The 71,159-nt window shown below is 52.3% G+C and overlaps 1 protein-coding gene across 1 annotated transcript; it reads left to right on the plus strand.

Moving 5' to 3' along the window:
* Positions 1–13,290: 13,290 nt before the first annotated feature.
* On the plus strand, positions 13,291–45,890 carry LOC139253948 (probable G-protein coupled receptor 139). Its single transcript, XM_070873605.1, has 3 exons — positions 13,291–13,364; positions 17,454–18,329; positions 45,835–45,890. Exons 1-3 carry the CDS (start codon positions 13,295–13,297, stop codon positions 45,888–45,890), a joined length of 1,002 nt encoding a protein of 333 aa, XP_070729706.1. The 5' UTR covers positions 13,291–13,294.
* The last annotated feature ends 25,269 nt before the right edge of the window (positions 45,891–71,159 follow it).

Here is a 71,159-nt window from a genome sequence, read left to right on the forward strand (position 1 = left end):
GAAAGGAAAGATAGATTGCAAAAGTAAACTTGTGCAAAACATAAAAACAGATAATAAAAGCTTTTACCGATATATAAAACGGAAAAGAGTGACGAGAAGATGAGAAGGGGGATTTAATAATGGGAAATGTGGAAATGGCTGAGACCTTAAACAATTATTTTGCTTCGGTCTTCACAGTGGAAGACACAAAAACCATGCCAAAAATTGCTGGTCACGGGAATGTGGGAAGGGAGGACCTTGAGACAATCACTATCACTAGCGGGGTAGTGCTGGACAGGCTAATGGGACTCAAGGTAAACAAGTCCCCTGGTCCAGATGAAATGCATCCCAGGGTATTAAAAGAGATGGCGGAAGTTATAGCAGATGCATTCGTTATAATCTACCAAAATTCTCTGGCCTCTGGGGAGGTACCAGCGGATTGGAAAGCAGCTAATGTAACGCCTCTGTTTAAAAAAGGGGGCAGACAAAAGGCAGGTAACTATAGGCCGGTTAGTTTAACATCTGTAGTGGGGAAAATGCTTGAAACTATCATTAAGGAAGAAATAGCGGGACATCTAGATAGGAATAGTGCAATCAAGCAGACGCAACATGGATTCATGAAGGGGAAATCATGTTTAACTAATTTACTGGAATTCTTTGAGGATATAACGAGCATGGTGGATAGAGGTGTACCGATGGATGTGGTGTATTTAGATTTCCAAAAGGCATTCGATAAGGTGCCACACAAAAGGTTACTGCAGAAGATAAAGGTGCGCGGAGTCAGAGGAAATGTATTAGCATGGATAGAGAATTGGCTGGCGAACAGAAAGCAGAGAGTCGGGATAAATGGGTCCTTTTCGGGTTGGAAATCGCTGGTTAGTGGTGTGCCACAGGGATTGGTGCTGGGACCACAACTGTTTACAATATACATAGATGAGCTGGAAGAGGGGACAGAGTGTAGTGTAACAAAATTTGCAGATGACACAAAGATTAGTGGGAAAGCGGGTTGTGTAGAGGACACAGAGAGGCTGCAAAGAGATTTAGATAGGTTAAGTGAATGGGCTAAGGTTTGGCAGATGGAATACAATGTCGGAAAATGTCATCCACCTTGGAAAAAAAAAACAGTAAAAGGGAATATTATTTGAATGGGGAGAAATTACAACATGCTGCGGTGCAGAGGGACCTGGGGGTCCTTGTGCATGAAACTCTTTTAGAGTCTACCTATAAAACATAAAACATTAAACCGTGCCACCCGACCTGGATGACACACCAGATAATTACAAGGCCCTTTTTTTTCTTTTTTTTTTGTGTTTTTCGTTTTTTTTGGGTTTTTTTTTTTTGGGCACTAAAATCACCTTTTTTCCCCAGTGCCCCCTATAAAAGGGAAGGGGGACACTAAAAACACCGACAATTAAAACAAATTAAACTTTAAAACGTAAAATCAAATTAAAATTTGGTTGCCGGGCGTGATGATGCACTCCAGTCCCTCCGGTGCCCACCTCTCGCGGAAGGCCGCAAGCGTACCGGTGGACACCGCGTGCTCCATCTCCAAGGACACCCTGGACCGGATGTAAGAGTGGAAGAGAGGCAGGCAGTCAGGTTGAACGACCCCCTCGACCGCCCGCTGCCTGGACCGGCTGATGGCACCCTTGGCCGTGCCCAGGAGCAGTCCTACGAGGAGGCCCTCGGACCTACCCGCTCCCCTCCGCACAGGGTGCCCAAAGATCAGGAGAGTGGGACTGAAGTGCAGCCAGAATTTCAGGAGCAGCCCCTTCAAATAATGGAACAGGGGCTGCAACCTTGTGCACTCAATAAAAACATGGAACACGGACTCCTCCAGACCGCAGAAATTGCAGGCGGGCTGGGAGTCCGTGAACCGGCTTAGAAATTTGTTGCACGGCACTGCTCCGTGCACCACCCTCCAGGCCAAGTCCCCGACGAATAGTGGGAGGACCCCTGCGTAGAGTGCCCTCCATCGGGGACCCCCGCCTCCTCCGGACGGCAAGATGGTACGCCATGGCGTGTCCGGACGGCCGGTGAGGATGGCAAAGTTGAGGGTGTGCAGGAGCAGCCCGTACAGGAAACCCCTCCGCGCGGAACTGAAAGGCACGGAGGGGATTTCCCCGAGGCGGCTCAAGTTGTGAGGCGCCGGCCCCCGAGGGAGGTTCCGGGGTTTGGCGCCGATGAGGAATTCCGTCCGGACGGGGGTCAGTTCGGACGGGATCTCCCCACATGCTTGAGCCTCCTCGATGCACCTAACGGGGTCAGGGCCCAGAGCTGTTTTTAGCGACTCGATGGCATCGGCCGCGTGGCGGACGTCGGCATAATTTAGGCGCCGCGCCAGTGTGTCTGGCGCCATCCAGCCCGCTCCTCCGCCATCGAGCAGGTCCCTGACCCTGGTCACCTCACCAGCCACAGCCCTCTCTTCCGACCGCCACATAAAACCTCGGTCGTGGAGGTACAGATTCCCGAGCAGCGGCTCCTGCAGGACGGCCGCCACTCCAGCCGGCGGAGAGCTGCGCTTGGTGGAGACTTTGTTGCAGACCCTGATGAGGTCCCTGTAAAAGACAGGCAGCTCCCGGAGGGCGGTCCTGGCACCCCCCAAGTTCACAAACAGGAGCTGCGTGTCATAATTGAGGTCGAGCTGCTGGCGGAAGAAATACGTCGCCAGAGCACACCACCTAGGAGGGGGCTCGACGTAAAAGTATCTCTGCAGGGTCTGAAGACGGAAAGTCGCGAGCTGGGCGCTGACGCACACCAACGACTGACCGCCCTCCTCAAGCGGGAGACTCAAGACCGCAGCAGAGACCCAGTGCTTCCTGTTGTTCCAGAAGAAGTCCACCAGCTTCTTCTGTATCTTGGCGACAAACGCAGGGGGAGGGGTCAAAGTGACCAGCCGGTACCACAAAACTGCGGCCACCAGCTGGTTTATGACTAGCGCTCGACCCCTGTAGGACAGCACTCGGAGCAGTCCTGTCCAGCGCCCTAGGCGAGCGGCGACCTTGGCCTCCAGCTCCTGCCAGTTCGCCGGCCAGGCTCCCTCGTCGGGGCTAAGGTAGACTCCCAGATAGAGGAGATGGGTCGTGCTCCAGGCAAAAGGCCTGAGCTCCTCCGGCAGGGAGTCCACCCGCCACTGACCCACCAGGAGTCCGGAACATTTCTCCCAGTTGATCCTGGCGGAGGACGCGGCCGAGTAAATCTCCTGGCACTCACGCATTCTCCGCAGGTCAGCGGGATCCTCTACCGCGAGGAGCACGTCATCGACCTCCACGCCCGGCCCTTGCAGAGCCAGTCCCTTCAACCTCGTCCGCAAGAGGCGCAGGAAAGGCTCCACGCAAACGGCGTATAACTGGCCGGACATGGGGCATCCCTGGCGCACCCCTCTCCTAAAGCGAAGGGGCGCCGTCAAGGACCCATTAACCTTAATCAGACACTCCGCGGTGGCGTACAAAAGTCGGATCCGGGCGACGAAATGCGTCCTGAACCCGAAAGCGCGCAGCGTTCCGAGCAGATAGTCGTGATCCACCCTGTCGAACGCCTTCTCTTGGTCGAGGGATAGGAAGGCGACCGACAGACCAGCCTCCTGGGAACAATGGATGAGGTCTCGGACCAGATGGATGTTATCGTGGATTGTCCGGCCCGGGACCGTGTAGGACTGGTCGGGGTGGATCATGTGGTCCAGCACGGCGCCAAGGCGAGCAGACATCGCCCTGGCGAAGATTTTGTAGTCCGTGCTGAGGAGGGAGACCGGGCGCCAGTTCTTAAGGAGGCGGAGATCGCCCTTCTTAGGCAGCAGGACGATGACTGCCCTGCGCCAAGAGAGGGGCATCTCTCCGGTCGCCAGACTTTCCCCCAGGACCCGCGCGTAGTCGCTCCCCAGGACGTCCCAGAACGCCCTGTGGAACTCCATGGTCAGCCCGTCCAGCCCCGGGGATTTTCCCCTCGAGAGCCGGGCGAGGGCACCGGTCAGCTCCGCCAGGCTTAGCGGAGCTTCCAGATTTTCGGCGCCCTCCGGGCTGACCTTCGGCAGGTCCTCCCACAAAACTCTACGCGCTTCCTCGCTGGACGGATCCGGAGAGAACAGAGCCCCGTAATATTCACGGACCCTGTTGTTGACGCCCTCCGGATCCGAGACGAGAGAGCCGTCGTCGGCCAGCAGCGTCAAGAGCTGCTTACGGACACTCTGCCTTTTTTCCAGCGAGTAGAAGAAGGGGGAGCCGCGGTCCAGATCCCGCAGGAACCGGATCCACGACCTCACGAACGCGCCTCGGGACCCGACGAGCTGCAGGTCCTTCAGCGCGGCCTTCTTCGCTTCGTACACCGTCCGCAGGGCCGGGTCCTGGACGACTTGACCGAGACGAGACTCCAGGTCGAGCACCTCTTTTTATAGGCGCCCCACTCTGGCCGCCCGCCTCTTGGTCGACCCCCTCGCGTACTCTTGACAGAAGACGCGGACGTGAGCCTTGCCCACGTCCCACCATAGCCTCAAGGAGGGGAAGCCCCCCTGCTTCCTTCTCCAGTCGGACCAGAATCGACGGAACGAGTCCTGGAACCGCACGTCCTCCAGCAGCCGGTTGTTAAAGTGCCAGTACGCGGACCCCGTCCTCGCGCGGAGCGAAGCGAGCTCCGCCCACACCAGGTGGTGGTCCGAACACGGCACCGGCCGCATGGAGGCCGCCGGGACGCAGGAAACGTACGCCCGAGACACGTAAAGGCGGTCGACTCTGGACCATCCAACTCCAGGCCTCACCCAAGTAAAGGCGCTGGAGTCGGGGTGGAGATTTCGCCAGACGTCCACCAAGTCGAAGGACCCGACCAGGTCCCTCAACTTCTCCATCGCCGTCATGCACTGCGGGGCACCGGAGCGGTCCCTCGCCTCGAGGGTGCAGTTAAAATCCCCCCCGAGGACAATGCAGTCGCCGACGTCGACGGAGCCAAGAAGAGCGGACACCTCTTCAAAGAAGCGTGTTTGCTGCGGGCCGGGATGAGGGGCGTACACGTTCACGAGATGGAGCGGCACGTCCCCCAGGCGAACCGTTACGTGCAGCAAGCGGCCTGGCATGGGCTCCTCGACCCCCAAGATCTCCGGCTGAAAATGCGGGCCCAGCAAGATGGCCACTCCACTAGAAATGGCGGTGAGGTGGCTCATGCGGACCTCTCCTTGCCATTCCAGGAGCCACGTGGCTTCGTCTCCCGGAACGGTGTGGGTTTCTTGCAGGAAGCACACCGCATATTTCCCCTCCCGCAGGAGCGAAAAATTGTCACATCTACGGCGTGCCCCTCTGCCGCCGTTGATGTTGAGGCTGGCTATGGTTATCTTCATGGCAAAAGCATAGTGCAACCTCTACCTTAACCTATTGTGGGGGAGGGAGCGGAGTCTTTTGTTGAACTCCGCTCCCTCCGCAGCCCAGCGAGGAGTCCCTCGAGCTCGCGCAGCTCAAGGTGTTGCTCCTTTGTCAAGGGCCCGCCCGCGGCCAAGGTTTTAACGGCGGCGCGGATGGACCCCTTGATCAGCTCCGGCTCGGACCATTTTTCCAGGGCCAGTCGGGCTTGGTCGCGGCGACCCCGGCTCTGGGCCAAAAAGTCCCGGAGTTCCTTTGCAGGAATGAGGAGGGCCTCAGCGGCGGCCGCGAGCAGATCCACCGCCTCACTGGCGGTGGTCTCTAGGTCTTCACCCGCGTCCCCCACCGAGTCCCCGTCCTCCTCCGGGAGGTGGCCACCAGCAGCCAGCCCATCGACCGCACAAGGTACGGCAAATGAACCGGCCGCTCCAACCGGCCCTGGCTCTGCCCCGATCCCACCCCCAGGATCGTCGGCAGAGGAGTCCCCACTGGGCTCTTTTAAAAATGGTGCTGGGTCGGGAAATGACAGCGGAAGGGGTTCCCCCTCCGCCCCAGGAACCGGAGAACAAGGAGAGACCCGGCCATAGGAGATCCCCAGGCTCCCCAAGTGCCCCAGCTCCAAAGTAAGAGGCGAGGGTGGGTGTTCCTCCCCCTCTCCGCTGCCACCCCCCGGCCCAGCATCTACAGTTTCATTAAAATCAGTTTGTGTTTCTGCCGGGTCGAGCGACTCCCGGGGGAAGTTGGGTATTGGCTGGGCGGGCTCAGGTTCGGCCTTTTCGGCCTCGCCCGCCTCAGTCCCCGGGACGCCCGGCCCGGCGGCAATGCATTCCTCCGCGGTCCCCACGCCCCCCACGACAGGCAGATCTTCCACTCCATCCCCAGGAGGCAGCGGCTGGGCAGCCTCGACTGCCTCCCCCTCCCCGGGGACAGACTCTTCGCGCCTACGGCGCTGCTTGGGGGCGCTGGTGGGGGACGCGGGACACGCGGCGGGCACCGACTCCTCCGCGGAGGGATGTTGTTCCCCCTCCGCCTCATCGGAGCCGCGCCTCCTTTTGTTCCTGGGGGCGCGCGGAGGCAGGGAGACCCCCATGTCTGCCGAGGCCTCCCGCTCCGCCCCCCCCTTTTCCTTTCCTTTCCCGCGCCCGGGCCCCTCTGCGGTATTGGTCAAGGGCCCGGGCACGGGCTCGGGGCACCACGCGCTCGCCGGTGACGGGGTTGGGCTGAGCGCGGTGGTCAAACTTTCTGGCGCACTGAGGGGACCCGCCTCGAGATGTTTCTCCTTGTTCCGCGCCTTCCTTCCGGTCGGACGCTCTCCCTCCCCCCCGCCGGAGGCCCTGAAAACAAAGGCCCCCGACGATGCCCGCGCACCTATGGCTCCCGGCACGCGGACGCAACTAGGGGGAGGGGTGGCGGCGGCGCCAGCCTTGGCCGCCTTCGGTGGTTTGGCGGCCTTGGAGGCGGGGCAGTTCTTGCGAACGTGCCCCACCTCCCTGCAGGCATGGCACCGCACGCCGTCCGACGTCCAGAAGACGCGGTAGGCAGTCCCCTCGTGCACCACATTAAAGTTCCCCTCCGTCGTGTCCTCCCGCGCCAGCCGGACAAAGAGCTGGCGGCGGAAGGAGAACACGTGGCGCAGGCTGCTCTCCCTGAGGCCGAGCGGTATGGGGTTGATCCCCGACCTTACCTCCCCCAGTTGGTGTAGGTGAGGGAGGAGGAGCTCAGCGGGAACAAAGGGCGGGACGTTTGAAATGATGACCCTCTGCGCGGTGGCCTCGAGAGGGTCCACCGGCAGGAACGTCCCGCCCACCGTGAGCCCCCTTTCGAGGGCCAGGGACACCGCCCGCTCCGACCCCAGGAAGAACACGGCCTTCCCAGACATCTTGGAGGCTGCGACAATGGCCGAGGGGCCGACTACCCCAGCCATCGCCCGCACGCACTCCTCGATGGTCATTGTGGGGTGAGTGTAGCTCTTGACCCCGTGTTTCTTTGTTATAAGTCTGAATGGTGGCAGGGCAGCGGGTGGCGCAGGAGGTGCCGTGGAAGCGGTTGCCACCTGCGCATATGTCTTCGCTGGCCCTGCCACCGGCGTGGATGGGGTCGCCATCACGGGGTCCCTTTAAGGGCTACACGAACCGCAAAGTCACAGGCCTTAATGGTCTTAATTGGCCTCTTATAGTAAGACTGAGCAGAGGAGCTCTTAACGAGGCACCTCTCCCCTAGTTGGCAATTGGGGAGGGGCCTTGCTCCCTTTGCTCAGTTGTCTCAATTGTTTTTTCTCAATTAATTTGGGAGAAAAAGGGCTCTCAGAGAGAGAGGGGAGAAACAGAGAGTAACAGAGAAAGAGAGAGGGGGGTGGGAAGGGGGGGGGCAGGTCTCCCCTCGCAGCTGTGGGTGGGTGCACTCCCCAGATGTCAAAACACACAATAGTCTTTGGGGTGGTCTTCGGGTGAGGGGAGAAGATGTCTTCACCTGGGGCAGCTAGAGCCACCAGGCACACACTCCTAACGATGTTTAAAGAGGTGGTAAATAAAATCTTCAGCCTGGTAGCTCCAGCTATCCTAGGCAATTGGGGGGGGGTCAATTGTGTGTGGGGCCTAGTTGTAAGCAAGGCCCCCACACACACTTCCACCCACACACACCCCCCGCGATGTTCCGGCCCTCAGTGGTCTTCTTTCCTCCCCCCACCGATACAGCAAAGTCTTTCCGGGGAAATGCACCAACACCCACCTGTAGAATGTTGTAGACTCTCCCTCCTTCCAAACAGGTTGTTGTTTTTTCCCCCTCTCTCCAACTCTCTGTAGTTGTAATAAATGTTAAAATGTTTCTGTGCTCCTCCTCTCCCTCCGGATGTTGAATGGGTAGCAAGCTAGCCCTTTCCTCCTCTTCCTGGGCTGGTCTCAGGGCTCACTCCAGGCCTTCCAAACAGGAGCTAAGGTTGGTAGCTCCTCTCCTCACTGCAGCTCAGCTCCAACTGAGCAGGACACGCCTCCACTGCTCCACAATTGGTCCTTGTGCATGAAACTCTTTTAGAAAACTCTTTTGAGTTTACCTGAAAAACATAAACATTAAACCGTGCCACCCGCCTGGGTGACACAGCAGACATTTTCAAGGTCCCTTTTTTTTTCCTTTTTTTGTGTTTTTTTTTTCTTTGTTTTTTTTTGATCGCTAAAATCACATTTTTCCAAGTGCCCCCTATAAAAGGAGAGGGGGACACTAAAAGCACCGGCAATTAAAACAAATTAAACTCTAAAAATCCCAAAAAGTTAGTTTGCAGGTGCAGCAGGTAATCAGGAAGGAAAATGGGATGTTGGCCTTCATTGCGAGAGGGATGGAGTACAAAAGCAGGGAGGTCCTGCTGCAACTGTATAGGGTATTGGTGAGGTCGCACCTGGAGTACTGCATGCAGTTTTGGTCACCTTACTTAAGGAAGGATATACTGGCTTTGGAGGGGGTACAGAGACAATTCACGAGGCTGATTCCGGAGATGAGGGGGTTACCTTATGATGATAGATTGAGTAGACTGGGTCTTTACTCGTTGGAGTTCAGAAGGATGAGGGGTGATCTTTTCGAAACATTTAAAATAATAAAAGGGATAGACAAGATAGAGGCAGAGAGGTTGTTTCTACTGGTCGGGGAGACTAGAACTAGGGGGCACAGCCTCAAAATACAGGGGAGCCAATTTAAAACCGAGTTGAGAAGGAATTTCTTCTCCCAGAGGGTTGTGAATCTGTGGAATTCTCTGCCCAAGGAAGCAGTTGAGGCTAGCTCATTGAATGTATTCAAATCACAGATAGATAGATTTTTAACCAATAAGGGAATTAAGGGTTACCGAGAGAGGGCGGGTAAGTGGTGCTGAGTCCACGGCCAGATCAGCCATGATCTTGTTGAATGGCGGAGCAGGCTCAAGGGGCTAGATGGCCTACTCCTGTTCCTAATTCTGATGTTATGTTCTTATGTGACCCCTTTGTACTCGCTGTAAGTACAGACACACTCTGTAACTCCCTGTTTACTCCCTGTAAGTACTGACCCACTGTGTGACTCTCGCTGAGTAGTCTCTTTAAGTACTGACCCACTCTGTGATTCCCCCTGTGTCGTCTCTGTAAGTATTGACCCAATCTGTGACTCCGCCTGTGTAGTCTCTGTAAGTACAGACCCACTCTGTGACTCCCTGTTTACTCGCTGTAAGTACAGACCCACTCGGTGACTCCCTGTTTACTCCCTGTAAGTACAGACCCACTCTGTGATTCCCCCTGTGTAGTCTCTGTAAGTACTGACCCACTCTGTGATTCCCCCTATGTCGTCTCTGTAAGTACTGACCCACTCTGTGATTCCCCCTGTGTAGTCTCTGTAAGTACTGACCCACTCTGTGATTCCCCCTGTGTAGTCTCTGTCAGTACTGACCCACTCTGTGATTCCTGTGTCGTCTCTGTAAGTACTGACCCACTCTGACTCTCCCTGTGTAGTCTCGAAGTGCTGACCCACTCTGTGATTCCCTCTGTGTAGTCTCTAAGTACTGACCCTCTCTGTGACTCCCCCTGTGTAGTCTCTGTAAGTACTGACCCACTCTGTGATTCCCCCCTGTGTAGTCTCTGTCAGTACTGACCCACTCTGTGATTCCCCTGTGTAGTCTCTGTAAGTACTGACCCACTCTGTGATTCCCCCTGTGTAGTCTCTGTAAGTACTGACCCACTCTGTGATTCCTGTGTCGTCTCTGTAAGTACTGACCCACTCTGACTCTCCCTGTGTAGTCTCGAAGTGCTGACCCACTCTGTGATTCCCTCTGTGTAGTCTCTAAGTACTGACCCTCTCTGTGACTCCCCCTGTGTAGTCTCTGTAAGTACTGACCCACTCTGTGATTCCCCCCTGTGTAGCCTCTGTAAGTACTGACCCAGTCTGTGACTCCCCCTGTGTAGTCTCTGTAAGTACTGACCCACTCTGTGATTCCCCCTGTGTAGTCTCTGATAGCAATGGGAGTGTGAGGGGTATTCTGGGCCATGAGTTTACAGATTGTCCTCTCCTGCTGATGGTGCATCATGGATGCCCACTTTTAAACGGCTATTTCTGTGCTGAATCTACATCAATGATTTAGATGAAGGAATTGAGTGTAATATCTCCAAGTTTGCAGATAACATGAAGCTGGGTGGCGGTGTGAGCTGTGAGGGGGACGCTAAGAGGCTGCAGGGTGACTTGGACAGGTTAGGTGAGTAGGCAAATGCATGGCAGATGCAGTATAATGTGGATAAATGTGAGGCTATCCACTTTGCTGGCAAAAACATGAAGGCAGAATATTATCTGAATGGCAGCAAATTAGGAAATGGAGAGGTGCAACGAGACCTGAGTGTCATGGTACATGAGTCATTGAAAGTTGGCATGCAGGTACAGCAGGCGGTGAAGAAGGCAAATGGTATGTTGGCCTTCATAGCGAGGGGATTTGAATATAGGAGCAGGGAGGTCTTACTGCAGTTGTACAGGGCCTTGGTGAGGCCTCACCTGGAATATTGTGTTCAGTTTTGGTCTCCTCATCTGAGGAAGGATGTTTTTGCTATTGAGGGAATACAGCGAAGGTTCACCAGACTGATTCCTGGGATGGCAGGACTGACATATGAGGAGAGACTGGATCGACTGGGTTTGTATTCACTGAAGTTTAGAAAGATGAGAGGGGATCTCATAGAAACATATAAAATTCTGACGGGACGGGACAGGTTAGATGCAGGATGAATGTTCCCGATGTTGGGGAAGTCCAGAACCAGGGGACAACAGTTTAAGGATAAGGGGTAGGCCATTTAGGACTGAGGTGAGGAGAAACTGCTTCACTCAGAGAGTTGTTAACCTGTGGAATTCTCTTCCGCAGAAAGTTGTTGATGCCAGTTCGTTAGATATATTCAAGAGGGAGTTAGGTATGGCCCTTATGGCTAAAGGGATCAAGGGGTATGGAGAGAAAGCAGGAAAGGGGTACTGAGGGAATGATCAGCCATGATCTTATTGAATGGTAGTGCAGGCTCGAAGGGCCGAATGCCTACACCTGCACCTATTTTCTATGTTTCTATGTCTCTATCCCATTGATCACAGTGGTAATGCCACACAGCACGATGGAGGGTGTTGTTCGTGTGAAGACAGAACTTTGTCCCCACATTGACTGTGTTGTGGTCACTGCTACCAGTAATGTCTGTGAGAGGTAGATTGGGGAGGACGAGTTCAGGTCTGTTTCCATGGTGTTGGTTCTCTCACCATTTGCCACATGCCCAGTCTGGCAGCTTTGTCCTTCATGACTCGGCTGGCTCTGTCAGTAGTGGATCTACCGAGCCACTCTTGGTGATGGACATTGAAATCTCCAACTCAGGGTACATTCTCTGACGTTGTTACTCTCAATGCTCCTTCCAAGTGTTGTTCAACATGGAGGGTTCCTCAACTGAGGGCGGGCGATATCTGGTAAACAGCATGTGCTTTCCCTGTACTAACTGTTTGACCTAATTCCACAAGAACTCATATGATCGAGAGTCAATGTTAGGAATCTCAGAGCCAATCCTTTCCGACTGTTACACAAATGTGCCCCAACTCCACTGGGGCTGTGCTGCTGGAGGAAGTGGACCAACACTGGGATGGTGTTGGGAGAATCCACAATGTTGACTGCTAGGGATGGATCTCTGAATAAGATTATGATTATACAAGACTTCAATGTTTCGAGAGCATTTCATGGTGTTTTGAGATATTTACAGAGTACTTATCTCAATGGTTAATATTTAAGCAATTTCCTTTGGTTCCTTGGGATCAAACCTTTGCTTCTTTTATTATTCCTCCCCTCGATAAAGGAGATGCTTGACTGGGTAAGGTCATTCTTTACAAATAACCTGTTGTTCCTGTTCGAGTGTCAGATAATATAGACCGTCCCGGGAATGGAATTCCTGGACTGAAGTGGAAGGACTGTAATCTAGAGGGCTAGGAATGGAATTCCTGGACTGAAGTGGAAGGACTGTAATCTAGAGGGCTTGGAATGGAATTCCTGGACTGAAATGGAAGGACTGTAATCTAGAGGGCCTAGGAATGGAATTCCTGGACTGAAGTGGAAGGACTGTAATCTAGAGGGCTTGGAATGGAATTCCTGGACTGAAGTGGAAGGACTGTAATCTAGAGGGCTTGGAATGGAATTCCTGGACTGAAGTGGAAGGACTGTAATCTAGAAGGCTTGGAATGGAATTCCTGGACTGAAGTGGAAGGACTATAATCTAGAGGGCTTGGAATGGAATTCCTGGACTGAAGTGGAAGGACTGTAATCTAGAGGGCTTGGAATGGAATTCCTGGACTGAAGTGGAAGGACTGTAATCTAGAGGGCTTGGAATGGAATTCCTGGATTGAGGCTGGAGTTGTGTCACGTACGCGAATCCGATTGATCCATTACAGCGACCATCGCTCAGATACTGCCGTTTGGGAACATTTATTGATTGGGAATGTTTTGACCCTGCTGGCCTGGGATCCAATGCATCAGAGAACAAGGTTGCTGCAATCTGACTTTTCATCTTTTATCCCTCCTTTGTTTCTGTCACTTTCGCATCTTTTGTTCTCAATTTTAATTCAAGACAGGAATATAAACTATGTTATCTTTGTCCTCGGTATTTTATAGGTGTATAAAAAATCGCACATTATCTCACTTTTAATTTAAAACTGTGTACAATACGGTGAGCTGGATTAAGTTGCAGTGAAATTTTGTGATGACATTGGTTCAATGAGTCTGTTTGTTCAATGTCTGTGATTAATGTCAGTTACAGTGATGCCTAATGATGTCATCTGGGATTTCCCTCTGCTCAATGTAAGGAGCTCCCTTCAATGTTTCACCTCACACAATCAACAGGTCTCCTCCAGCACAGATACCAGAAGTGAGTCACAGAAGGGAAGTCATGGTTGTGTCTCGCATCCCACCAGCGCCTCCCATGTCTGATGAATTTCTAGCCATGTTTGATAGATGGGCTCTAGAAGGCATGATAAGAAAATTATTGATCGACATACAACATATTTACTATCCTCTACTCGCTGCTTTTGGTGTTCCGAGTAAGTATCTATGTTCAATTATTAAATATATAAATCATGTTTCACTGTAATATCATTCTTGCTCTGTACCAAGGGATAATCAGTTATTAATGGTATTCTATTGCATTTTGTTTATGCACGTGTTGTTGTTTAAAAATAATGGGACATCCTCACTGCTGTTAGTGTATCTGGTACCTCGCTGTTAGTGTATCTCGTACCTCATTGTTAGTGTATCTGGTACCTCACTGTTAGTGTATCTGGTACCTCGCTGTAAGTGTATCTGGTACCTCGCTGTAAGTGTATCTGGTACCTCACTGTTAGTGTATCTGGTACCTCACTGTTAGTGTCCCTGGTACCTCACTGTTAGTGTCCCTGGTACCTCACTGTTAGTGTATCTGGTACCTCACGGTTAGTGTATCTGGTACCTCACGGTTAGTGTATCTGGTACCTCACTGTTAGTGTATTTGGTACCTCACTGTTAGTGTATCTGGTACCTCACGGTTAGTGTATCTGGTACCTCGCTGTTAGTGTATCTGGTACCTCGCTGTTAGTGTATCTGGTACCTCACTGTTAGTGTATCTGGTACCTCGCTGTTAGTGTATCTGGTACCTCGCTGTTAGTGTATCTGGTACCTCACTGTTAGTGTATCTGGTACCTCGCTGTTAGTGTATCTGGTACCTCGCTGTTAGTGTATCTGGTACCTCTCTGTTAGTTTATCTGGTACGTCACTGTTAGTGTATCTGGTACCTCACTGTTAGTGTATTTGGTACCTCGCTGTTAGTGTATCTGGTACCTCACTGTTAGTGTATCTGGTACCTCGCTGTTAGTGTATCTGGTACCTCGCTGTTAGTGTATCTGGTACCTCACTGCTAGTGTATCTGGTACCTCACTGTTAGTGTATCTGGTACCTCACTGTTAGTGTATCTGGTACCTCACTGTTAGTGTATCTGGTACCTCACTGTTAGTGTATTTGGTACCTCGCTGTTAGTGTATCTGGTACCTCGCTGTTAGTGTATCTAGTACCTCGCTGTTAGTGTATCTGGTACCTCGCTGTTAGTGTATCTGGTACCTCACTATTAGTGTATCTGGTACCTCACTGTTAGTGTATCTGGTACCTCACTGTTAGTGTATCTGGTACCTCACTGTTAGTGTATCTGGTACCTCACTGTTAGTGTATCTGGTACCTCACTGTTAGTGTATCTGGTACCTCACTGTTAGTGTATCTGGTACCTCGCTGTTAGTGTATCTGGTACCTCGCTGTTAGTGCATCTGGTACCTCGCTGTTAGTGCATCTGGTACCTCGCTGTTAGTGTATCTGGTACCTCGCTGTTAGTGTATCTGGTACCTCACTGTTCGTGTATCTGGTACCTCACTGTTAGTGTATCTGGTACCTCGCTGTTAGTGTATCTGGTACCTCACTGTTAGTGTAACTGGTACCTCACTGTTAGTGTATCTGGTACCTCACTGTTAGTGTATCTGGTACCTCGCTGTTAGTGTATCTGGTACCTCACTGTTCGTGTATCTGGTACCTCACTGTTAGTGTATCTGGTACCTCGCTGTTAGTGTATCTGGTACCTCGCTGTTAGTGTATCTGGTACCTCACTGTTCGTGTATCTGGTACCTCACTGTTAGTGTATCTGGTACCTCACTGTTAGTGTATCTGGTACCTCGCTGTTAGTGTATCTGGTACCTCACTGTTAGTGTATCTGGTACCTCACTGTTAGTGTATCTGGTACCTCACTGTTAGTGTATCTGGTACCTCGCTGTTAGTGTATCTGGTACCTCGCTGTTAGTGTATCTGGTACCTCACTGTTAGTGTAACTGGTACCTCACTGTTAGTGTATCTGGTACCTCACTGTTAGTGTATCTGGTACCTCGCTGTTAGTGTATCTGGTACCTCGCTGTTAGTGTATCTGGTACCTCACTGTTACTGTATCTGGTACCTCGCTGTAAGTGTATCTGGTACCTCGCTGTTAATGTATCTGGTACCTCGCTGTTAGTGTATCTGGTACCTCACTGTTAGTGTATCTGGTACCTCGCTGTTAGTGTATCTGGTACCTCGCTGTTAGTGTATATGTTACTTCGCTGTAAGTGTATCTGGTACCTCAGTGTTAGTGTATCTGGTACCTCACTGTTAGTGTATCTGGTACCTCAATGTTAGTGTATCTGGTACCTCACTGTTAGTGTATCTGGTACCTCACTGTTAGTGTATCTGGTACCTCACTGTTCGTGTATCTGGTACCTCCCTGTTAGTGTATCTGGTACCTCACTGTTAGTGTATCTGGTACCTCACTGTTCGTGTATCTGGTACCTCACTGTTAATGTATCTGGTACCTCGCTGTTAATGTATCTGGTACCTCGCTGTTAGTGTATCTGGTACCTCGCTGTTAGTGTATCTGGTACCTCGCTGTTAGTGTATCTGGTACCTCACCGTGCTGTCGGCTATTGATTCTTTAAATGATATTGCTCCATCAAGATTCAAATGTTCTGTATTGAACTCAAGCAAAGATATTGGAAGAGACACTTTATTTCCTGAATTTGAGAATCCTCGCTGCACTGCACATTTGTATCAGATCAGAAGCAGGTTTTCTAAGTTTCGGGAACTTGCCACCAAATGACGACAGGTGATTGACCTGAAGCGGTCACTGTGTTTCTCTCTCCTCTGATGCTGCCTGACCTGTTGATTATCTCTCGGATTTTCTATTTTTATTTCAGACGTTCATCATCCACAGTATTTTACTGTTGTGTTCACCGAATGCTCGCCATGTTTACTTACACACAGTGCGAAGAACAAATCCTGACAGATCATACACACCTTCTTAAATCACTGAAATATCTCCTATTTTCTATGTTTCTCCTATTTTCTATGTTTCTATGTTTCGAATCATTCAGTTCCAGCCAGTGCCTCATGTTCCACATTCTCCAGTTCTGCATTACTGCCACTGCTTCTGATGGTTGGAACAGATTTATCCGGGTCATTTTCATTCTCACTAAATGCTCATTCAGTCAGATTTCCAGACATTTATTTGCAATCTTTGTTTTGAGTTTACAATTGCCTCTCATGTATGTCTGCCACAGCTCAGTGGGTCTCTCAGTGAGAATCGGAGTAATTCTCTATTGTACCCTGCTTTCATTCAGCATAAAGAATGTCAGCTGATTGTAACTGAAGTATTAATGATCAAACAATCCTTTGATATTTTTCCATCTAATATACGATGCACAAGTTGGAAACCAGCATGTGAAAGAAAACAAGAATAACTCATATCCATTTGTGTTCAGATACTTTACAGAAACATTGGGCAGCACTTTACCTGTGGAATAAGTCGTCCGAATTCGATGCTAAAACAAAGCATTTAGTTGGACATTCCCTGGTCAATGATAACCATTTATTTTATTCAGAGTCCATTCTTTGCCATGTTATTCGGAAATTCTTTCTTTCAATGAGCGACAATTTCAACAAAAAGGTGTAAAGCTCATTGTTCAATACACTTCCTGCAGCCCAGTTATCTTTCTAACTGCTGTACATTTGTATTTAATAACCTAACATCGTCATATTAGCTTCATACATTTTAAGTAGAACCACCTGTAATTATTGCACGCCACAATTGCAGTCGATGTTTATTTCTGTTACACTCACTTTCAGTTCGAATTAGAATCCATATCCTCAGCAGGAGCAAGAATACAATGAGGGTCTCCCTCCCTCTCCCCCTATCACCGCCCTCTCCCACCAACACAGCGGCACAGAAGTGAATCTCACCGCTCTCGGTGCTGACTGATCCCGGGACACGAAGGCTTCCTGAGAGGTTCTTGACCCGTGTGTCCCTGTTACCTTGGGCAGTGTTGTTGCCTGCTGAGCTAAAGGTAGATCTATCATTTAATGTCTCATTGATCAAACATCTGTTCATTTCATGTTGTCTTTATCCCCATTTCATTTATTGATTCCTTATTATTTTTGCAATAAACCCTGCATTCATTTCCTCAGGTACGAGAATTAGATTATATCATTTCATGTCACTAATGATTTGCAGATTGCAGACCGAATCCCATCAATCTTCTGCTCTTGCTCCCAGCCTGATGTTTAATTTAACTGGTTATTTCCTTTCCTCACAGTGAACTTAGTGACGATAATGATCCTGTCCCGGGGAAAGTGTGGACTCTCCAAATGTGTCACTCGTTACCTGGTGGCCATGGCAACAACGGATCTACTGGTCGTGATCCTGGATCTGATACTGAGGCACATTCCGATTCGTTATGAGGAACAGTTTATTTTCGTGTATTCCATCCCCCTGTGTAATATCCACGCCGTCCTGCTCTATGCAGCCACAGACTGTTCTGTCTGGTTCACCATCACTTTCACCTTCGATCGATTTGTGGCCATTTGTTGCCAGAAGCTGAAAACTAAATATTGCACCGAGAGAACGGCGGCTGTGGTTCTGGGAACAGTGACTGTGCTGAGCTGTTTAAAGAACATACCCTGGTATTTTATGTTCACAGGTTGGTATGTGCTTGGTAACAACCCCTGGTTTTGTTACACTAATTATGCATCACTGGGCTGGGCAGTATTCGAACTACTTCATTATATTCTAACCCCGTGTGTCCCATTTATTCTGATCCTGCTGCTCAATGCTCTCACTGTCAGACACATTTTACTGGCCAGCAGAGCTCGCAGGAGACTCCGGGGTCACAGCAGTGGGGAGAGTCCCAGAGACCCCGAGATGGAGAGTCGCAGAAAATCCATGATTTTATTGTTTGTTATCTCGGGGAATTTCATCCTGCTATGGGCAATGTATATGGTGGTTCTTGTGGCAAACCGGCTTGTTTGGATTTCACATCTTGTATTTATACCTGCGTTAGTAACTGAACTGGGTTACATGCTGCAGCAGCTGAGTTGCTGTACAAACACTGGGATTTACGCCGTGACACAGACTAAGTTCCGGGAGCAGTGGAAGAATGTGCTGAAATATCCCTTTGTTGTAATTGTAAAATGCATTAAACGATAAGAAGCAGCAGAGACTTTACAGCCTCAGAACTCAATGCCACCAGATAATGGGGGGGAAATCCCGGTTGGGGGCTTCCTTCGGACAAATGCCTCCGACCGGAGGATATTTTACGTAAACCTTCGATTCCCATCCGAGACCTTCATTCCATGTGTAGCGTTAGGGAAATGGCCTTCCCCATACGTACAGTAAAGCTGGAGTCACATGGGCCTGAAGCACCAATCACGCTGCAGTATTCTCAGTGATAATAATGGCAACTCGCTTTTTCAGAGTTCCCAATATTATCAATGTGAATAAACACCTCAATATTGAAAAGCAACAGAATAAATTAAAAACACATCACATATTTAAAATTAATTGAAATTAAAGTCAATTAAATGTTTTGTTAAAAAAATGTTTTGGAATTTTTTTAACATGTTTCAATAAGGTTTAAAATAAATGATCCTTGGTGGAAAGGGTTTTTACTGTAAAAATATGTATTTAAGTTTATTTTTGATATGTTTTCGAACTCTTACACTGGTAAAAGTAATGTATCGACCTGCTTTTACCTGGTTTAAGAGTTTGAAGGACATTCTCTGGGCATGATTTGGGCAAATGACCCAATCTCACCCACACAAATGGTCTTCTCCCCGGGATTTGGAGAATCCATATGGAGAAATCTTTGACAGATCGGAAAAGCCGGTTTCCGGGGCATGTACACTTGGGCCTGACCTGGTGAGGCCGGAATTTAAGGCCCATTGTGTCCGAGCCACTCTCCCTCATGGTGAATATTATCACACTCACTCACACACTGTCTACACAGGGCTCCCTGGGCGGGGAGTGACAATCTGTCAGGATCCTCTGCAAGGTCAGCAGTGACCTGCAAAAGGATGGCACCCCCTAAAGTACCACCTAAAGTAGCTGGTCTCCCGCCTGCACTAAGGTGGCAACATCCGTTGCCTAGACAATGGGATAGTGTTCCTCAGGACCACTCCCTGCCTCACATATGGATGTTCTCACTCGCGCTCGGCACAGCATATACAGCTCTGGTACCCAGCACAAAGCTGGCGGCAGGATCTATTCCCATTGGCTGGTTGATGTCACTGACCTTCCCCTTCCCAGAAGTGAGGCCAGGTGAGTTACAGCGAGAGTCGAGGTCAGCAGCAGATAGAGATTTGTTCACCAAAGCAGTGAGTGAGTGGCTAGGGGGAGCCACTCGGCCCGGCCCTGCACCAATCCCCACAACCCAGCATGGTAAGGAGGAGGTCCAACACCAGGTACGATGGCAGCTCCTGTCGGCCAGGCTTTCCATCAGTGCCTGAATCTGACTGCAAGAGACCTACGTCTGTCTTCACTAATCGTTTTCTCTTCACATATCTGTGGAAGCTTTTGCAGTAAATAGGAGCACGATTAGTCCATTGAGCCCCTCGAGCCTGCTCTGCCATGCAAGATCATGGCAGATGGAGGCTTGTAATAAATGCACCGAAAGAATCCTGGGCGATTTTAACCTACATATTGATTGGACAAAGCAAATTGGCCAGCGTAGCCCCGAGGAAGAGTTCATAGAGTGTATCCTGGATGGTTTCCTTGAACAGCATGTTGCAGATCCAACCAGCGAGCAGGCTATCTTAGATCTGGTGCAGTGAAATGAATGACCATAACATGGTTCAATTTGAAATTCTGTTGGGCGGTGAGTAAGTTAGTTCTCAAACCAGTGTCCTAAGCTTAAATTATTGAGAAAACAAAGGTATGGGGGCAGAGTTGGCTAAAGTGGACTGGGAAAATAGATTAAAGTACGGGACGGTTGATGATCAGTGGCAGACATTTAAGGAGATATTTCTTAACTCGCAACTAAAATATATCCCAATGAGATGGAAAGACTGTAAGAGAACGGATAACCATCCGTGCCTAACTGAGGAAATAAGGGTCGGCATCACATTGAAAACAAGGGCCTGCAATGGGCCAAGATCAGTGGGAGACCAGAGGATTGGGAAACGTTTAAAAGCCAGCAAAGAACAAATACAAAATTGACAAAGAGAGGGAAGATAGAGTATGAAAGGAAACAAGCACGAAATATAAAAACACAGTAAGAGTTTCTACAGGTACATAACAAGGAAAACAGTGGCTAAAGTAAATGTTCCTCCCCTGGAGGATGAGACTGGGGAATGGTCGAGACATTGAACAAATATATTGTATCCGTCTTCACTGTAGAAGCCACTGAAACACCCCAATAGTGGATAAGCAAGGGGCTGTAGGGAGGTTGGAACTTCATACAATCACTATCGCTAATGAAGTAGTACTCAGTAAAATAATGGGACTAAAGGCGTACAAGTCCCCTGTGTCATGTATTTAACCATCTTGTAATGATTTGGTCATGTAACTGTAACTCATGCACACTGTACCTGTACCCTAGAAATGCACACCCTGACCACAGGGGGTCAACTTGCGGGAGACACTCCTCACCTGGGTTTCCAGGTATAAAAGGGCAGGTCCCACCCAGGGTCAGTACTCCTTAGTCCTGCCAATAAAGGTGAAGGTCACAGAGTGACCGTGTCTGATATATCCATGCCTCGTGTGAGTTTGTAGTAAGGTGCAGAGACACTACATTTGGGGACGAGAAACGGGAATCACCGAACCACGAGGATGGCCACCGGTGGCACAGAGGAACGTTACTGTGTGGGTGAGGACTGGGATGACTTTGTGGAAAGACTCCAGCAGAGCTTTGTCACAAAGGACTGGCTGGAAGAGACAGCGGCTGACAAGCGGAGGGTGCATCTACTGACCAGCTGTGGTCCACAGACGTATGCATCTACTGACCAGCTGTGGTCCACAGACGTATGCATCTACTGACCAGCTGTGGTTCACAGACGTATGCATCTACTGACCAGCTGTGGTCCACAGACGTATGCATCTACTGACCAGCTGTGGTCCACAGACGTATGCACCTACTGACCAGCTGTGGTCCACAGACGTATGCATCTACTGACCAGCTGTGGTCCACAGACGTATGCATCTACTGACCAGCTGTGGTCCACAGACGTATGCATCTACTGACCAGCTGTGGTCCACAGATATATGCATCTACTGACCAGCTGTGGTCCACAGACGTATGCATCTACTGACCAGCTGTGGTCCACAGACGTATGCACCTACTGACCAGCTGTGGACCACAGACGTATGCGCTGATGAAAGACCTGCTCGCACCCCAAAAGCCGGCGGACAAGTCTTTTGAAGAGCTCAGCCAACTGATCAGTGAGCATCTCAAGCCGGCAAGTAGTGTACACATGGCCTACACCGGTTCTACTCTCACCGGCACCGGGAGGGACAAAACATCTCGGACTTCGTGGCGGACCTGCAGTGCTTGGCCAGTTTCTGTAAGTTCTCTGATGCCTGCAGGGGGAGATATTAAGGGACTTTTGCCATCGAGGGCATTAATCATGCCAGCATTTCCAGGAAGCTCATAGAGACCAAGCACTTGACTTTAGAAGGGGCGGCGTTGAAAGCTCAGACCTTTATGGCAGGGGAAGAGGAGACCAAGCAAATTTACGCACGCAACCCTGGTCCCAACGTGGCGATGGACCAGGGAGTTAACATGGTGAAAACTGCTCGGGACCCCGCAGGCAGGCAAGGGCATTTCGAAACCACCCAGGCAGCAACAGGCTCTAGGGTGGGCCTGCAACAAGGACAATGGAGAGGGGATTGGCAATTCACGCCATCTCGAGGAACAATGCGTCCCGCGATAGGACCATTAACACCCACCATCAGAGTGCTTAGAAACAGCCAAATGGGCAATCAGAGGGGAATGCTGGGTAATAGTCCCTTTGTTAACCGCAATCTCAATCTCAGCTCATGCTGGAGATGTGGGGGATAGACACACTGCAAGAAGCTGCAGATTCCAGCAATATACCTGTAGGATTTGTAATATCAGTGGACACTTGGCCAGGATGTGCAAAAAGACAGTAGCGAGGCTAATCTGTGAGACAGAGGAACCAGACGAGGGATCTGCAATGCAGGATGATGCCTGGGGTAAAGCCATGGATGCTGAAGTTCAGCGGGTTCACGTGGCTGACGTCCACAGCTCATACATTAAACGCCACCCATGATGATGAAAGTCTTACTGAATGGCATCCCGGTGCACATGGAGCTGCATACGGGAGCTAGCCAGTCACTCATGAGTGCCCAACAATTTAAGAGACTATGGCCACACAGAGCTAGCAGGCCCAAACTGGAACGCATTGAGACGCAGCTACGGACTTACACCAAAGAGATCATCCCAGTGCTGGGCAGTGCAAACTTGGTGGTAACATATAATGGATCAAAGACCCGGCTGCCACTCTGGGTCGTTCCGGGAAATGGCTCCGTGCTTTTGGGGAGGAGTTGGCTAGCTGGGATGAAATGGAAATGGGGGGAAGTGCACGTCATTTCATCCGTGGAGCAAAGTTCATGCTCACAGGTCCTGCAAAAATTCAGGTCACTGTTTCAACCCGGTGTCGGAACGTTCAAGGGCACTAAAGTAGTGATACACATCACTCCGGGCACCAGACCAGTGCACCACAAGGCCAGAGCGGTGCCGTATGTGATGCATAAAAATATTGATTGTGAATTGGACAGGCTCAGAGAGGGCATAATTTCGGCCGTTGAATTCAGCGACTGGGCCAGTCCCATCGTTCCTGTGTTTAAAGCAGACGGCTCGGTCAGGATTTGTGGCGACTACAAAGCCACCATCAACCGAGTGTCGCTGCAAGACCAATACCCGCTCCCGAGAGCAGAGGACCTTTTTGCCACACTGGCAGGTGGTAAGCTGTTCACGAAGCTGGACCTCACTTTGGCCGACATGACTCAGGAACAGACTGAAGAATCCAAGCTTCTGACCATCACGACACACAAGGGATTATTTATCTACAACAGGTGTCCGTTTGGCATTCGTTCGGCAGCAGCTATCTTTCAGAGAAACATGGAAAGTTTGCTCAAGTCCATCCCTGGAACGATTGTGTTCCAAGACGACATTCCCATAATGGGTCGAGACACCGAGGAACACCTCCACAACCTGGAGGAGATGCTACGCCGATTGGACCGGGTAGGCTTGCGGCTGAAAAAGGCCAAGTGTGTGTTTTTGACCCCAGAGGTCGAGTTTTTGGGCAGGAGGGTTGCTGTACATGGGATCAGGCCCACTGAATCAAAAACTGAGGTGATTCACCGGGCACCCAGGCCTGGAAACACGTCGGAGCTGTGATCATTCCTGGGACTTTTGAACTATTTCGGGAACTTTCTGCCGAACTGAAGCACATTGTTGGAGCCGTTACACATGTTCCTGCGTAAAGGTTGTGAATGGTTTTGTGGGGACTGTCAAGAACGGGCTTTCAATAAGGCGAGGAACTGCTGTGTTCCAACAAACTGTTGACCTTGTATGACCCCTGTAAAAAACTGGTTTTAACATGCGATGCGTCATCCTACGGGGTTGGGTGTGTGTTGCAGGGTAACGATGACGGCCAACTCCAACCAGTGGCTTACACCTCCAGGTCGCTCTCCCAGGCAGAGCGTGGATACGGCGCAGTCGAGAAGGAGGCACTCGCGTGTGTGTACGGTGTGAAAAAGATGCACCAGTACCTCTTCGGTAGACGGTTCGAGCTAGAGACGGACCACAAGCCGTTAACATCCCTGTTGTCCGACAGCAAGGCTGTCAATGCTAATGCATCAGCTCACATACAGCGTTGGGCCCTCACACTGGCTGCGTATGACTACACCATACGGCACCGGCCAGGCACCGAAAACTGCGCTGACGCACTCAGCAGGCTCCCACTGGGCACCACCGAGGGGGCGTCAGAGCAGAGCGCCAAGATGGTCATGGCCGTTGAGGCTTTTGACACTGCGGGCTCCCCCATCACAGCCCACCAGATCAAACTCTGGACCAACAGGGACCCCCTCCTATCCATGATAAAGAAATGTGTCCTGACTGGGGATTGGGCGCCCGCACATGGGGCGTGCCCCGAGGAGGTCAGACCGTTTCACAGACGGATGGATGAACTCTCCATCCAAGCCAACTGCCTGTTATGGGGCAGCCGGGTATTTATGCCCCAGAAAGGAAGGGAAGCGTTCATCAGGGAACTCCACAGCGAGCACCCTGGCATCGTGTTAATGAAGGCCATTGCCCGGTCACATGTATGGTGGCCGGAGATTGACTCAGACCTGGAACACTGGGTTCGCAGGTGCACGACGTGTGCCCAGCTGGGCAATGCCTCCAGGGAGGCCCCACTCAGCCCGTGGCCCTGGCCCACCAGCCCATGGTCACGTATTCACATAGACTATCTGGGCCCGTTCATGGTGAAAATGTTCCTGATCGTTGTCGATGCATACTCGAAGTGGATCGAGTGCATCATATTAAACTCGTGCACGACATCCACCACCGTGGAGAGTCTGCGTACGGTTTTCGCGACCCAGGGCTTGCCGGATATCCTGGTCAGCGATAATGGCCCGTGTTTCACCAGCCATGAATTCCAGGAGTTTATGTCGGGCAATGGGATCAAGCACGTCTGGACAGCGCCGTTCAAGCCGGCCTCCAATGGTCAGGCGGAACGGGTGGTCCAAGTCATAAAGCAGGGCATGCTACGTATCCAGGGTCCCTCCCTTCAGTACCGCCTATCGCGCCTCCTGCTGGCCTACAGGTCCCTCCCGCACTCGCTCACGGGAGTCCCGCCAGCGGAACTCCTCATGAAACGCACGCTCAAGACGCGGCTGTCCCTCATTCACCCAGCCCTGGCAGACATTGTTGAGGGCAAGCGCCAGTCCCAAACCGATCTCCATGATCGAGGCTCAAGGGGGAGGTGTATAGAAATAGAGGACCCGGTATTTGTTCTTAACCATGCTTTGGGACCCAAGTGGCTTGAGGGCAGCGTAATTGGCAAAGAAGGAAACAGGGTCATGGTGGTCAGACTAAACAATGGGCAGATATGCCGCAAACACTTGGACCAAGTAAAGACAAGGTTCAGTGCAGACACGGAGGAACCTGAAGAAGAGCATGATGGGATAGCACCCACACCACTGCCAGCGCACGAACAACAAAGACAGCCCTCAGCATGCACAGTCCCTGCGGCCAGCCCGGACAGGCCGGAATCACCTCAAGTGACAGAGACACGTGCTGAGGCTCAGCCACCAGAGCCACAACTGCAGCGCTCCACGAGAGAGCGCCGACCACCCGATAGACTTAACCTCTGAAACTAAAAGTCTCAAGGGGGGAGGTGATGTCATGTATTTCACCATCTTGCAATGACATAGTCATGTAACTGTAACTCATGCACCCTGTACCTGTACCCTAGAAATGCACACACTGACCACAGGGGGGTGAACTTGTGGGAGACACTCCTCACCTGGGATTCCAGGTATAAAAGGGGAGGTCCCACCCAGGGTCAGCACTCCTTGGTCCTGGGAATAAAGTGAAGGTCACAGAGTGACCGTGTCTGCAGTACATGCCTTGTGTGAGTTTGTAGTAAGGTGCAGGGACACCACATCTCGCTCCCCGTCTCTCTCTCTCTCTCTCCCCCAGTCTCTCTCTCTCTCCCCCAGTCTCTCTCTCTCTCTCCCACTGTCTCCCCCCAACCCCCTTCTCTCCACCTGTCTCACTCTCCCCTAGTCTCTCTCTCTCTCTCTCTCCCCTGTCTCCCTCTCTTCCCCGCTGTCTCTCTCTCACTCTCTCTCTCCCCCGCTGTCTCTCTCTCTCCCCCGCTGTCTTTTTCTCTCTCTCTCTCTCCGACCCTCTCTCTCTCACTGTGTCCCGCCCCCTTCCCCCGTCTCTCTCTCTCTCTCTCTCTCTCCCCCTGTTTCTCTCTCTCTCTATCCCCCTGTCTATCTCTCTCTATCTATCTCTCCCAGTCTCTCTCTCTCTCTCTCCCAGTCTCTCTCTCTCTCTCTTTCCCCCCAGTCTCTCTCTCTTTCTCTCTCACTCCTCTTGTCTCTCTCTCTCTCCCTCTCTCTCTCTCTCCCCCTGTCTCTCTCTCTCTCTCCTCCTGTCTCTCTCACCCTGTCTCTCTCTCTCTCTCTCTCTCCCCTTGTCTCTCTCTCTGCCCCACCCCGCCCCTGTATCTCCCCCCCTATCTCTCTCCCCCTGTCTCCCTCTCTCCTCTAGTCTCTCTCAATCTCTCTCTCCCCGTCTCTCCCCATGCCGTCTCTCCCCCCATCGCTCCTCCTGTCTCTACCCCTGTCTCTCCCCCTCAGTCTCTCTCTCTCTTGCTCCCTCCCCCAGCCTCTCTCTCTCTCTCCCTGTCTCTCCCCCGTCATTCTCTCTCTCTCTCCCCCGTCTTTCTCTCTCTTTCTCCCCCAGTATCTCTCTCTCTCTCCCCCTGCTCTCTCTCTCTCCCCCAGTCTCACTCTCTCTCTCTCCCCCTGTCTCTATCTCTCTCTCCCCCGTCTTTCTCTCTCTCCCCCAGTGTCTCTCTCTCTCTCCCCTGCTCTCTCTCTCTCCCTCCCCCAGCCTCACTCTCTCTCTCTCCCCTGTCTCTCTCTCTCCCCCTGCTCTCTCTCTCTCTCTCCCCCAGTCTCACTCTCTCTCTCCCCCAGTCTCACTCTCTCTCTCCCACTGTCTCCTCCAACCCCCTTCTCTCCACCTGTCTCACTCTCCCCCAGTCTCTCTCTCTCTCTCCACTGTCTCCCTCTCTCCCCCGCTGTCTCTCTCTCACTCTCTCTCTCCCCCGCTGTCTCTCTCTCTCCCCCGCTGTCTTTTTCTCTCTCTCTCTCTCCGACCCTCTCTCTCCCACTCTGTCCTTCCCCCCTCCCCCGTCTCTCTCTCTCTCTCTCTCTCTCTCCCCCAGTCTCACTCTCTCTCTCTCCCCCAGTCTCTCTCTCTCTCCCACTGTCTCCCCTCAACCCCCTTCTCTCCACCTGTCTTACTCTCCCCCAGTCTCTCTCCCTCTCTCTCCCCTATCTCCCTCTCCCCCCCGCTGTCTCTCTCTCTCCCCCGCTGTCTTTTTCTCTCTCTCTCTCTCCGACCCTCTCTCTCCCACTGTGTCCCTCCCCCCTCCCCCGTCTCTCTCTCTCTCTCTCTCTCTCTCTCTCTCTCTCTCTCTCCCCCTGTCTCTCTCTCTCTATCCCCCTGTCTATCTCTCTCTATCTATCTCTCCCAGTCTCTCTCTCTCTTTCCCCCCCGTCTCTCTCTCTTTCTCTCTCACTCCCCTTGTCTCTCTCTCTCCCTCTCTCTCTCTCCCCCTGTCTCTCTCTCTCTATCCCCCTGTCTATCTCTCTCTATCTATCTCTCCCAGTCTCTCTCTCTCTTTCCCCCCCGTCTCTCTCTCTTTCTCTCTCACTCCTCTTGTCTCTCTCTCTCTCCCTCTCTCTCTCTCCCCTGTCTCTCTCTCTCTCCTCCTGTCTCTCTCACCCTGTCTCTCTCTCTCTCTCTCTCTCTCCTCTTGTCTCTCTCTCTGCCCCCCCCGCCCCTGTATCTCCCCCCCTATCTCTCTCCCCCTGTCTCCCTCTCTCCTCTAGTCTCTCTCAATATCTCTCTCCCCGTCTCTCCCCATGCCGTCTCTCCCCCCCATCCCTCCTCCTGTCTCTACCCCTGTCTCTCCCCCTCAGTCTCTCTCTCTCTCTTGCTCCCTCCCCCAGCCTCTCTCTCTCTCCCCGTCTCTCCCCGTCTCTCTCTTTCTCTCTCTCCCCCAGTCTCTCTCTCTCTTTCCCAGTCTCTCCCCCCTTTCTCTCTCTCTCTCCCCCGTCTTTCTCTCTCTTTCTCCCCCAGTGTCTCTCTCTCTCTCCCCTGCTCTCTCTCTCTCCCTCCCCCAGTCTCACTCTCTCTCTCTCTCCCCCGTCTCTCTCTCTCTCTCCCCCGTCTTTCTCTCTCTCTCTCCCCCAGTGTCTCAATCTCTCTTCTCTGCTCTCTCTCTCTCCCTCCCCCAGTCTCACTCTCTCTCTCTCCCCGTCTCTCTCTCTCCCCTTGCTCTCTCTCTCTCTCTCTCTCCCAGTCTCACTCTCTCTCTCTCTCCCTGTCTCTCTCTCTCTCTCCCCCTGTCTCTCTCTCTCTCCCCCCCTCTCTCTCTCTCCCCCTGCTCTCTCTCTCTCCCTCCCCCAGTCTCTCTCTTTCTCTCCCCTAGGCTCTCTCTCTCTCTCTCCCCCCCAGTCTCACTCTCTCTCTCTCCCCCTGTCTCTCTCTCTCTCTCCCCCTGTCTCTCTCTCCCTCCCCCCCTCTCTCTCTCTCCCCCTGCTCTCTCTCTCTCCCTCCCCCAGTCTCTCTCTTTCTCTCCCCTAGGCTCTCTCTCTCTCTCTCCCCCCCAGTCTCACTCTCTCTCTCTCCCCCTGTCTCTCTCTCTCTCTCTCTCTCCCTGTCTCTCTCTCTCCCCCTGCTCTCTCTCTCTCCCTCCCCCAGTCTCTCTCTTTCTCTCCCCCAGTCTCTCTCTCTCTCTCTCTCCTCCCCAATCTCACTCTCTCTCTCTCCCCCTGTCTCTCTCTCTCCCCCTGTCTCTCTGTCTCTCTCTCTCTCTCTCTCGCCCCCCCGTCTCCCCCCAACTCTCCCCGTTTCTTTCTCTCTCTCCCCCCCGTATTTCTCTCTCTCCCCCTGTCCCTCTGTCTCTCTCTCTCCTCCTCCCCACCCCCGTCTCTAACCCTGTCTCTCTCTCTCTCTCCCTGTCTCTCTCTCTCTCTCTCCTCTCCCACCCCCCGTCTCTCGCCCCGTCTCTCCCCCTGTCTCTCTCCCCTGTCACTTTCTCTCTCTCCCCCTGTCTCTCTCGCCCCCTGTCCCCATCGCCCCTGCCCCCCCGCTTGCCTCTCCCCTTGTCTCTCTCACTCTCTGTCTCTCCCCCCTCTCTCTCACTCTCCAGCTATTTCTCCCACTGTCTCTTTCCACCTGTCTCTCTCTCTCTCCCCCGTCTCTCCGACTGTGTCTCTCCCCAACCCCCACCCCCCGTCTCTCTCACTCTCTCTCTCCCCCTGTCTCTCTCGCTGTCTGCCCCCCCCCTGTGTGGGAAGGGAACTTTCTCTTCCCCTGTCTCTCCCCATGTCTCTCTCCCCCTGTCTCTCCCCCAGTCTCTCTCCCCCTGTCTCTCCTCCTGTCTCTCTCTCTCTTCCCCTGTCTCACTCTCCCCCACTGTATGGGGGTGGCTCTCTCTCTCTCTCCCCTTGTCTCTCTCCCTGTTTCTCTCCCCCTGAGTCTCTCTCCCCCTGTCCCTCTCTCTGTCTCTCCCTCAGTCTCTCTTTCTCTCTCTCTCCCCCCTTCTCACTCTCCTGCTGTCTCTCTCCCCCCGTCTCTCTCTCCCCCGTCTCTTTCTCCACCTGTCTCTCTCTCTCTCCCTGTTCCTCTCTCTCTCTCTCTCCCTTTCTCTCTCACTCCCCCGATCACTCTCTCTCTCTCCCCACCTGTCTCTCTCTCTCTCCCCCGCTGTCTCTCTCTCCCCCGCTGTCTCTTTTTCTCTCTCTCTCTCACCCCCGTCTCTCATTCTCTCTCCCCCTGTCCCTATCTCTCTCTCTCCCCCTGTCTTTCTCTCTCTCTCCCCCTGTCTCTCTCTCTCTCTCTCTCCCTCTCTCTCTCTCTCTCTCTCTCCCCCGTCTCTCTCTCTCTCTTTCTCTCTCCCCCTGTCTCTCTCTCTCTCTCTCTTCCCCTGTCTCTCTCTCTCTCTCTCTCTCTCTCCTCCAGTCTCTCTCTCTCTCTCCCCCTGTCTCTCTCTCTCTCCCCCTGTGTGGGGAGGGAACTCTCTCTCCCCCGTCTCTCTCCCCCTATTTCTCTCCCCCTGTCTCTCTCTCTTTCTCCCCCTGTCTCTCTGTCTCAATCTCCCCCCCTCCCACTCCCCCTGTCTCCCTCGCTCCCCTAGTCTCTCTCTCTCCCTCTCTCAGCCTGTCTCTCTCTCTCCCCCTGTATCTCTCTCTCCCACCACCACTGTCTCTCTCTCTCTCTCTCAGTGTCTCTCTCTCTCCCTCTCGCTCCCCACCAGTGTCGCTCTCTCTCTCTCCCCCCTGTCTCTCTCTCTCCCCGTCTCTCCCATCTGTCTCTCTCTCTCTCCCCCTGTCTCTCCCCCTGTCTCTCCCCCCTGTCTCTCACCCCTCCGTCTCTTTCCCCGTCTCTCTCCCCCTATCTCCTTCGTTTCTCCCCCTGTCTCTTTCTCCCAGTCTCTCTCTCTCTCCCCGTCTCTCTCTCTCTCTCCCTCTGTCTCTCTCTCTCTCTCTCACTCCTCCTGTTTCTCTCCCCCCCTGCCTCCCCCCGCTCACCCCGGTCTCTCCCCACCTCTCTCTCTCTCTCCCACCCCTGGTCTCTCTCTCTCTCACTCCCCATCTCTCTCTCTCTTCTCTCTCCCCTCCTCTCTCCCTTCCATCACTCCCCATCTCTCTCTCTCTCCACTTCTCTCTCTCTCCACCATCTCTCTCTCTCCCCCTGTCTCTCTCTCTCTCTCTCTCGCTCCCCTCCTCCCTCCCTTCCATCTCTCCCCATCTCTCTCTCTCTCTCCACTTCTCTCTCTCTCTCTCCACCGTCTTTCTCACTCCCCTTCTCTCTCTCTCTCTCTCTCTCCCCCCCACCCCCGTCTCTCTCTCTCTCTCTCTCTCTTTCTCTATCTCTCTCTCTTTCTCTCCAACTGTATCTCCCCCTGTCTCTCCCCCTATCTCCTTCGTTTCTCCCCCTGTCTCTTTCTCCCAGTCTCTCTCTCTCTCCCCGTCTCTCTCTCTCTCTCCCTCTGTCTCTCTCTCTCTCTCTCACTCCTCCTGTTTCTCTCCCCCCCTGCCTCCCCCTGCTCACCCCGGTCTCTCCCCACCTCTCTCTCTCTCTCCCACCCCTGGTCTCTCTCTCTCTCACTCCCCATCTCTCTCTCTCTTCTCTCTCCCCTCCTCTCTCCCTTCCATCACTCCCCATCTCTCTCTCTCTCCACTTCTCTCTCTCTCCACCATCTCTCTCTCTCCCCCTGTCTCTCTCTCTCTCTCTCTCTCACTCCCCTCCTCCCTCCCTTCCATCTCTCCCCATCTCTCTCTCTCTCTCCACTTCTCTCTCTCTCTCTCCACCGTCTTTCTCACTCCCCTTCTCTCTCTCTCTCTCTCTCTCCCCCCCACCCCCGTCTCTCTCTCTCTCTCTCTTTCTCTATCTCTCTCTCTTTCTCTCCAACTGTATCTCCCCCTGTCTCTCTCTCTCTCTCTCCCGTCTCTCTCTCCCTCTCTCCCCCCACATCTCTCTCTCTCCCCCTGTCTCTCCTTCTCTCTCTCTCTTGCCCCCTTATCTCTCTTTCTCTCTCTCTCTCTCTCTCACTCTCCCCCTGTCTCTATCTCTCTCTCTCTCTCTCTCTCTGTGTGTCATGTATCTCACACTACTGTACATAACTGTATCTTACCATGCTATACATGACTGTAAGTACAGATGACCTGTAACCACAAGCTTACCTTACCACCAGGGGTGCACTTGCAGGAGACACTGGATACCTGTCCCAGACAGGTATATAAGGACAGGTCTCAGGCAAGCTGTGAAATAAAGGTGCAGGTCCAGAGTGAGCTTGACTTCACGACATGCCTCGTGTGAATCTGTACTGAGGGGACAGGACTTTACAGTGGCGACGGGTTACGGGATTACAGAATCCACAGAATGGCGAACAACAGATCAGATGAAAAGTACAATGCGGGAGACAATTGGGAGGACTTTATAGAAAGGCTCCAGCAAAGCTTTGTAACCAAAGACTGGTTAGGCGACGATAAGGCAGACAAGAGAAGAGCCCATCTCTTGACCAGCTGTGGCTCGAAAACATATGCTTTAATGAAGGATCTGTTGGCACCCGAGAAACCAGCAAGCAAGTCGTTTGAAGAGTTGAGCACACTGGTAAGAGACCATCTGAAGCCAGCGAGCAGCCTACACATGGCCAGACACAGGTTCTACAACTACAGACGCCGTGTGGGCCAGAGCATACCCGACTTCGTGGCGGAACTTCGGAGGCTGGCTAGTTTATGTGAGTTCTCCGATGAACTAAGGAGAGAAGTACTGAGAGTCTTTTTTATTGAAGGAATAGGCCACGCAGGCATATTCCGAAAGCTCATAGAGACCAAGAACTTGACCCCAGAGGCAGCAGCTCTGGTCGCACAGACATTCTTGGCAGGAGAAGAAGAAACGAGGTTGATCTACACTGCGGGTACGACAACTAACAAAACATCGGAACAAGGGGTTCACAGCGTGAAACAAGCCGCTACCCCCACACACAGACAAAGGCAGGAGAGCAGGCCTTCAACAGCAGGTAGTGGCACCAGAAGCCATCGAGGGCCACATGAACGGCCGTTCACACCTCATCAATCCACAATGCGAGCAATCAACTACAAACTGAGAGAAGCTCGAGAGAGATCAGCCAGACGCAGCTCATCCTTTGGAAACAATGGAAGCGGTCTGTTCTGGAGCTGTGGGGGAAGGCACTCATCGAGGGGGTGTCGATTTCAGCATGCCGTTGGCAGAAACTGCGACTATACAGGGCATCTGGCCCGCATGTGCAGAAAAATGGCAGCTCGGCTGGTATACGAATCGGAAGGGTCGGAAAGCAGATCAGAAGACGGTGGGGACAGTACCCGGGACACCGATGTACAGCGGGTCAACACGATCAATGGCCACTGCTCCGACAATAAGACACCTCCAATAATGATGAAGGTCCTACTCAATGGGATACCTGTCAACATGGAGCTGGATACGGGAGCGAGTCAATCTCTCATGGGCGCTCAACAATTTGAACAGCTGTGGCCGCAGAAAAGAGACAGACCAAAACTCACAAGGGTCGACACCAAATTAAGGATCTATACCAAAGAAATCGTACCAGTCCTCGGCAGCGCCATGCTCTCTGTCACACACAAAGGGTCAGTGAACCGACTTCCCCTGTGGATTGTCCCCGGAGACCCCCCAGCACTGCTGGGGAGAAGCTGGCTGGCAAAACTAAACTGGAAATGGGATGATGTCCATGCCATGTCATTAGAGGAACGGACCTCCTGCTCAACAGTTATAAAGTGATTTGAACATCTCTTTCAGCCAGGTGTGGGCATTTTCAAAGGGGCCAAAGTCAAAATCTACATCACACAGGATGCTAGACCGGTCCATCACAAGGCCAGAGCTGTACCCTATGTGATGAGGGAAAAGATTGAACACGAACTAGACAGGCTTCTGCGGGAAGGCATTATATCACCTGTGGAATTTAGCGACTGGGCAAGTCCCATCGTCCCAGTCATGAAGCCTGATGGATCCGTACGTATCTGTGGGGACTATAAATCTACCATAAACAGAATCTCCCTACAGGACCAGTACCCGCTGCCCAGAGCGGAGGACTTATTTGCCACATTGGCTGGAGGTAAACTTTTCTCAAAACTAGACCTCACATCTGCGTATATGACGCAAGAATTGACCGAGGAATCCAAGCTACTCACCACTATCAACACACATCGAGGCCTTTTCATGTACAATCGATGCCCATTCGGCATCAGGTCGGCAGCTGCCATATTCCAGCGCAACATGGAAAGTCTGCTCAAGTCCATCCCGGGGACAGTTGTATTTCAAGACAACATACTTATCACGGGCAGGGACACCGACTCCCATCTCCGTAATTTGGAGGAAGTACTAAAGCGGTTGGATCGGGTAGGCCTACGAGTCAAGAAATCCAAGTGCCTGCTTCTCGCTCCCGAGGTTGAATTTTTGAGCAGAAGGATTGCCGCTGATGGAATCCGCCCAACAGAGTCCAAAACAGAAGCAATTCGCCTGGCACCCAGGCCCCGGAATGTCTCAGAACTGCGCGCCTTTCTCGGGCTACTCAATTACTTTGGGAACTTTATGCAGAACTTAAGCACGCTGCTGGAGCCTCTCCACGTGCTACTCAGGAAGGGGTGCGATTGGTTTGGGGAGGACGCCCAGGAATACGCCTTCAATAAGGCACGCAACCTTCTGTGTTCCAACAGTGTTTTGACTTTCTTTGACCCAGGTAAAAAGCTAGTTCTCACATGCGATGCGTCAGCGTATGGGATCGGGTGCGTTTTACAACATGTCAATAGTGCGGGCAAATTACAACCCATAGCTTATGCCACCAGGTCACTTTCGCGGGCGGAGCGCGGGTACGGAATGGTAGAGAAGGAGGCGCTCGCGTGCATGTACGGTGTCAAAAAGATGCATCAATACCTTTTCGGGGCCAAGTTCACATTAGAAACCGACCACAAGCCCCTCACCTCCCTCCGATCCGAGAGCAAGGCAATAAACGCCAACGCCTCAGCGCGAATTCAACGATGGGCACTCATGCTGGCATCCTATGACTATACCATAAGGCACAGACCAGGCACAGACAACTGTGCCGACGCACTCAGCAGACTACCCCTGGCGACCACGGAAGGGTCTGACGAACAGGACTGTGAGATAGTCATGGCAATCAATGCCTTTGAGTCCACAGGTTCGCCCATGACGGCTCGCCAAATCAGAGCCTGGACGACCAGCGACCCCACGTTATCCTTAGTAAAATGATGTGTCTTAACTTGTGACTGGTCAGAGGCTTGCGATGCCTGCCCCGAGGAGATCAAACCTTTCCATGGGCGCATGCATGAGCTATCGCTACAAGCAGACTGCCTGATGTGGGACAGCCGAGTAGTCATGCCTCTGCGAGACAGAGAGGCATTTGTCTGGGAGCTCCACCGCGAGCACCCGGGGATCGTTCTCATGAAGGCCATAGGCAGATCCCACGTCTGGTGGCCTGGCATTGACGCAGACTTGGAGCTCTGCGTCCGAAGGTGCACCATTTGTGCCCAACTCAGCAATGCCCTCAGGGAGGCCCCCCTGAGCCCCTGGCCCTGGCCCACCAAACCGTAGTCGCGGGTGCACGTAGACTATGTGGGCCCATTCATGGGAAAAATGTTCCTCGTAGTTGTAGTTGCATTTTCAAAGTGGATCGAATGCACCATTTTAAACTCGAGCACAACCTCCACCACTGTGGAGAGCCTTAGAACCATGTTTGCAACGCACAGCATTCCTGACATATTGGTCAGTGATAATGGTCCGTGCTTCACCAGTGCAGAATTCCAAGATTTTATGAGTGACCACGGCATAAATCACGTTAGGACGGCACCATTCAAGCCAGCCTCCAACGGCCAGGCGGAGAGAGCAGTGCAGATCATTAAACAAGGCATGCTTAAAATCCAAGGTCCCACACTGCAGGGTCGCCTGTCACGACTGCTGTTGGCATACAGATCTCGCCCGCACTCACTGACTGGGATCCCCCCCGTGCAACTGTGGATGAAACGAACCCTAAAACTTGCGCAAAACATAAAAACGGATAGTAAAAGCTTTTACAGATATATAAAACGGAAAATAGTGATTAAAGTAAATGTTGGTCCCTTAGAAGATGAGAAGGGGGATTTAATAATGGGAAATGTGGAAATGGCTGAGACCTTAAACAATTATTTTGCTTCGGTCTTCACAGTGGAGGACACAAAAACCATGCCAAAAATTGCAGGTCACAGGAATGTGCGAAGGGAGGACCTTGAGACAATCACTATCACTAGGGGGGTAGTGCTGGACAGGCTAATGGGACTCAAGGTAGACAAGTCCCCTGGTCCTGATGAAATGCATCCCAGGGTATTAAAAGAGATGGCGGAAGTTATAGCAGATGCATTCGTTATAATCTACCAAAATTCTCTGGACTCTGGGGAGGTACCAGCGGATTGGAAAGCAGCTAATGTAACGCGTCTGTTTAAAAAAGGGGGCAGACAAAAGGCAGGTTACTATAGGCCGGTTAGTTTAACATCTGCAGTGGGGAAAATGCTTGAAGTTATCATTAAGGAAGAAATAGCGGGACATCTAGATAGGAATAGTGCAATCAAGCAGACGCAGCATGGATTCATGAAGGGGAAATCATGTTCAACTAATTTACTGTAATTCTTTGAGGATATAATGAGCATGGTGGATAGAGGTATACCGATGGATGTGGTGTATTTAGATTTCCAAAAGGCATTCGATAAGGTGCCACACAAAAGGTTACTGCAGAAGATAGAGGTACGCGGAGTCAGAGGAAATGTATTAGCATGGATAGAGAATTGGCTGGCTAACAGAAAGCAGAGAGTCGGGATAAATGGGTCCTATTCGGGTTGGAAATCGGTGGTTAGTGGTGTGCCACAGGGATCGGTGCTGGGACCACAACTGTTTACAATATACATAGATGACCTGGAAGAGGGGACAGAGTGTAGTGTAACAAAATTTGCAGATAACACAAAGATTAGTGGGAAAGCGGGTTGTGTAGAGGACTCAGAGTGGCTGCAAAGAGGTTTGGATTAGTTAAGCGAATGGGCTAAGGTTTGGCAGATGGAATACAATGTCGGAAAGTGTGAGGTCATCCACCTTGGGAAAAAAAACAGCAAAAGGGAATATTATTTGAATGGGGAGAAATTACAACATGCTGCGGTGCAGAGGTACCTGGGGGTCCTTGTGCATGAATCCCAAAAAGTTAGTTTGCAAGTGCAGCAGGTAATCAGGAAGGCGAATGCAATGTTGGCCTTCATTGCGAGAGGGATGGAGTACAAAAGCAGGGAGGTCCTGCTGCAACTGTACAGGGTATTGGTGAGGCCGCACCTGGAGTACTGCGTGCAGTTTTGGTCACCTTACTTAAGGAAGGATATACTAGCTTTGGAGGGGGTACAGAGACGATTCACTCGGCTGATTCCGGAGATGAGGGGGTTACCTTATGATGATAGATTGAGTAGACTGGGTCTTTACTCGTTGGAGTTCAGAAAGATGAGGAGTGATCTTAGAGAAACATTTAAAATCATGAAAGGGATAGACAGGATAGAGGCAGAGAGGTTGTTTCCACTGGTCGGGGAGACTAGAACTAGGGGGCACAGCCTCAAAATTTGGGGGAGCCAATTTAAAACTGAGTTGAGAAGGAATTTCTTCTCCCAGAGGGTTGTGAATCTGTGGAATTCTCTGCCCAAGGAAGTAGTTGAGGCTAGCTCATTGAATGTATTCAAATCGCAGATAGATAGATTTTTAACCATAAGGGAATTAAGGGTTACGGGGAGAGGGTGGGTAAGTGGAGCTGAGTCCACGGCCAGATCAGCCATGATCTTATTGAATGGCGGAGCAGGCTCGAGGGGCTAGATGGCTTACTCCTGTTCCTAATTCTTATGTTCTTATGTTCTAAAGACAAGCCTCTCATTAATCCTCACAGACACGCATGAAATCGATGGGGCAAAGCATTGTAAGCTAACTGTGTACCATGACCGAAATTCGAGGGGGAGGTGGAACGAGATAGGGGACAAAGTGTTTGTGCTAAACTATGGCTAGGATCCCAAATGGCTTGCAGGAACAGTAACGGGCAAGGCAGGAAACAGGCTATTGTTTGTTCAAATGGACAATGGCAAAACCTGCCGGAGGCATGTAGACCAAGTCAAAAGTAGGTTTTAGCAACAACACTGCTGAACGAGAAGTAGACTACAATGTGGAACTTACATCACACCTGGTGGACAGACAGAGGGAACAACCCGAGGAAAGGGCAATCCCAACAGACAGCCCAGAGAGATACCAACAATCATATTGAACGAAACAGACAGCCCAGGCGAGATACCAGCAATCACACCGAAAGAAAAACAGGCACCAAGGCAAACAACTGAACCACAACGAAGACGCTCCAAGCGAGAGCGTAGACCACCTGAGAGACTTAACCTATAAAGACAATAAGACCTTGGAGGAGGGTGATGTCATGTATCTCACACTACTGTACATAACTGTATCTTACCATGCTATACATGACTGTAACTAGAGATGACCTGTAACCACAAGCTTACCTTACCACCAGGGGTGCACTTGCAGGAGACACTGGATACCTGTCCCAGACAGGTATATCAGGACAGGTCTCAGGCAAGTGGGGTTTTTTCGAGAGCTGTGTAATAAAGGTGCAGGTCCAGAGTGACCTTGACTTCAGCATGTGCCTCGTGTGAGTCTGTACTGCAGGGACAGGACCTTACACTCTGTCTCCCCATTCTGGGGAGACAGGGAACTCTCTCTCCTCCTGTCTCTCTCTCTCTCTCTCTCTCTCTGCCCCTGTCTCTCTCTCTCTCTCTCTCTCTGCCCCTGTCTCTCTCTCTCTCCCCCTGTCTCTCTCTCTGTCATGTATAACTGTAACTCATGTACCCTTGTAATGCACAGACTGACCACAGGGAGTGAGCTCCTCACCTGGGTTTCCAGGTATAAAAGGGGAGGTCCCACCAGGATCAGCACTCTTTAGTCCTGGAAATAAAGGTGAAGGTCACAGAGTGACCGTGTCTGATATATCCATGCCTCATGTGAGTTTGTAACAAGGTGCAGAGACACAACATCTGGCGACGAGAAACGGGAATCACTGAACCACGAGGATGGCCACCGGTGGCACAGAGGAATGTTACTGTGTGAGTGAGGACTGGGATGACTTTGTGGAAAGACTCCAGCAGAGCTTTGTCACAAAGGACTGGCTGGAAGAGACAGCAGCTGACAAGCGGAGGGCGCACCTACTGACCAGCTGTGGTCCACAGACGTATGCATCTACTGACCAGCTGTGGTCCACAGACGTATGCATCTACTGACCAGCTGTGGTCCACAGACGTATGCATCTACTGACCAGCTGTGGTCCACAGACGTATGCATCTACTGACCAGCTGTGGTCCACAGACGTATGCATCTACTGACCAGCTGTGGTCCACAGACGTATGCATCTACTGACCAGCTGTGGTCCACAGACGTATGCATCTACTGACCAGCTGTGGTCCACAGACGTATGCACTGATGAAAGACCTGCTCGCACCCCAAAAGCCAGTGGACAAGTCCTTTGAAGAGCTCAGCCAGCTGATCAGTGAGCATCTCAAGCCGGCAAGTAGTGTACACATGGCCCGGCACCGGTTCTACTCTCACCGGCGTCGGGAGGGACAAAACGTCTCGGACTTCATGGCGGAACTTGGCCAGTCTCTGTAAGTTCTCCGATGCCTGCAGGGGGTAGATGTTAAGGGACTTTTTCATCGAGGGCATCAATCATGCCGGCATTTCCAGGAAGCTCATAAAGACTAAGGACTTGACTTTAGAAGGGGTGGCGGTGATAGCTCAGACCTTTATGGCGGGGGAAGAGGTGACCAAGCTAATCTACGCACACAGCCCTGGTTTTAACGTTGCATTGAACCAGGGAATCAATGTTTTAAAAAGGACACAGAACCCCACAGGCAGGCAAGGGCAATTCGACACCACCCAGGTAGCAACAAGCTCCTGGCAACAGGGACAATGGAAAGGGGATCGGCAATTCACGCCATCACAAGGAACAATACATCCTGTGATGGGACAATTAATATCCCCCATCAGAAGGTTTAGAAACAGCCAAAAGAGCCATCAGAGGAATGTCTGGGAATAGTCCTTTTGTTAACAGCAATCTCAGCTCATGTTGGAGATGTGGGGGCAGACACACTGCAAAAATCTGCAGGTTCCAACTTTACACCTGTAGGATTTGTAATGTCAAGGGACACCTGGCCTGAATAGAAACATAGAAACATAGAAAATAGGTGCAGGAGTAGGCCATTCGGCCCTTCGAGCCTGCACCACCATTCCTTGAGTGCAAAAAGGCAGTAGCGAGGCTAGTCTGCGAGACAGAGGAACCAGACGAGGGGTCTGCAATGCAGGATGAGGCCTGGGGAACAACCATGGATGCTTAAGTTCAGAGAGTTCATGAGGCCAACGTCCACAGCTCATACACCAAAGCACCGCCATTCAATAAGATCATGGCTGATCATTCCCTCAGTACCCCTTCTTGCTTTCTCTCCATACCCCTTGATCCCCTTAACCGTAAGGGCCATATCTAACTCCCTCTTGAAAATATCCAGTGAACTGGCATCAGCAACTCTCTGTGGTAGGGAATTCCACAGGTTAACAACTCTCTGAGTGAAGAAGTTTCTCCTCATCTCAGTCCTAAACAGCCTGCCCCTTATCCTAAGACTGTGACCCCTAGTTCTGGACTTCCCCAACATCGGGAACATTCTTCCCACATCTAGCCTGTCTAGTCCAGTCAGAATCTTATATATTTCTATGAGATCCCCTCTCATCCTTCCAAACTCCAGTGTATAAAGGCCCAGTTGATCCAGTCTCTCCTCATATGACAGCCCAGCCAACCCTGAAATCAGTCTGGTGAACCTTCGCTGCACTCCCTCAATAGCAAGAACGTCCTTCCTCAGACTAGGAGACCAAAACTGAACACAATATTCCAGGTGGGGCCTCACCAAGGCCCTGTACAACTGCAGTAAGACCTCCCTGCTCCAATACTCAAATCCTCTAGCTATGAAGGTCAACATACCATTTGCCTTCTTCACCGCCTGTTGTACCTGCATGCCAACTTTCAATGACTGATGTACCATGACACCCAGGTCTCGCTGCACCTCCCCTTTTCCTAATCTGCCGCCATTCAGATAGTATTCTGCCTTCGTGTTTTTGCTCCTAAAGTGGATAACCTCACATTTATCCACATTATACTGCATCTGCCATGCATTTGCCCAGTCGCCTAACCTATCCAAGTCACCCTGCAGCCTCTTAGCGTCCTCCTCACAGCTCACACCGCCACCCAGTTTAGTGTCATCTGCAAACTTGGAGATATTACACACAATTCCATCATCTAAATCATTGATGTATATTGTAAAGAGCTGGGGTCCCAGCACTGAGCCCTGCGGCACTCCACTAGTTACTGCCTGCCATTCTGAAAAGGATCCGTTAATCCCGACTCTCTGCTTCCTATCTGCCAACCAGTTCCCTATCCACATCAGTACACTGCCCCCAATACCATGTGCTTTGATTTTGCACACCAATCTCTTGTGTGGGACCTTGTCAAAAACCTTTTGAAAGTCCAAATACACCACATCCACTGGTTCTCCCTTTTCCACTCTACCAGTTACATCCTCAAAAAATTCCAGAAGATTTGTCAAGCATGATTTCCCTTTCATAAATCCATGCTGACTTGGACCGATCCTGTCACTGCTTTCCAAATGCGCTGCTATTTCATCCTTAATAATTGATTCCAGCATTTTCCCCACTACTGATGTCAGGCTAACCGGTCTATAATTACCCGTTTTCTCTCTCCCTCCTTTTTTAAAAAGTGGTGTTATATTAGCAACTCTCCAGTCCATAGGAACTGATCCCGAGTCGACAGACTGTTAGAAAATTATCACCAATGCATCCACTATTTCTCGGGCCATTTCCTTAAGTACTCTGGGATGTAGACTATCAGGCCTCGGAGATTTATCGGCCTTCAACCCATCAATTTCCCGAACACAATTTCCCGCCTAATAAGGATATCCTTCAGTACCTCCTTCTTACTTGTCCTTCGGACCCCTAGTACATCGGGAAAGTTATTTTTGTCTTCCTTTGTGAAGACAGAACCAAAGTACTTGTTCAATTGGTCTGCCATTTCTTTGTTCCCAGTTATGACTTCCCCTGATTGTGACTGCAGGGGACCTACCTTTGTCTTTACTAACCTTTTTCTCTTTCCATCACTCCGGACGCCAGACCAGTGCACCACAAGGCCAGAGCGTTGCCGTATGTGATGCGTGAAAAAATTGAAAGTGAATTGGACAGGCTGCTCAGAGAGGGCATAATTTCGGCCGTTGAATTCAGCGACTGGGCCAGTCCCATCGTTCCTGTGTTTAAAGCAGACGGCTCGGTCAGGATTTGTGGCGACTACAAAGCCACCATCAACCGAGTGTCGCTGCAAGACCAATACCCGCTCCCGAGAGCGGAGGACCTTTTTGCCACGCTGGCAGGTGGTAAGCTGTTCACGAAGCTGGACCTCACTTTGGCCGACATGACTCAGGAACAGACTGAAGAATCCAAGCTTCTGACCATCACGACACACAAGGGATTATTTATCTACAACAGGTGTCCGTTTGTCATTCGTTCGGCAGCAGCTATCTTTCAGAGAAACATGGAAAGTTTGCTCAAGTCCATCCCTGGAACGATTGTGTTCCAAGACGACATTCCCATAACGGGTCGAGACACCGAGGAACACCTCCACAACCTGGAGGAGGTACTACGCCGATTGGATCGGGTAGGCCTGCGGCTGAAAAAGGCCAAGTTTGTGTTTTTGACCCCAGAGGTCGAGTTTTTGGGCAGGAGGGTTGCTGTACACGGGATCCGGCCCACTGAATCAAAAACTGAGGCGATTCGCCAGGCACCCAGGCCTGGAAACACGTCGGAGCTGTGATCATTCCTGGGACTTTTGAACTATTTCGGGAACTTTCTGCCGAACTGAAGCACATTGTTGGAGCCGTTACACATGTTCCTGCGTAAAGGTTGTGAATGGTTTTGTGGGGACTGTCAAGAACGGGCTTTCAATAAGGCGAGGAACTGCTGTGTTCCAACAAACTGTTGACTTTGTATGACCCCTGTAAAAAACTGGTTTTAACATGCGATGCGTCATCCTACGGGGTTGGGTGTGTGTTGCAGCAGGGTAACGATGACGGCCGACTCCAACCAGTGGCTTACACCTCCAGGTCGCTCTCCCAGGCAGAGCGTGGATAGGGCGCGGTCGAGAAGGAGGCACTCGCGTGTGTGTACGGTGTGAAAAAGATGCACCAGTACCTCTTCAGTAGACGGTTCGAGCTAGAGACTGACCACAAGCCGTTAACATCCCTGTTGTCAGACAGCAAGGCTGTCAATGCTAATGCATCAGCTCACATACAGCGCTGGGCCCTCACACTGGCTGCGTATGACTACACCATACGGCACCGGCCAGGCACCGAAAACTGCGCTGACGCACTCAGCAGGCTCCCACTGGCCACCACCGAGGGGGCGTCGGAGCAGAGCGCTGAGATGGTCATGGCCGTTGAGGCTTTTGACACTGCGGGCTCCCCCATCACAGCCCGCCAGATCAAACTCTGGACCAACAGGGACCCCCTCCTATCCATGATAAAGAAATGTGTCCTGACTGGGGATTGGGCGCCCGCATACAGGGCGTGTCCCGAGGAGGTCAGACTGTTTCAGAGACGGATGGATGAACTCTCCATCCAAGCCGACTGCCTGTTATGGGGCAGCCGGGTAGTCATGCCCCAGAAAGGAAGGGAAGCGTTCATCAGGGAACTCCACAGCGAGCACCCTGGCATCGTGTTAATGAAGGCCATTGCCCGGTCACATGTATGGTGGCCGGAGATTGACTCAGACCTGGAACACTGAGTTCACAGGTGCACGACGTGTGCCCAGCTGGGCAATGCCCCCAGGGAGGCCCCACTCAGCCCGTGGCCCTGGCCCACCAGCCCATGGTCACGTATTCACGTAGACTACGCGGGCCCGTTCATGTGGAAAATGTTCCTGATCGTTGTCGATGCGTACTCGAAGTGGATCGAGTGCATCATATTAAACTCGTGCACGACATCCACCACCGTGGAGAGTCTGCGTACGGTTTTCGCGACCCAGGGCTTGCCGGATATCCTGGTCAGCGATAATGGCCCGTGTTTCACCAGCCATGAATTCCAGGAGTTTATGTCGGGCAATGGGATCAAGCACGTCTGGACAGCGCCGTTCAAGCCGGCCTCCAATGGTCAGGCGGAACGGGTGGTCCAAGTCATAAAGCAGGGCATGCTACATATCCAAGGACCCTCCCTTCAGTACCGCCTATCGTGCCTCCTGCTGGCCTACAGGTCCCTCCCGCACTCGCTCACGGGAGTCCCGCCAGCGGAACTCCTCATGAAACGCACGCTCAAGACGCAGCTGTCCCTCATTCACCCAGCCCTGGCAGACATTGTTGAGGGCAAGCGCCAGTCCCAAACCGATCTCCATGATCGAGGCTCAAGGGGGAGGTGTATAGAAATAGATGACCCGGTATTTGTTCTTAACCATGCTTTGGGACCCAAATGGCTTGAGGGCAGTGTAATTGGCAAAGAAGGAAACAGGGTCATGGTGGTCAGACTAAACAATGGGCAGATATGCCGCAAACACTTGGACCAAGTAAAGACAAGGTTCAGTGCAGACACGGAGGAATCGGAAGAAGAGCATGATGGGATAGCACCCACACCACTGCCAGCGCACGAGCAACAAAGACAGCCCTCAGCATGCACAGTCCCTGCGGCCAGCCCGGACAGGCCGGAATCACCTCAAGTGACAGAATCACAGGATAGCTCAGATGAATACGTGGCTTGAGGAGTGGTGCAGAAGAGAGGGATTCAAATTCCTGGGACATTGGAACCGGTTCTGGGGGAGGTGGGACCAGTACCGGACGGTCTGCACCTGGGCAGGACCGGAACCAGTGTCCTAGGGGGAGTGTTTGCTAGTGCTGTTGGGGAGGAGTTAAACTAATATGGCAGGGGGATGGGAACCAATGCAGGGAGACAGAGGGAAACAAAGTGGAGAGAGAAGCAAAAAACAGAAAGGAGATGAGTTAAAGTGGAGGGCAGAGAAACCAAGGCAAAAAACAAAAAGGGCCACTTTGCAGCAACATTCTAAAGGGTATAAGTGTGTTAAAAAGACAAGCCTGAAGGTTCTGTGCCTCACTGCGAGGAGTATTCGGAATAAAGTGGATGAATTAACTGTGCAGATAGCAGTTAACGGATACGATGTGATTGGCATCACAGAGACATGGCTCCAGGGTGACCAAGGCTGGGAACTCAACATCCAGGGCTATTCAACATTTAGGAAGGATAGACAGAGAGGAAAAGGAGGTGGGGTAGTGTTGCTGGTTAAAGAGGAAATTAACACAACAGTAAGGAGGGACATTTGCCTGGATGATGTGGAATCGGTATGGGTGGAGCTACGGAATACCAAGGGGCAGAAAACTCTAGTGGGAGTTGTGTACAGACCACCAAACAGTAGTAGATAATGGCCCACATTCGTAGTTTGATTTGGGGGGGGGAAGTCATTTTCAAACTGGGTCGGGGAGTCCTTATTGGTTGAAGATTTCCCCACTTCAGGCCTGACTCGACCCCTGATTGGCCTGCCAGAATGCACTTTTCCCCCATTGGCCAGTGCCTCTGTCTCGCTTGTGAGCCAGACGCCACAATGTCTGTATCCGCCCACACGTTACCCAGCCTGCTTTTACTTGGCCAAAAATGTTCATTTAGTGCATGGAACGATCCCATGTTAGTTTTCCTGTCCTTACGGTGTTTCAAATGCGGCCGTGGATTTTTGAACCTTACACTCCCCCATTAAAACACTCGGTCTCAGGGTGTTTTCAAAATGTGGAGCAAAATCTTTTCCCTCTCACAGAGACAATCGTCCCCAAATCTTACCTAAACCCACGATAAACATTAAAATACACCAATGGTATTCATACATTTCGAATCAATACAATACTGAAAATGTAAAATCTCAACCATTACCCTTCACCAAAATCATAATAGCACATAATATCACACATCATAGTACTACACTGGTTTTTGTTGTTGTCGGGTGAAATAATGTTTCTGGGATTTTGTGCTGCTTTGAACAGCTCTGTCAGGTGCTCTGGGAAAAATGGAATGTGGTATCCGAAATGTGCTACGTCATTGTCCATGCTATTAATCATTGATGGCCCGGTGTTGAAACCGGTAAAAACATCATTCCACATCCCTCTTCTGTGTCTTTTCGGTTTGACGTTGTCTTTGGGCTGTAGGCCGTAAAGCAAAGTCTTGTTCAAATAGCCAAAATCGAGCTCGGAGAATGTCCTGAACATTTCTCGAAGGAGAGCCTGGTAGAGGTGTTCTGTCTCTTTTGGGACCACTCAGGTAGGTGCACCTCGGTAAGGTTTAGGATGACGGAGGCCACGGCCTAGTGGACCCCCTGGTATAGCAGCTTGTCCGTGGGAACAAAACCAAACCGTTCTGTGGTCCCTGGGTGGTGGTCGGGCATCTGTCCGTGTCAGTTGGTTCGGTCGGGGCTGTGGGCAGGGGCTGCCTGGGGTGTGAGCTTAACTCGGTGGCGTGGATGGAGCTGGGGTGGCTTACTATGCATGTGACCATGCTCCGGTCCCATCCCATCCCCTCCCCTTCATCCCGCCACTGTCGGGAGAACGCTATGGAGATGCCTGCCGGGCATATCTTCTCTGATCCCACATGCACACACACACTCCTAACTCCGCCTCCCACCATTTATCCCAACACACACTCACTCCCCCACCCCTGGGTGCCCGTGATGGTCCGGTGGGTGCTGTTGTCCAGTCTCTCCCAATCTGCTGTCGGGTTTCCCATGTCCTTGCTCAGCTTCCTGAGCCTCCACCACCTTCCCACCGGGATGTGTCCCTTACAGGTCAGACCAACCCTCTTCCCAACCACTCCCCTAACCCGGGATGTGTCCCTTACAGGTCAGGCAAACCCTCTTCCTAACCACGACCCTAACCCGGGATGTGTCCCTTACAGGTCAGGCAAACCCTCTTCCCAACCACTACCCTAACCCGGGATGTGTCCCTTACAGGTCAGGCAAACCCTCTTCCCACCCACTCCCCTAACCCGGGATGTGGTCACCTCAATGCTGGGGCAGGAGACTGATGTTTCCCCATATGTGACCCGGGGTGTGGAGTATCGAGTGGAACTGGACCCCAGCCACCCTGGCCACCTTCCCCTGTGGGTATATATTGTGGTCCCTCTACCCCTGGTGACCCTTCTCCTGTGGTGACAGTCAGTGCCTGCCCCCCGAGCATCCAAAAATAATGGGTCTTCAGTCTCTCCCGGGTAGCCGATGTACAATCTGGTGTAGGTGCACAGGACCAGGATTTTCCTCATCTCTGGTTCCTCTTCTGAAAGACAAAACCTCATTTGGTTCAAAACCCCTGAGCCCCCTGACTCATCCCTCCCCCATTTCCCACTCTGCCTACACCTCACTGTACCCTGCACGGGTTTAAACTGTGTGTGCCTATCGGTCTGGCCGCAAACCCCAATCTTACTGCGGGAGTCAAGGGGTTTCAACTAATAAACACTTGAAACAACAGACAAACCTCACACAAAAGAGGAAGTGAGAGAAAATAATAAGTCCAGGCTCCCTATCCTATTGGCTCAAAAGCCTGACTGTTACACTCCCGATATTGCAGAGCCCACCTGAGCCCCACTACACTAGAGAACACTTTATATATATCTGTACACACCGACTGCTCTCCTTTTTAACCTGCTTGTCACCCTTCCCGGGTGGCTGTGCTAATCTCTGGGACGCTCCTTGGTTTTCCTTTTATGTGGGGGAATGTAGGGGGGAGACCACCTCTCCTTTGGCCTCTTGGGTCGGATCGACCTCCGCGGCCCCTCTGTCTCCCCTGCCAAGGTGTCCCCCGAGCTTCGGGTGGTGCTTACTGGGCTGGTACAGCCCCTCACCCCCTCCAGGGATGGCTCACTGCCCTCGGGAGCAACGGAAATTCCCCGGCAGGCTCCTCACTGCCGAGGACTCCCGTATCCTCTGGGGGCTTTGGGTTGTACAAGGGTTCCACCCGAAACCACTCGCAGTGATACTCTCACAGTGTTTCCTCAGTTCTTCCAGGGACCACTCACTGCTGGGACCCGCTGTCACACTCTCTCCTGCAGGCTCTGGGCTGTCTGCACCGAAGGCTAGGCTATCCCGACAGGCTCCTCACTGTCGGTGGTCCCTTCCTCGCGTACAACCCCCTCCCCGTCAGGAGACTCTCGTTCCTCCAGGGACCACTCACTACTGGGACCCGCTGTCACACTCTCTCCTGCAGACTCTGGGCTGTCTGCACCGAAGGCTAGGCTATCCCCGACAGGCTCCTCACTGTCGACGGTCCCTGTCTCCGGTACAACCCCCTCCCCGTCAGGAGACCTTGGCTGTGGGTTCACGTCCAGTGACTGGCTGCCTGCCCCACACGGCCCATTTCCCCAAGTACCTCTCGGGAAGGTAAAACAGGCTGCTAGGGATGGAGGCACCCTTGGCTGTGGAGTCCGAGCGGATCTCCTAACGGGTGGAGGTGAGTCCTAGTCCCATGTGTAAGGTGGGAATCCCCCTTCCTGTGGGTCACAAATCTGTGGGTAGTTTGTACCTGTGAAGCAACTCACTGCTCCTTGTGGTGGGATCGGTGGGCCTGCAGGGGTGGGCTGGGGGCCTGGGCTTCCCGCCGGGATTATCCCTCCGGGCTGCCCTTTCCCACGAGGTTTTGCCTTGTTGGGGTTAAACAGAATACATTGGTTAATGTGAAACCATTTAACCCGGCGGGACATCTTGCCCGCGTATACCTTGGGGCTTGCCTTATCGACAATGCTGTAAGGCCCCATGTATAGTGGCTCAAAGACTCCCACCCTGGTGAAGTTGCGGACCATGACCTGGTTCCTCACCGGCCACTCGTGGTGTTTGCTCGGTTCCAGCAGCAATCGGTTGGTCTGATGCTGCTTCCCCGTGTTAGTGGCCGCCTGCCAGTGAATCTGCTTGAGGTGCTCCTACAGACTCTTGGTAAAGTGGTCCCGATTCACCTCGATTCCCTGAGCTTCCGTCAGGACCGGGGCAAATACATGGGTGGGGGTTCGCATGGCTCTTCCAGTCATGAGCTTGTATGGGGAATACCCTGTGCTTTTCGACTGGCTGGCCTGGATCCCCATCAAAACCAGGGGCAACCTCTCCACCCACCTCTGCGGGGAATCCCCAGTCTCCTTCCTCAGTTTTTCTTTCAAGGTCCTATTCATACGCTCCACTAGCCCCGAGGACTGGGGGTTGTAGGTGACGTGCCCCTTCCCCTCAATCCCCAGCACTTTCAGGGTTGCCTGCATGACCTGTCCCGTGAAGTGGCTCCCCCGGTCGGACTCCACGTACTGTGGAAGTCCCCACCTGGAGAACACCTCCCTAACCAATATCCTGGCAATCCCCGCTGCTGTGGCTGTTCAGCAAGGGAAAGCTTCAACCCACTTTGTGAAAGTGTCCACCAAAACCAGGCAGTACCAGTACCCTCCCTTAGCCACAGGTAGGGGCCCTATGTAATCGATTTGTATCGATTGCCATGGTCTCTCTACCCTCCTTGCGTGTCCGAGAGACACCTTTCTTTTCTGGGGATCTGGATTATTGGTTGCACAGACAAGACAGTTCTCGCAAAATTCACGAGTGTGTTCCCGGAGCTGGGGCCACCACCCGACCTGTTCCACCCGTTGCCAGGTGACCTCCGGTCCGGGGTGTCCAGCTCCAGGGCCTGCGTGGGCCAGCTGAAGGAACTCCCTCTGGTGCTGCTGGGGCACTATCCACTGCTCTCCTTTAAGCAACATCTTCTCCCTAACATGGAGGCCTGTGCCTCCGTACGGTCCTTCGACCTTTTCTCCCGCAGTCAGCTTGTCCATGACGGACTTGAGGACGTGATCTAGCGCCTGTACCTGCTGGGGATCCAGTGCCAAAGCCACCCCTGCACTCCCTTGTGTCCCCTGACCACCCCGGATAGCTGCTATGGGGCCTGCCTCGAGTGGGTTCCACTTGGTTCCTGTTCGGGCTCCCTCTTTGACCAGTTGATCTGCCTTTTGGTGCCCTGCAGCCCTGGGCTCATGTTTGTAATGGGCCTTTACTTTGTGAATACAAATGTCTGCCCCGGTCCCTACTGCCTGCATGATGTGTGCCCCAGTCCCTACTGCCTGCATGGTGTTTGTCACAGTCCCTACTGCCTGCATGGTGTGTGTCCCAGTCCCTACTGCCTGCATGGTGTGTGTCCCAGTCCCTACTGCCTGCATGGTGTGTGTCCCAGTCCCGACTGCCTGCATGGTGTGTGTCCCAGTCCCTACTGCCTGCATGATGTGTCCCAGTCCCTACTGCCTGCATGGTGTGTGTCCCAGTCCCTACTGCCTGCATGATGTGTCCCAGTCCCTACTGCCTGCATGGTGTGTGTCACAGTCCCTACTGCCTGCATGGTGTGTGTCACAGTCCCTACTGCCTGCATGATGTGTGCCCCGATCCCTACTGCCTGCATGGTGTGTGTCCCAGTCCCTACTGCCTGCATGATGTGTCCCAGTCCCTACTGCCTGCATGGTGTGTGTCACAGTCCCTACTGCCTGCATGATGTGTCCCTGTCCCTACTGCCTGCATGGTGTGTGCCCCAGTCCCTACTGCCTGCATGGTGTGTGCCCCAGTCCCTACTGCCTGCATGGTGTGTGCCCCAGTCCCTACTGCCTGCATGGTGTGTGTCCCAGTCCCTACTGCCTGCATGGTGTGTCCCTGTCCCTACTGCCTGCATGGTGTCTGCCCCAGTCCCTACTGCCTGCATGGTGTGTGTCACAGTCCCTACTGCCTGCATGGTGTGTGTCACAGTCCCTACTGCCTGCATGGTGTGTGTCCCAGTCCCTACTGCCTGCATGATGTGTCCCTGTCCCTACTGCCTGCATGGTGTGTGCCCCAGTCCCTACTGCCTGCATGGTGTGTGCCCCAGTCCCTACTGCCTGCATGGTGTCTGCCCCAGTCCCTACTGCCTGCATGGTGTGCTGCAGTAGGGGTTTTATGGCCAGGGGCTTACCGTCTGCAGATGTATACCCGCGACAGGACCAGATGGCTCGGTACTCCGTGCAGGCATTGCAGGTGAACATACTATCTGAACAGATGGTATCGGGCCGTGGGAGGTTGTCGGGGTGGGTGAACATACATACTGGTCACAGTTCAGCATCCTGGGCGCTCATGGTGTTTGGGAGCTTTATGGCCCTGGTAATGCCTGCCCGGGGTTCATAAATCCCGCACCCTGTGAGCCTTTCCCCCACCACCACCGTGCTGGACCCGTCAACATAGATCTCCCGGCCGTGGGGGTGGACCCCCGCCCGGAGCCCTATGTCCACGTCCCAGACCCCCTCAACGGAGCAACAGTGGCCTTTCCGGGGTACAGGGTGTTGGCTTCCAGTCGGGGCTCACACATCCCTTTTACTCTCAAATCCATCTGTGAGAGCAGGAGGGTCCAGCGAGCAATGCGTGCGCTGCTCACTGTCCCATCCTTCATTCTCCCATCCAGCAGCATCTGAGTGGGGGTGTGATGAGTGAGGAGGGTGATTGGGGACACTCCTGTAAACACAGCCCAGTGGGTGGCCAGCAGATGCCTTTCACAGTTTGAGTAACCCCTCTCCCCCTCAGTGAGGACCCTGGAGGAGTAGACCACCGGCCTCAGCTGGCCGTGCCGATGTTGCATCAGCACAGCACTTAAGCACAATACCATGGAGGAGGATTTCCTGGAGTGCATAAGGGATGGTTTTCTAGACCAATATGTCGAGGAACCAACTAGGGGGGAGGCCATCTTAGACTGGGTGTTGTGTAATGAGAGAGGATTAATTAGCAATCTCGTTGTGCGAGGCCCCTTGGGGAAGAGTGATCATAATATGGTGGAGTTCTACATTAGGATGGAGAATGAAACAGTTAATTCAGAGAATGGTCCAGAACTTAAAGAAGGGTAACTTTGAAGATATGAGGCGTGAATTGGCTAGGATAGATTGGCGAATGATACTGAAGGGGTTGACAGTGGATGGGCAATGGCAGACATTTAGAGACCGCATGGATGAACTACAACAATTGTACATTCCTGTCTGGCGTAAAAATAAAAAGGGAAGGTGGCTCAACCGTGGCTATCTAGGGAAATCGGGGATAGTATTAAAGCCAAAGAAGTGGCATACAAATTGGCCAGAAATAGCAGCGAACCCGGGGACTGGGAGAAATTTAGAACTCAGCAGAGGAGGACAAAGGGTTTGATTAGGGCAGGGAAAATGGAGTACGAGAGGAAGCTTGCAGGGAACATTAAGACGGATGGCAAAAGTTTCTATAGATATGTAAAGAGAAAAAGGTTCGTAAAGACAAACGTAGGTCCCCTGCAGTCAGAATCAGGGGAAGTCATAACGGGGAACAAAGAAACGGCGGACCAATTGAACAAGTACTTTGGTTCGGTATTCACTGAGGAGGACACAAACAACCTTCCGGATATAAAAGGGGTCAGAGGGTCTAGTAAGGAGGAGGAACTGAGGGAAATCCTTATTAGTCAGGAAATTGTGTTGGGGAAATTGATGCGATTGAAGGCCGATAAATCCCCAGGGCCTGATGGACTGCATCCCAGAGTACTTAAGGAGGTGGCCTTGGAAATAGCGGATGCATTGACAGTCATTTTTCAACATTCCATTGACTCTGGATCAGTTCCTATGGAGTGGAGGGTAGCCAATGTAACCCCACTTTTTAAAAAAGGAGGGAGAGAGAAAACAGGGAATTATAGACCGGTCAGCCTGACATCGGTAGTGGGTAAAATGATGGAATCAATTATTAAGGATGTCATAGCAGCGCATTTGGAAAGAGGTGACATGATAGGTCCAAGTCAGCATGGATTTGTGAAAGGGAAATCATGCTTGACAAATCTTCTGGAATTTTTTGAGGATATTTCCAGTAGAGTGGACAAGGGAGAACCAGTTGATGTGGTATATTTGGACTTTCAGAAGGCTTTCAACAAGGTCCCACACAAGAGATTAATGTGCAAAGTTAAAGCGCATGGGATTGGGGGTAGTGTGCTGACGTGGATTGAGAACTGGTTGTCAGACAGGAAGCAAAGAGTAGGAGTAAATGGGTACTTTTCAGAATGGCAGGCAGTGACTAGTGGGGTACCGCAAGGTTCTGTGCTGGGGCCCCAGCTGTTTACACTGTACATTAATGATTTAGACGAGGGGATAAAATGTAGTATCTCCAAATTTGCGGATGACACTAAGTTGGGTGACAGTGTGAGCTGTGAGGAGGATGCTATGAGGCTGCAGAGTGACTTGGATAGGTTAGGTGAGTGGGCAAATGCATGGCAGATGAACTATAATGTGGATAAATGTGAGGTTATCCACTTTGGTGGTAAAAACAGAGAGACAGACTATTATCTGAATGGTGACAGATTAGGAAAAGGAGAGGTGCAACGAGACCTGGGTGTCATGGTACATCAGTCACTGAAGGTTGGCATGCAGGTACAGCAGGCGGTTAAGAAAGCAAATGGCATGTTGGCCTTCATAGTGAGGGGATTTGAGTACAGGGGCAGGGAGGTGTTGCTACAGTTGTACAGGGCCTTGGTGAGGCCACACCTGGAGTATTGTGTACAGTTTTGGTCTCCTAACCTGAGGAAGGACATTCTTGCTATTGAGGGAGTGCAGCGAAGGTTCACCAGACTGATTCCCGGGATGTTTGGACTGACATATCAAGAAAGACTGGATCCAACTGGGCTTGTATTCACTGGAACTCAGAAAAATGAGGGGATCTCATAGAAACGTTTAAAATTCTGATGGGTTTAGACAGGTTAGACGCAGGAAGAATGTTCCCAATGTTGGGGAAGTCCAGAACCAGGGGTCACAGTCTAAGGATAAGGATTAAGCCATTTAGGACCGAGATGAGGAGAAACTTCTTCACCCAGAGAGTGGTGAACCTGTGGAATTCTCTACCACAGAAAGTTGTTGAGGCCAATTCACTAAATATATTCAAAAAGGAGTTAGATGTAGTCCTTACTACTAGGGAGATCAAGGGGTATGGTGAGAAAGCAGGAATGGGGTACTGAAGTTGCATGTTAACCATGAACTTATTGAATGGCGGTGCAGGCTCGAAGGGCTGAATGGCCTACTCCTGCACCTATTTTCTATGTTTTTCAGCTATCCCCGCTGGCTGCTACCTCCAGGAAAAATTCCTCGCCCTCATCTACCGCTCCCAGGGCCGGAACTTTCTGCAGGTTTCCCTTGAGGCGGCATCACATCCTCATCCCACTCCCACTCCACGCCTTTGCGCAGGAGCCGGAGTAGGGGGCTGCAATGGCTGCATAATCCTCAATGAAGTCCCTGCAGTAACCGGTCAGACCCAGGAACGACCTCACCCCTGTAACTGTAGTCGGAGCCAGTAACTCCTGAACTGCCCTCCTCCTAGCCTCATCAATGGCTCTCTCCCCGGCCCGCACAGTCAGCCCCAGGAATTTTACCTCGGTCTGGCCGATCTGTGCCTTCTTAGGGTTTACTTTAAAACCCTCCTCGTGCAGCAGTCCCAACAGCTCTGCCAGCAGGGGGCCGTGCTCTTCCTCCGAATCGGAGAATAGCAGGAGGCCGTCCACATACTGGACTAGCTGTCTGGGTCTGCAGTTGGCCATACACTGGTGATAAATGCTCGGACTGTTGTGGAAGCCCTGGGGAAGACAGTTCCAGGTATACTGCTGTCCTTTGACTGTAAAGGTGAATTTGTACTGGTCCTCCCACTGCAGCGGAATGGTCCAGAACCCATTCGACTTGGCCAGCATCGTAAAGACGGCTGCGGACGCGGGGATGGCTGTGACTAGGTCGGCTACGGTTGCCCCTGTGGGCGCACAGGCAGGGGTATTTTTATTGAGGACTCGGTAGTCCACTGTGGCCCCCCAAGAATTGTCCGTTTTCCTAACGGGCCAAAGTGGAGAGTTCACATGTGTGGCTATTGGTCTCAACACTCCCTGTCTGACTAGAGATCCCAATGCGACCTCTAGATCTGTCTCAGTCTCCCTGGGAAAATTATACTGCTTCTGGGGCTTAGACATGGGATCCCCATCTACTCTGACCTCGACCCCATTTACCCGTCCACAGTCGTGCTCATGCCTGGCAAATGCCACCAGGTTGGCTCGCACAAAAGCCTGATAGATCATCGGGGTGCCGTCTATCAGAGCGCCGAGGTCTTATCCCTCCTTCGGCTTTACAGTGCAGAGGGAACCCTTCCCCTGCTTCCCCTGGATGACTGCTGTACCTTCCCCCTCCCTGGGGTCAGCTGTGCCCCACAGACAGTGGTTCCTCGGGTCGACCAGAATTTTCTGGCCACTGAGGAAATCTGCCCCTAGGATGCCTTTACCCACTCCCTCGCACGGCAGAAGGACACACGTCCACATGGTGTGGTGGGTGCCTATGTGTACCTGCAGTGGTTTGGAGAAGAAGCCCTCGCGTTCTTCTCCAGTGAAGCTGATTAGGCAGTAGGGGATCCCACTGGATAGGGGTGAGGTGGTCGGGCCGTCGACACGAACCAGGGTGCACGAGGCCCCTGTGTCCAGCAGATACTCCCCCCGGACCCCCTCAACCCCCATCATGACACGTGGTCTGCTGCACGCATCATAGGTGACCGGGCAGAGGTACACGGGTTCCTCGGGGTCTAGTCTTTGGGGGGTGTTGGTCTGGGCCTGAGGGACTTCTCCCCGGTCAGGGCTGCGACCTTCCCAGTCTGGGTAAAGAATGCCTGCAGAGCCACGAGGAGACCCTCGAGTGGGGCGGCAGGGCTGGGCACAGCTGGCTTGGGAGGGCTCGCGGCCGCGGGGACTGGGGCTGAGGTTGGGACCTGTGGACCTCTCTTTTCCTGCCTCGGAACCCGGCATTCCCTCCTCATGAACCCTGTCTCCCCGCACCCGAAGCAAACCACCTCTCTGCCTGTCTGCCAATTCCCTTCTTGCCTCCACTCTCTCTTATCAGAGCCAGGGCGGATCTCACACACCTTCCCCTCAGTGGGTTTCTCCCCCCCGATTCTGCCATTGTGAAAAGAGAGGGTCAGCTGCCTCAGCACTGTCTCCTCTGTGGCTTGGGGCTCTCTGAAATCGAACCACAGGTTGGCCTGGGCGCACAACTCCGGCAGGCTGTTTGCCACCAGTGCACAGCCAGTGACCATGTCGGTGTGCATCCAGCTGGGGTCGGTCCAAATCCCCCCACTGGCGTCCTCATACACTGGCCACAGTCGATCAGTGAACGTCTGGGGGGTCTCCCCGGGTCTCTGGACAGTGGCCTGTACCCGGTCGATCGGACAGCTGTCGTTCAACCCCATGGTCTCCAGGATATCCTCCTGGAGAGCGGCCACTGTTCGCTGACCCCTCTTACTCTCAGCAGAGAGAGCCTGACACAGGGCTGGGTCCAGTGAGCACAGGAGCAGTTTGCTCCGTTCGGCCTCATCGCAGTCATTTATGTCTCCTACCTGCTCTACTTCCATAAAGTGGACAGAGGGGTCTCCTTTTCGGGTAAGTTTATTCACATGGGCCACCATCTGCCACAGCTGGGTGGCACTGTGGGGAACCACGTACTGGTTCTGTAGGGGACCCTCAGCCTGACCACCTGAGGGTGGTCCGAATCTACTCTGCCTGATGGGGCACATTGGGGCTGGTCCCAGAGGTCCCGCTGTCTCTCTCTCTCCCCAACTGTCTTTTTCTCTCTCTCTCTCTCTCCCCTTGTCTCTCTCTCTGCCCCCACCGCCCCTGTATCTCCCCCTGCCTCTCTCTCTCCCCCTGTCTCCCTCTCTCCTCTAGTCTCTCTCATTCCCTCTCTCACTTTCTCTCTCTCTCTCTGCCCCTGTATCTCTCTCTTCCGCCTCACTGTCCCTCTCTGTCTCCCCCTGTCTCTCTCTCTCTCCCCCAGTGTCTCTCTCTCTCTCCCCAGGTGTCCCCTCTCTCCCCCCCAGTCTCTCTCTCTCTCTCTCCCCCTGTCTCCCTCTCTCCCCCCCAGTCTCTCTCTCTCTCTCTCTCTCTCCCCCTGTCTCCCTCTCTCCCCCGGTGTGCCTCTCTCTCCCCCGCTGTCTCTCTCTCCCCCGGTGTGCCTCTCTCTCCCCCGCTGTCTCTCACTCTCCCCCACTGTCTTTTTCTCTCTCTCTCTCTCTCTCTCTCCCCCTGTCTCTCTCTCTCTCTCCCCTTGTCTCTCTCTCTGCCCCCATCACCCCTGTATCTCCCCCTGTCTCCCCCCTGTCTCCCTCTCTCCTCTAGTCTCTCTCACTCCCTCTCTCTCTCTACCCCTGTATCTCTCTCTCCCCCCTCACTGTCCCTCTCTGTATCTCTCTGTCTCCCCCTGTCACTCTCTCTCTCTTCCCCAGTGCCTTTCTCTCTCTCCCCCACAGTGACTCTCTCTCTCCCAGTGTCTCTCTCTCTCTCCCCCTGTCTCTCCCCCCTATCTCTCTCTCTCCCCGTGTCTTCACCTTTCTCTTTCCCCCCCTCTCTCTCTCTTTGTCTCCCCTGTCTCTCTCTCTCCCCCCATCTCTCCCCCCTCTCTCTCTCTCTCTCTCCCCTTGTCTCTCTCTCTGCCCCCACCACCCCTGTATCTCCCCCTGTCTCTCCCCCGCTCTCTCTCTCCCTCTCTCTCTCTCTCCCCCTGTCTCTCTCTTCCCCGTCTCTCTCTCTCGCTCTCTCCCCCTGTCCCTCCCCCATCTGTCAGTCTCTCTCTCCCCCCATCTCTCTCCCCATGTCTCTCTCTCTTTCTCCCCCGCCTCTCTCTCTGTCTCTCCCTCTGTCTGTGTCTCTCTCTCCCCCCTTGTGTGGTGTGGGTGCTCTCTCTCTCTCCCCCTGTCTCTCTCTGTCATGTATGTAACCACAATGTAACACCACTGTATTGCTGTACACACTCAACCGAGATGCACACCTTGACCACAAGGGGTGAACTTGTGGGAGACACTCCTTACCTGATCACACAGATATAAAAAGGGAGGTCCCACGCAGGGCCATTGATTCTGAAGTCCTGTGAATAAAGAGTTAAGGTCACAGAGTGACCTTGTCCCCAGAATGTGCCTCGTGTGGTTTCATGCTGTGGAGTAAGGACTTTACATTGGCGACGAGAAACGGGAATTCACGACCCACGAGAATGGCCACCGGTAGCACAGAGGAACGGTACTGTGTTGGGGAAGACTGGGACGATTTTGTCGAGAGGCTTCAGCAAAGCTTTGTTACGAAAGACTGGCTGGGGGATGCAGCGACCGACAAGCGAAGGGCTCATCTCCTGACCAGCTGCGGACCAAAGACTTACGCACTCATCAAGGACTTACTGGCACCCGAAAAGCCACCGGGCAAAACCTTTGAAGAACTTAGCAAATTGATCGGTGAGCACCTCAAACCGGCGAGCAGCATACATACACCCGACACAGATTCTACACCCACCGATGTCGTGAAGGACAGAGCATACCGGACTTCGTAGCGGACCTCCGGCGTTTGGCCAACCTCTGTAAGTTCACAGACGCCTGCAGGGGGGAAATACTAAGGGACTTCTTTATCGAGGGTATCGGTCATGTGGGAATTTTCAGCGAATTAATTGAGACCAAGGATTTGACCTTGGAAGGGGCGGGGTTGATGGCTCAAACTTTCATGGCGGGGGAGGAAGAGACGAAAATAATATATGCGCAATTCTGCCTCTAACACGGCGATGGATCAGGGAGTCAACATCATCAATGCTACTCAGAGCCCCGCAGGCAGGCAGGGGCAGTCCGACACTCCCCAGGCAGCAATAGACCCCAGAGTAGGACTTCAACAGAGACAATGGCAGGCTGAACGGACATTCACACCATCACAGTGGACAATGCGGCCCAGGATGGGGCCATTGATACCCGTTAATAGGATACTTAAGAGCAGTCAAAGGGACAGTCAGCGCGGAATGCCTGGCCATAGTCCCTTTGTTCCCAACAATGGAAACTTTAACTCATGCTGGAGGTGTCGGGGAAACACTCAGCTCGATCTTGCAGATTCCAACAGTTTGTCTGCAGGAACTGCAATCTCAGTGGCCACTTAGCTCGAATGTGCAGGAAGTCTGCAACCAGACTAATATATGAGGCGGATGGACCAGTAGAGGGTTCTTTGAGGCACAGAAACATAGAAACATAGAAAATAGGTGCAGGAGTAGGCCATTCGGCCCTTCTAGCCTGCACCGCCATTCAATGAGTTCATGGCTGAACATGCAACTTCAGTACCCCATTCCTGCTTTCTCGCCATACCCCTTGATCCCCCGAGTAGTAAGGACCTCATCTAACTCCTTTTTGAATATATTTATTGAATTGACCTCAACAACTTTCTGTGGTAGAGAATTACACAGGTTCACCACTCTCTGGGTGAAGAAGTTTCTCCTCATCTCGGTCCTAAATGGCTTACCCCTTATCCTTAGACTGTGACCCCTGGTTCTGGACTTCCCCAACATTGGGAACATTCTTCCTGCATCTAACCTGTCTAAACCCGTCAGAATTTTAAACGTTTCTATGAGTTCCCCTCTCATTCTTCTGAACTCCAGTGAATACAAGCCCAGTTGATCCAATCTTTCTTGATAGGTCAGTCCCGTCATCCCGGGAATCAGTCTGGTGAACCTTCACTGCACTCCCTCAATAGCAAGAATGTCCTTTCTCAAGTTAGGAGACCAAAACTGTACACAATACTCCAGGTGTAGCCTCACCAAGGCCCTGTACAATTGCAGCAACACCTCCCTGCCCCTGTACTCAAATCCCCTCGCTATGAAGGCCAACATGCCATTTGCTTTCTTAACCGCCTGCTGTACCTGCATGCCAACCTTCAATGACTGATGTACCATGACACCCAGGTCTCGTTGCACCTCCCCTTTTCCTAATCTGTCACCATTCAGATAATAGTCTGTCTCTCTGTTTTTACCACCAAAGTGGATAACCTCACATTTATCCACATTATACTTCATCTGCCATGCATTTGCCCACTCACCTAACCTATCCAAGTCGCTCTGCAGCCTCATAGCATCCTCCTCGCAGCTCACACTGCCACCCAACTTAGTGTCATCCGCAAATTTGGAGATACTACATTTAATCCCCTCGTCGAAATCATTAATGTACAATGTAAACAGCTGGGGCCCCAGCAGAGAACCTTGCGGTACCCCACTAGTCACTGCCTGCCATTCTGAAAAGTACCCATTTACTCCTACTCTTTGCTTCCTGTCTGACAACCAGTTCTCAATCCATGTCAGCACACTACCCCCAATCCCATGTGCTTTAACTTTGCCCATTAATCTCTTGTGTGGGACCTTGTCGAAAGGCTTCTGAAAGTCCAAATATACCACATCAACTGGTTCTCCCTTGTCCACTCTACTGGAAACATCCTCAAAAAATTCCAGAAGATTTGTCAAGCATGATTTCCCTTTCACAAATCCATGCTGACTTGGACCTATCATGTCACCTCTTTCTAAATGCACTGCTATGACATCCTTAATAATTGATTCCATCATTTTACCCACGACTGAGGTCAGGCTGACCGGACTATAATTTCTGTTTTCTCTCTCCCTCCTTTTTTAAAAAGTGGGGTTACATTGGCTACCCTCCACTCGATAGGAACTGATCCAGAGTCACTGGAATGTTGGAAAATGACTGTCAATGCATCCGCTATTTCCAAGGCCACCTCCTTAAGTACTCTGGAATGCAGTCCATCAGGCCCTGGGGATTTATCGGCCTTCAATCCCATCAATTTCCCCAACACAATTTCCTGGCTAATAAAGATTTCCCTCAGTTCCTCCTTCTTACTAGACCCTCTGACCCCTTTTATATCCGGAAGGTTGTTTGTGTCCTCCTTAGTGATTATCGAACCAAAGTACTTGTTCAATTGGTCTGCCATTTCTTTGTTCCCCGTTATGACTTCCCCTGATTCTGACTGCAGGGGACCTACGTTTGTCTTTACTAACCTTTTTCTCTTTACATACCTATAGAAACTTTTGCAATCCGTCTTAATGTTCCCTGCAAACTTCCTCTCGTACTCCATTTTCCCTGCCCTAATCAAACCCTTTGTCCTCCTCTGCTGAGTTCTAAATTTCTCCCAGTCCCCGGGTTCGCTGCTATTTCTGGCCAATTTGTATGCCACTTCCTTGGCTTTAATACTATCCCTGATTTCCCTTGATAGCCACGGTTGAGCCACCTTCCCTTTTTTATTTTTACGCCTACCAGGAATGTACAATTTTTGTAATTCATCCATGCGGTCTCTAAATGTCTGCCCATCCACAGTCAACCCCTTAAGTATCATTCGCCAATCTATCCTAGCCAATTCACACCTCATACCTTCAAAGTTACCCTTCTTTCAGTTCTGGACCATGGTCTCTGAATTAGCTGTTTCATTCTCCATCCAAATGTAGAATTCCACCATATTATGGTCACTCTTCCCCAAGGGGCCTCGCACAACGAGATTGCTGATTAATCCTCTCTCATTACACAACACCCAGTCTAAGATGGCCTCCCCCCTGGTTTGGTTCCTTGACATATTGGTCTGGAAAACCATCCCTTATGCACTCCAGGAAATCCTCCTCCACTGTATTGCTTCCAGTTTGGTTAGCCCAATCTATGTGTATATTAAAATCACCCATTATAACTGCTGCACCTTTATTGCATGTACCCCTAATTTCCTGTTTGATGCCCTCCCCAAAATCACTACTACTGTTTGGAGGTCTGTACACAACTCCCACTAACGTTTTTTGCCCTTTGGTGTTCTGCATCTCTACCCATATAGATTCCACATCATCCAAGCTAATGTCCTTCCTAACTATTGCATTAATCTCTTCCGAAACCAGCAATGCTACTCCACCTCCTTTTCCTTTTATTCTATCCTTCCTGAATGTTGAATACCCCTGGATGTTGAGTTCCCAGCCCTGATCATCCTGGAGCCACGTATCCGTAATCCCAATCACATCATATTTGTTAACATCTATTTGCACAGTTAATTCATCCACCTTATTACGGATACTCCTTGCATTAAGACACAAAGCCTTCAGGCTTGTTTTTTTAACACCCTTTGTCCTTTTAGAATTTTGCTGTACAATGGCCCTTTTTGTTCTTTGCCTTGGGTTTCTCTGCCCTCCACTTTTCCTCATCTCCTTTCTGTCTTTTGCTTTTGCCTCCTTTTTGTTTCCCTCTATCTCCCTGCATTGGTTCCCATCCCCTGCCATATTAGTTTAACTCCTCCCCAACAGTACTCGCAAACACTCCCCCGAGGACATTGGTTCCGGTCCTGCCCAGGTGTAGACCATCCGGTTTGTACTGGTCCCACCTCCCCCAGAACCGGTTCCAATGCCCCAGGAATTTGAATCCCTCCCTGCTGCACCACTGCTCAAGCCACGTATTCATCTGCGCTATCCTGTGATTCCTAATCTGACTAGCACGTGGCACTGGTAGCAATCCCGAGATTACTACTTTTGAGGTCCTACTTTTTAATTTAGCTCCTAGCTCCTTAAATTCGTTTCGTAGGACCTCATCCCTTTTTTTACCGATGTCGTTGGTACCAATGTGCACCACGACAACTGGCAGGATGATTTTTGGGGCAAATCGATGGACAGCGGGTCCATGCGGTGAATATTCACAGTTCATACACCAAAACGCCACCAATGATGATGAGGGTTTTATTAAACGGTATCCCAGTACACATGGAGCTGGACACGGGGGCCAGCCAGTCACTCATGGGCGTTCAGCAATTTGAGAAGCTATGGCCACACAAAGCCAGTAGACCCAAATTAGCACGTATTGAGACACTATTACGGACTTACACTAAAGAAATCATTCCGGTGCTAGGCAGTGCAATGTTGGCTGTCACACACAATGGGTTAGTGAATCGGCTACCGCTTTGGATTGTCCCGGGCAATGGTCCCGCACTGTTGGGGAGGAGCTGGTTAGCCGAGATGATCTGGAAATGGGGGGATGTTCACGCAATGTCCTCGGTGGAGCGAAGTTCGTGCTCACAAGTCCTACAACAATTCGATTCACTATTCCAACCTGGCGTTGGGACTTTCAAAGGCATCACCCCGGACACCAGGCCAGTGCACCACAAAGCCAGAGCAGTGCCGTATGTGATGAGGAAAAAGATCGAGAGCGAATTGGACCGGCTGTTGAGAGAGGACATCATCTCGCCTGTTGAATTCAGTGACTGGGCGAGCCCCATCGTTCCCGTACTAAAAGTGGATGGCTCTGTCAGGATCTGTGGTGACTACAAGGCCACGATCAGTCGGGTGTCCCTACAAGATCAATACCCGCTCCCGAGAGCGGAGGACCTCTTCGCCACGCTGGCAGGTGACAAGCTGTTCACCAAGTTGGACCTCACTTCAGCCTATATGACCCAGGAACTGGCCGACGAATCCAAACTACTGACCACCATCACCACGCACAAGGGACTGTTCGTTTATAACAGGTGCCCGTTTGGCATTCGATCAGCGGCCGCGATTTTACAAAGTAACATGGAAAGCCTGGTCAAATCCATTCCTGGAACGATCGTATTCCAGGACGACATCCTTATCACGGGTCAAGACATCGAAGAACACCTCCACAACCTGGAGGAGGTGCTATGCCGACTGGACCGGGTAGGCCTGCGACTCAAGAAGTCTAAATGTGTGTTTTTAGCTCCTGAGGTTGAGTTTCTGGGCAGGAGGGTTGCTGCAGATGGGATTCGGCCCACCGAATCCAAAACAGGCGATTCGACGAGCACCCAGGCCCGGCAACACATCGGAGCTGCGTTCATTCCTGGGACTGTTGAACTATTTCGGGAACTTTCTGCCGAACTTGAGCATGTTGTTGGAGCCGCTACACGTGTTCCTGCATAAGGGTTGCGATTGGTTTTGGGGGGACTGTCAGGAACGGGCTTTTGATCGGGCGTGGAACATACTTTGTTCAAACAAATTGTTGACCTTGTACGACCCCAGTAAAAAATTGATTCTGACATGTGATGCATCGCCCTATGGGGTTGGGTGCGTGTTGCAGCAGGGTCCAACAACCAGAGCCCCAACTGGGGCTCTCCACGAGGGAGCGTAGACCACCTGAAAGACCAAACCTGTGATCCTAATAAGACTTTGGGGGGGGGGGGAGGTGATGTCATGTATGTAACCACAATGTAACACCACTGTATTACTGTATACACTCAACCTAGATGCACACCTTGACCACAAGGGGTGAACTTGTGGGAGACACTCCTTACCTGATCACACAGGTATATAAAGGGAGGTCCCACGCAGGGTCATCGTCTTTGGAGTCCTGTGAATAAAGAGTTAAGGTCACAGAGTGACCTTGTCCCCAGAATGTGCCTCATGTGGTTTCATACTGTAGAGTAAGGACTTTACACTCTCCGCAGTCTCTCTCCCACTGTCTCCCCCCCATGTCTATCTCTCTCTCTCCCCCTGTTTCTCTCTCTCTCTCCAGTAGTCTCTCTCTCTCTCTCTCTCTCCCCGTCTCTCTTCCCCGTCTCGCCCTTTCTCTCTCTCTCATCCTGTCTCTCGTCCTGTCACTCTCTCTCTCTCCCCCTGTGTCTCTCCCCCCCCTGTTTCTCCCCCTGTCTACCCAACAGCCCCCATCTTGCCCCCTGTCTCCCTCGCCCCCTGTCTCTCTCTCCCCATGTCTCTCCCCCTGAGTCTCTCTGTCCCTGTCTCTCTCTCTCTCTCTCTACCCCCTTGTATGGGGGTCTCTCTCTCTCCCCCATTTCTCTGTCTCTCCCTGTCTCTCTCTCTCTCTTCCCCTGTCTCTCTCTCTCTCTCTCTCTCTCCCCATCTGCCCCTGGCTCTCCCTGTCTCTCTCTCTCTCCCCCGTCTGTCTCTTTCTCTCCTTGCCTCTCCTTCACCTGCTTCTTACTCTCTCACCCCATCTCTCTCACTCCCCTCTCTCTCTCTCTCTCTCTCTCTTCCCTCCCCACCCCGTCTCTCTCTCTCTCTCTCCCCCTGTCTCTCTCCCCGTCTCTCTCTCTCTCTCCCACTGTCCCTCTCTCTCGCTCTCACTCTCCGCCTGTCCCTCCCCTATCTGTCTGTCTCTCTCACCCCCATCTCTCTCCCCCCAATCTCTCTCTCGCCCTGTCTCTCTCGCCCTGCCTCTCTCTCTCGCCCTGCCTCTCTCTCTCCCCCCCTCTCTCTCTCTCGCCCTGTCTCTCTCTCTCCCCCCCTCTCTCTCTCTCGCCCTGCCTCTCTCTCTCCCCCCCTCTCTCTCTCTCCCCCCCTCTCTCTCTCTCGCCCTGTCTCTCTCGCCCTGCCTCTCTCTCTCGCCCTGCCTCTCTCTCTCCCCCCCTCTCTCACTCTCTCCCTGTCTCTCTCACTCCCCTCTCTCTCTCTCTCTCTCTCAACCCCTGTCTCTTTCTCTCTCTCCCCTGTCTCTCTCTCTCTCCGCCTGTCTCCCTCTCTCTCTCCGCCTGTCTCCCTCTCTCTCTCCGCCTGTCTCCCTCTCTCTCTCCGCCTGTCTCCCTCTCTCTCTACCCCTGTCTCTCTCTCGCTCACTCCCCGTCTCTCTCTCTCGCTCACTCCCCCCGTCTCTACCTGTCTCTCTCTCTCCCTCTCTCTCTCCCTGTCTCTCTCTCTACCCCTGCCTCTCTCTCTCGCTCTCTACCCCTGTCCCTCCCCCTATCTCTCTGTCTCTCTCTCTCTCTCCCCCTGTTTCTCTCCCCCTGTCTCTTCCCCTGTCTCTTCTTCCCGTTTCTCTCTCTCTCTCTCTCCCCGCTCCCCTGCAGTCTCTCTCTCTCTCTCTCCCCCACAGTCTCTCTTCTCTCTCTCCACCCATCTCTCTCTCTCTCCCCTGTCTCTATCTCTCTCTCTCTCTTATCCCTGCCTCTCTCTCTCTCTCGCTCTCTCCCCCCCTGTCTCCCGTCTGTCTCTCCCCATCTCTCTCTCACTCTCCCCCTGTCTCTCTCACTCCCCGTCTCTCTCTCTCTCTCTCCCCCGTCTCTCACTCTCTCTCTCCCCCGTCTCTCACTCTCCTCCCCAGTGTCTCTCTCCCTCTCTCCCCCGTCTCTCTCTCTCTCTCTCTCCCCCTGTCTCTCTCTCTCTCTCTCCCCCGTCTCTCACTCTCCTCCCCAGTGTCTCTCTCCCTCTCTCCCCCTGTCTCTCTCTCTCTCTCTCTCCCCCGTCTCTCTCTCTCTCTCTCTCTCCCCCGTCTCTTTCTCTCTCTCCCTCTCTCTCTCCTTGTCTCTCTCCTACTGTCCCTCTCTCCCTGTCACTCTCCCTCTGTCTCTCTCTCTTCCCCGTGTCTCTCTTTCTGGTTCTCTCTCTCTCTCTCTCTCTCTCTCTCTCTCCCTGCCTCTCCACATTATTCTCTCTCTCCCCCTCCCACTGCTTCTCGCACTGTCACTCTCTCTCTCTCCCCCGTGTCTCTCCCCCCCATGTCTCGCCCCCTGTCTCTCTCTCTCTCCTCTTGTATGGGGGTCTCTCTCTCTCCCCCCATCTCTCTGTCTCTCCCTGTCTCCCTCTCTCTCTCTCCCATCCGGCTCTCGTCCTGTCTCTCTGTCTCTCTTTCCCCCCGCCCCCACCAGTCTCAATCTCTCCTCCCCTGTCTCTCTCTCTCCCCCCTGTCTCTCTCTCGCTCTCTCTCTCTCTCTCCCCGTCTCTCACTCTCTCTCCCCGTTACTATCTCTCTCCCCCTCCCCCTGCCTCTCGCCCTGTCACTCTCTCTTTCCCTGTGTCTCTCCCCCCATATATCGCACCCTGTCTCTCTCGCCCCCTGTCTCTCTCTCTCTCTCTCTCCCCCCTTGTATGGGGGTCTCTCTCTCGTCCCCCCCCTGTCTCACTGTCCCCCCCTGTGTCAGGGGGGGAACTCTCTCTGTCGCTCTCCCCCTGTCGCTCTCTCTTGCTATCTCTCCCCCCCTGTCTCCCCCCTGTCTCTCTCTCCCTGTCTGTCTCCCTCTCTCTCTCCCCCATCTCTCTCCACCTGTCTCTCTCTCTCTCTCCCCCAGTCTCTCTCTCTCTCCCCCTGCGTCTCTCTTTCTGTCCCCCAAGTGTCTTTCTCTCTCTCCCCCCGGTCGCTCCCTCTCTCTCTCTCTCCCCCTGCCTCTCTCTCTCTCTCTCCCACTGTCTCTCTCCCCCTGTCTCTCTCCCCGCTGTCTCTCTCTCCCCCTGTCTTTCTCTCTCCCACCGGCCCCCCCATCTATCTCTCTCTATCTATATCTCCCTGTCTCTCTCCCTGTCTCTCTCTCACTATCTTTCCCCCTGCCTCTCTCTCTTTTTCTCTCACTCCCCCATCTCTCTCTCTCTCTCGCTCCCTATCTCTCTCTCCCCCCGTCTCTCTCTCTCTCTCTCTCGCCCCCTGTCTCTTTCTCTCTCCCTCTGTCTCTCGCCCCCTGTCTTTTTCTCTCTCCCTCTGTCTCTCTGTCTCTCCCCTGTCTCTCTCCCCCCCTGTCTCTCCCCTTGTTTCTCTCTCTCCCCATCCATCGCTGTATCTCTCCCTTTCTTCCTCCTGTCTCTCTCTCTCCCTCTCTCTCTCCATCTGTCTCCCTCGCCCCCCCTAGTCTCGATCTCACCCCCCCTGTATCTCTCTGCTATGTCCTTACGATACAGTATAAATGCACACGAGGCCCATGCTTGAGAGAAGGTCAGTCTGTGACCTGTCCTTTATTCCTTAGCACTCATGTGATGAAGGTGGGTGGAGCTTCCCCTTTTATACCTGAAGGTCCAGGTTAGGAGTGTCTCCCACCTAGTGGTCAGTGTTCTCACGGTGTACAACTTAGGTCAGTTTATACATGGGTTACAATGCTGGTTGAATACATGACATCACCTCCCCCCCAAAGTCTTATTGGGATCACAGGTTGAGTCTCTCTGGTGGTTTACGCTCCCTTGTAGAGCGCCTGAGTTGGGGCTCCGGTTGTTGGGCGCTGGCCTGAGTGTCTGCTGTTTGCGGTACCTCAGGCCTGTCCGGACTGCCCACAGTGACTGGGCTCTCTTCCCTTTGGTTCTGGTGTTCGGTCACCTGTGGTGGAGTGAATTCTATATCGTGTTCTTCCTCTGCTTCTTCTATGGGGTTGCTGAACCTCCTTTTTGTTTGATCCACATGTTTGCGGCAGATTTGTCCATTGGTAAGTTTAACTACCAGAATCCTATTACCCTCTTTGGCAACCACAGTGCCTGCGAGCCATTTGGGCCCTGCAGCGTAGTTGAGGACAAAAACAGGATCATTTACATCAATACATCGCGCCCTCGCATTCCTGTCATGGTAGTGATATTGTGGCTGGCGCCTGCTCTCGACAATTTCTTTCATGGTGGGGTGTATGAGGGATAATCGGGTTTTGAGCGTCCTTTTCATTAGTAGCTCTGCGGGTGGAACCCCTGTGAGCGAGTGTGGTCGGGATCTATAGGCCAACAGGAGGCGTGATAAGCGGGTTTATAGCGAACCCCCTTGGAATCTGAGCATCCCCTGTTTGATTATCTGCACTGCTCGTTCTGCCTGGCCGTTTGAGGCCGGCTTGAACGGTGCCGTTCTAACATGGTTAATTCCATTGCCTGCCATGAAGTCCTGGAATTCAGTGCTTGTGAAGCACGGGCCATTGTCGCTGACCAAGACGTCTGGTAGACCGTGGGCGGCGAACATTGCCCGTAGACTTTCTACTGTGGCAGAGGATGTGCTTGAATTTAAAATGTCACACTCGATCGATTTGGAGTAGGCGTCTACTACAACCAAAAACATTTTCCCCATGAAAGGACCTGCGTAGTCCACATGGATGCATGACCAAGGCTTGCCGGGCCATGGCCAGGGGCTAAGGGGGGCTTCCCTGGGCGCATTGCCCAGCTGAGCACACGTGTTGCACCTGCGAACACAAAGTTCCAGATCTGCGTCTATCCCTGGCCACCAAACGTGTGACCTGGCAATTGCCTTCATCATGACAATGCCCGGGTGCTCATTGTAGAGTTCTCTGATGAACACCTCTCTGCCCATCTGGGGCATGACTACACGGTTTCCCCACAGTAGGCAATCGGCCTGAATCGAGAGCTCATCCTTGCGCCTGTAAAATGGTTTAAATTCCTCAGGGCATGCCCTGTACGTGGCTGCCCAGTCCCCATTCAGGACACATTTCTTGACTAGAGACAATAGCGGGTCTCTATTTGTCCAGACTTTAATCTGACGGGCTGTCACGGGTGAGCCTTCGCTTCTGAAAGCTTCAACAGCCATGACCATCTCAGCAGCGTGCTCGGTAGCCCCCTCAGTGGTGGCTAGTGGGAGCCTGCTGAGTGCATCGGCGCAGTTTTCAGTGCCCGGTCTGTGCCGAATTGTGTAGTCATAGGCAGCTAACGTGAGTGCCCACCTCTGTATGCGGGCCGATGCGTTTGCATTTAAGGCCTTGATGTCGGCCAAAAGAGACGTTAGTGGTTTGTGATCTGTCTCCAGCTCAAATTTCCTGCCAAACAGGTACTGGTGCATTTTTAACTGCATATACACATGCGAGCGCTTCCTTTTCTACCATCCCGTAGCCCCTTTCTGCCTGGGACAGACTCCTGGAGGCATAAGCTACCGGCTGTAACTGACCCTTGGCATTGACATGCTGCAACACACACCCGACACCATAGGACGACGCATCGCACGTTAACACAAGTTTCTTACATGGGTCATATAGCGTTAACAGATTGTTGGAACACAACAAATTGCGTGCTCTATTAAAAGCCCTTTCCTGGCTGTCCCCCCAGACCCATTCGTGACCTTTGCGTAGGAGCACGTGTAGCGGCTCTAGCAGCGTGCTCAATTTGGGACGAAAGTTACCAAAATAGTTCAGGAGCCCCAGGAATGAACGCAGCTCCGTCGTGTTACGGGGTCTGGGTGTTCTCTGGATCACTTCCGTCTTGGACGCAGTAGGTCTGATCCCGTCTGCTGCTACCCTCATCCCCACGAATTCTATCTCTGGAGCTAGGAAGACGCACTTCACCTTTTTCAATCGCAGTCCTACCCGGTCCAGTCTGCGTAGCACCTCCTCCAGATTGTGGAGGTGTTCTTCAGTATCGTAACCCGTGATGAGGATGTCGTCCTGAAAAACCACCGTCCCTGGAATCGACTTGAGGCGGCTTTCCATATTTCGTTGGAAGATCGCGGCGGCCGAGCGAATCCCGAACGGACATCTGTTGTACTCAAACAACCCCTTGTGTGTCGTGATGGTGGTCAGCTTCTTCGACTCACTCGCCAGCTCCTGGGTCATGTAAGCTGAGGTCAGGTCCAATTTTGAAAAAAGTTTGCCACCGGATAGCGTCGCAAAGAGGTCCTCCGCTCTCGGTAGCGGGTACTGGTCTTGGAGTGACACCCGATTGATGGTGGCCTTGTAATCACCACATATCCTGACCGACCCATCCGCCTTGAGCACCGGCACAATCGGGCTCGCCCAGTCACTGAATTCGACTGGTGAGATGATGCCTTCCCTCAACAGGCGGTCCAATTCGCCTTCTATCTTTTCCTGCATCACGTACGGCACCGCTCTGGCCTTGTGATGTACTGGTCTGGCGTCCGGGTTTATGTGAATCACTACCTTGAAAGTGCCGATGCCGGGTTGAAATAATGAGTCAAATCTGTCCAGGACCTGTGAGCATGATACTCGCTCCACAGAGGAAATTGCATTGACATCGCCCCATTTCCAGTTCATGACAGCAAGCCAACTCCTCCCCAGTAGTGCGGGACCGTCCCCTGGGACAATCCAGAGTGGCAACCTGTTCTCCGAATCTTTGTGAGTCACGACTACCGTGGTGCTGCCTAGCACCGGAATGATCTGCTTTGTGTAAGTCCGTAGCTGTGCGTCAATCGGCGATAATTTTGGCCTCCTGGCCTTGGACACCCACAACATGTCGAACTGTTTGATACTCATCAGGGACTGGCTGGCCCCTGTGTCTAGCTCCATTAATACTGGGATGCCATTGAGGAGCACTTTCATCATTATCGGTGGCGTCCTGGTGTATGAACTGTATACGTGCTCCACATGAACTCGCTGAACTTCAGCTTCCAGCGATTTCCCCCAGTGTCCATTTGGCCTCATAGGGCTTACATCGGGCCCGTCCTCCTCGTACATCAACCTGGCTGCAGGCTTCCTGCACATACGCGCCAAGTGACCGCTGACGTTGCAGTTTGTGCAGGTATATTGCTGATACCTGCAAGCTCTGGCTGGATGTTTGCCTCCACATCTCCAGCATGAGCTGGAGGCCGTGTTGTTGGAAACAAAAGGTCCATTACCAGTCGATCGTCTCTGACTGTCTCTGTAACTGTCCTTAAGCGCACCATTAACAGGTGTTGATGGCCCCATTACTGGCCGCATTGTCCCTTGCGATGGCATGAATCGCCGTTCAGCTAGCCATTGTCTCTGTTGAATTCCTCCTTTGGGTTCGACTACATGCTGGGGCATGTCCGATTGCCCCTGTCTGCCTGGAGAACTGTGTGCCGCGTTAACAATGTTGACTCCCTAGTCATTTGCCGCATTTTTGTCAAACATCATTCTGGTCTCTTCCTCCCCTGAGATAAATGTCTGGGCCATCAAAGCCGCCGCTTCCAAGGTCAAGACTTTGGTCTCAATCAGTTTCCTGAAAACCCCAGCGTGCCCGATGCCCTCAATAAAAAAGTCTCGCAGCATCTCCGCTCTGCATGTAT

The sequence above is a fragment of the Pristiophorus japonicus genome, unplaced genomic scaffold (assembly GCF_044704955.1).
Source record: "Pristiophorus japonicus isolate sPriJap1 unplaced genomic scaffold, sPriJap1.hap1 HAP1_SCAFFOLD_520, whole genome shotgun sequence".
NCBI classification, from domain to species: Eukaryota; Metazoa; Chordata; class Chondrichthyes; family Pristiophoridae; genus Pristiophorus; species Pristiophorus japonicus.

Bases quoted from the DNA above. Each gene is read 5' to 3' on its own strand.
- LOC139253948 (XM_070873605.1), top strand. From the start codon at position 13,295: ATGATAAGAAAATTATTGATCGACATACAACATATTTACTATCCTCTA. The intron at 13,365-17,453 runs GTAAGTATCTAT...CTTTCCTCACAG, and splicing joins CGCTGCTTTTGGTGTTCCGA to TGAACTTAGTGACGATAATG. The intron at 18,330-45,834 runs GCATTAAACGAT...TTTGGGCTGTAG, and splicing joins CTTTGTTGTAATTGTAAAAT to GCCGTAAAGCAAAGTCTTGT.